The following is a 72,089-nucleotide window of genomic DNA, read 5'->3' as shown; positions in this document are numbered from 1 at the left end:
TAAAAGCATTTGTCAATCCAAATGACATAACTTGGAACTCGTAGTGGCCATACTGAGTCCTGAATGCTGTCTTTGAAACATCCTTTACCCTAACCTTCACCTAATGGTACCCAGACCGCAAATCAATCTTCAAGAAAATCTGTGTCCCTTGTAACTGATCAAACAAATCATCGATACAGGGAAGCGGGTACTTATTCTTGATAGTCACTTTATTTATTTCCCTGTAGTCGATGCACATTCTCATCGACCCATCATTCTTTCTTATAAATAATACTGGTGCTCCCTAGGGTGACACGCTGGCACGAATAAACCCCTTATCCAACAATTCCTGCAACTGTTCCTTCGACTCTTTTAGTTCTGCTGGTGTCATTCTATACGGCGCTTTAGAAATTGGTGCTGTCCCCGAAATTAGATCAACAAAAAATTCTACCTCACGTTCAGGAGGTAGTATCGACAAATCCTTAGAGAATACATTAGGAAAATCCCTCACTATCGGGATATCCTTTAATCTCAACTCCTATTCTGATACCTCCTTCATACAAGCCAAATATCCCTAGCGACCCTCTAACAACAACCTCCTTGCCTGAATGACGGATAACAATTGCGGTGGGGTGCGCACACATGACCTCACAAATCTGTACTCCTGGAGGTCTGAATACTACCCTTCTCTGATAATAATCAATACTGGCGTAGTTAGCAATTAGCTAGTCCATCCCCAAAATCACCTCGAATCCATGCATTTTAAAATCATCAAATTAGCTGGTAAAGACCTCCCCTGAATACTGACTGGATAGTTTTTGAGTACTTTTCAACACAACACTACAACCCCAGTCGGTGTAGAAACTAACAAACTAATGTCTCACTGCTGATTTTCTATCCCACAAAATTTAACAAATTCTTGAGCAATAGAAGAATGAGTCGCCCCAGAATCAAACAAGGCAATAGCTTTATATAATAGTATTGAAACAGTACCTGTCACGACATCTCCTGCCGCCTCAGCATCTCCTGGTGTCAGTGTATAGACTTGTGCTGCTGGGATGGTATTCCCCTACTGTTCATCTTGGGGTGCCTGGTGACCTCCTCAGTATGGTTTAGGAGTAGGCGTATTCACTGGCGATGCTCGGCAATCTCTCGCCATGTGGCCCGACTGATGGCATCGGTAACATACCATCTCTCTGACCCGACATTCTTTAGAGTGTTTCTTGTAGCATATGGAACAGAGAGGGGGTATCAGTCTGCCCTGTACCGCTCGGTCTCCTATCGAATGTCCCCGACCTCCTCTGCTATCCTACCTCCTCCAAAGCCCTCGGTTGGATCCTACTTGAAAATCTGGAGGCGTGGGCCTCTTCCTCTGACTTTATGCCGCAACGCTTCTCTATAGGCCACTCTCAATCATGGTAGCTCTATCAACTATCTCTAAAAAATTATGGGCCCAGAAGCCTACAACCTGCTCATATAATCTCTGACTCAAGCCCTCCTTAAACTTTCTCGCCTTCTTTTCCTCATCTGGCACTAAGTAAGGAGCAAAGTGATACAACTCAATAAATTTGGTGGCATACTACTGTACCGTCATATGCCCCTATGTCAAGTGCAAAAACTCTGCTACGTTCATGCTTCTAACAGTAGCAGGAAAGTACCGCTCGAAAAAATCTCCCTGAAGCGGCTTCACGTCATCGCTACAGGATCAGGTCTTTGCTCCTCTAATAATCTTGTTGATCTCCACTAGAATTTTGCCTCTCCAGTCAACTTGAATGTAGTAAAGGACACTTTCTGCTCCTTAGTACAAAGGAGCACTACCAACATGTCCTCAATATCCTGGACCCAATTCTCAACCACTAATGGGTTGGCCCCCCTAAAGAACGACGGGGGCTTCATGCATGTGAACTACTCAATCATGCAGCTCCGCTCCCCTGAGCTCCTAGCCATCTCTGTCATCACCTGCTGGGTGACGCTACATAACACTGTATCGGGGTCTCCATCACCCATACTGGAAGGCCCTGTCCCATCACCTCCAGCATTCGTGTTACTGTTCGCAGGGTCCATCCTGCAAAGGGAACAATCAGTCTTATAACTCAATTACTATCACGCAACCAACACACTCATTAGACTATAACTCATAAAATATTATTCTCTAACCATTCATCATAATAATTTCAATTCCCATTTAAGATTCAATCCTACCACTCAGAAATAAGAACTGATGATAGTTTACTATGATTTTCCTGAAGTCATCATCCCAGGAAAACTCACAGAAACAATCAGGGAACTCCTGCCTCCAAGCCGCAAGATAGAACTCTAAATTCTCCAATCTCATCCTCTAAAAATAACTTACTCATATCTCAATCTAACAATCTCTTATTCTCATCAAAATTCATTCCTATACTTTGGTATTGTATTCCATTGTTTACTAAAGTTTGCAGAACTTAACAACTTAGGCTTTGATACCAAATTGTGACGCCCCAATTTTTGTACCATTTTTTTTCCAATAAATAGAACATATTAGTTAAACATCGGCCACGTCAAATATTATGATACCACTTCAACACAACCCGACCCAAAGTGGGTATCGGGTAAAGAGTAAATCTCATATACACAAACCTAACAGTGGAAGTCAATACATACAAATCATCCAAAATACAAATAACCAGAGTTCTAACCATCTATATATATATATATATATATATATATATACATGTCTAAACACATTCCCAATATTCAACAAAATACTCTTGGGGAATCATACATCCCTAACTCATAACACTCACCATATCTATCAGGGTACCAGCTCCATTCTATCTCGGAGTTCTATCTACTCGTCTGTCACGGTTTCCTAAAATATTTAGATATTTGGGTGAGACACATCTTAGTAAGACGGAATAAATTATTTACAGTGTGTGGTAGTATGAGTTTCGTTATATCATAATATATTCATTTAAGTGATTATAACATTTGAGAAATACACCATTATGTACTCATAATTATATAGATATAAAACATAATATTTAATTGCTTTTAATTCCATTTCTCAAACTCATACACATGCAATCAATATTTATCAATGAAAGTTCCCGAGGATAGGGGAGATTACACGCCCATACATGTAGCGCCCCTTTGCTCTGATATCTTTTGTAACCTTGCCCGATTAACTTGGGTGTGACTACAACTGATACTTATCAGAGCACTTACCTTACTCAGTAAGCTCTCGAGCAGAGAGTTTTATTTCGCCCTAATTATTTATGTAATTAAACTCACACTCTTTCCTTTCTCATATTCATTTTTCAATAGCTTTCATAAGCTTTTCTTTCCCATTTTCATTCTCACAATCTAGTCCATGAGTGTCCACAGTAACCCATCCATGTGTCGTTTGTAACTCATGGCTGCCCTGAAGATATTCACCACACCATGCTTCCCCCCATGGTCAGGGTTGTGCGGCTCGAAGGCTAGATCTAAACTGCGATTGGCCTACCAAGTTAGATCGAAATAAGGAATCACTACCTATCTGTAGTACGATTGGCTTGCCCACGCCTCGTCCGGACGCCAAATGGAAAAACTACCCTTCTCACTAACTCAATCGACTGCCATGCCACACTCTCCATGAGACCGTATGGTTGCACTTATTATCCCACTAGCAATGGTACCGTGCTTTCAGAAATACTCCAGTCCATCAGGGTTCTCATTTTCACATTTTCATATTCACATTTCAACATTCACAATTCAATATTCATATTGCAATATTCACATTGCGGTATTCACATTTTAGGATGTTGGTACATGTCATCACATCAGCAATGTTCTCATCATTTTCTGTACACATTCCATTCTCATAATGGTATATATCTCATTTCACGTATTTCAACATTTCATGATTAAACATTTCTGTACCAACATATCTTTTTATCACATATATCATTCTTTCACTAAAAACACATCATTATCTCATATTTTTGTCATATCACTGTAAAAATATATCTGTAAGACATATGTCATCATTTCCCAGTAAAAATGTGTCTATGTTTCACATTTCATCAATTCTGTATAAAAAATTTTGATTTAATCATATCATAATCTCATTTCAATCATATTCCCAATATAAAGCAAACATTTCATATTTCCTCATGCAACACAATTTTTCACCATATATTCATAATATACTAATCATCGTGACATTTTCACATATTTATTCAACCAGTAATTTTCCAAAATAACTGTTATAATTTATATCCCTTACTTGACTTACTGAGAGGCCTGCTAAAATACCCAATCCTATGCCCGCAACATTCAAAACTCAAAACCCTGAAAATTACATTTCCCCCAAATCAATCAATTTAATTCCCAGAATAATAATTATTTTAATATTTCCTAGGCCCACACACTCCCAATACTAATTCAACTTTAAATATAATTAACAGATATAATTTCATTATCTTACCCTAGCCTTGAAGTGGTGTTTAGGAAACCCAAATTAAAAATCTACTCGGATTAAAATGACGAGGATCAGAGCTAGGACCCCATGGTGGTGTCCAATCATCGATTTGGTTAAAAATTTAAGGAGAAATTGAGGAGAGAGTGAGAGGTTACCTTCTCACAGGAATGGTGCTTGTAAGAACCCGAACTGTGATATAGGGAATTAATTAATTGAGAGAGGAGGTAAATTGGTAATTAAGCAACCTTCGTCGACGAAGCCAGAGTTTGTCGATGAAGCTATAATTCGTCGATGAAGCCAGAGTTCATCGACGGAGTCTTTGTAGTTCTCAACGACGAAGTGCAGAGTCTCCTCGACGAGGAGAAGCTGAGGGGTTTCGGAAAAACCAAAAATCTCAAGCTCGTTGATGAGGACGCCATTCATCAATGAGGAGTGGCCGAGTCAAATGCCTATAAATAGCTGTTTTTATTACTTTTCAGCTAAGAAATCATAAAATCTCTCTTTATCTCTCTAGAGACTCAACCTACTCTCTATCTCTCTAGATTTCTACGTCATACGTTGTGAGAATCACTGATCTAACGTTACCACGAGGATTAGGGAAGGATTCTCTAAAAATTCTATGGATCAGATCGTCATTTCGGGTATTCTCGGGTTTTGGTTTGAAATTGAGGTAAGGCTCGATTTTCAAATTTGATCTGATAGTTGTGTAGAGAATAAGTTTGTGAGCATATTCTGTATTGTGGTATGTAGGTTTTGGAACTCGGTTCGCTGTTTAGGGGCCTTGGAGTTTGGGATTTGTCATTTGGGGAAATCTAACGGGTAAAATTGTGGGTTTTTCATGTAACATTTTTTGGGAAAAGGGGGTATTGGGCTGAAATCCTTGGTTTTGTTGGAAAACCTTTGATATGCTGTGTTATGTATTGTGATAGGGATGGTCGTGCCTTGACTTTATTAAACTGTATACGTTTGGAAAATCATGATTTATAGATTACAAAATGGGTGTGGTTTGTTTGGTTATATAAGCATGCATGGTTGTGTTTTGATGAAATGTAATAGGAACTAGGTTCTAAGTTGTTCTAGGTACTAAAAGAGTGTCCGACTCTATATCCGAGGGCATATGTTTATTGCCTACCATGTTGGTAAGAGTGTCTGGCTCTATATCTGAGGGCGTGAGCCTTACCGGCTGATCACCGAAGGGTGTGGATCCACCAGTTTGTACTGGTATGATGCCATGGGAGCTTGGGGTTTGCCATTTGCCGGGGACGTCGTGTATCGCAGGCTGGTTATGGGCCGATGCCTGATATCGCGGGCTGGCTTCGTGCCAAAGGGTGTGACGACATCGGGTTACTTAATCATGTGTGCGTGTGTGTATGCACTATTGTGTGAAAGTACTGCAATTGCATTTAGATGTGTATGTTTTGTTCTCATGATAATACTCAAATGCCACACACAGATATAACCTATATCTGCCTTACTAAGAGGTGTCTCACCCCTGCTGTACGTACATATTTTCAGGTTCTTCGAGTAACCGAAACTAGCATCCTGGTGTTGGGAGCGTAGTGGTCGGTATACTGCGAGAGATACTTGGGTAAGTACTAGGACTGTATTGGGTGTCTTTTGGTGGATTTGGTTGACACCAGAGTTTGTATTGTATTTTATGGAATTTGACTCCTTTGTATAGACTCTGGTATGGTACAGATTGTGTATAGAAAGACTTATCTTCCGCTGCGTTCTTGTTGTGTATGTGGATATGTATAGGGTGCCTGGGAACCCACAGGGTCGGACCCTTATTCATTGTATTGTATCTTAATGCTTGTATGATACAGGGACAAGATAAGTTACTCTTTCACCCTCGGGTCCAATTATTGGGTTCGAGGCGTGACAGCTTGGTATCAGAGCTAACCAGGTTGTTAGGTCTTATAGACTTGGTTTGGCATAGCTGTGTGTACATGCCAAAGCATAGGAGGTTGGACATGGGTAGAGTTGGTTGAGGATTTTTTTGTTGCTAGACCAGGACTCATCGCCGGTGTTTTGTGTTTTTCCTGAAATGATAATTTCCGTAAAATCATGGCAAACCATTGATGACTTTCGTGCCGGTGTGATAGGACAGACCTAGACATGACAGGTGGTAGTTAACATGATTTGTGTAGATAATTGTGTTAACTGTACGTGTTGTATGAGTATTAATAAGATTCCTATTATGTTTCAGAATGGAGCCCAAGGATAATGACTTGGTAAGTAGCTCCGAGGAGACAACGAGTGATGAGTCTCCTTCTGTGCCTCGAGGGCTGACGAGGCAGGTCCTGTGGGAGATCGGGCGGAGTGTTAGGAGACGCGAACGCTCTCCTATGTCTGCAGGGTGCACCATTGAGAGGTTCACACGCATGCAACCTCCGACATTCTCAGGGGGACACGTCTCTATGCTAGCAGAGGTCTGGGTCGAGAAGATTGAGAGGATTTTAGAGGTTCTACATTGCATGGACAGGCAGAGAATCCTCTATGCTACCTTCTAGTTGTCAAGGGAGGCAGGACATTGGTGGACTGCAGTGAATCTGCTGGAGAAACAGAGGGCAAGTTCTGTGGAGATTACTTGGAGCCGTTTCAAAAAGGTGTTCTTTGATAGATACTTCTCGACTTCCGTACGTGACGCTAAGACGGATGAGTGTCCCGCTCTAACTCAAGGGAGTATGTCGGTACAGGGGTACGCTTTCAGATCCGTGAGTTCTCAATTTTGGTAGTTAAAGTCATTGTGATTGAGATTAGTATCCGATAAGACGAGGCGGATTAGGAGCCGAAGAAGAGGCCAGTACCTTATGGTTCTCAGTCTGGATCTCGTCAGGGATCGGGGAAGAAGAGGTATAGGGGCTTGGGTTATCGACAGAATATCGAGCATCAGGGTTCTTAGATGAACCAGGTGGGTGATCGTTGTACCAGGTGCCGCAGATGGCATAGCGGTGAGTGCCAGCTGTTTGGGGGTAACTGCTACAACTGTGGCCAATCAGGTCACATGGCTCAAGATTGTCATGCACCGAAGAGGGGTATGCCTTCATCGAGTCAGAATTTGGGAAATAATCGGGTATCCCGAGGAACCCACCAGATGAAAACAGCTCTAGCAAGGGTGTATTCGCTTACTCCAATGAATGCTGAGCGTGTGGGGAATGTGGTGACAGGTACTATGGTGTTGCTTTTAAATAAAGCTATGGTTTTATTTGATTTAGGTGCAACCCACTCCTTTATATCTATTAATTTTGTGATACTGTGTGGGGTGGAAGGATTGTCTGTAGCCACACCATCTGGGAGTATATCATTCTGTAGAAGGATGTTGGAGGACTGCCCAATGGTAATCCAGGGGAAGTTGCTACCAGAAAACCTTGTGGTATACGACATGTCAGGGTTTGATGTTATATTAGGAATAGATTGGTTATTCTCCAGTTATGCTGTGATTGACTGTCATAGGAAGGTGGTAGTGGTCAAACCTCCTGGGGGGTAGGAGTACAAGTTTGTGGGATCGTGTGTGCGTTTGGCCCCATAGATTCTATCGGCATTGCAAACGAGGAGGTTACTCTTAGATGGATGTCAGGGGTACCTAGCTTGTGTGAAGGAACTACAGCGGAATGAATTGAGACTCGTGGATATTTGGGTAGTCAGCGAGTTCCCAGATGTGTTTCCGGATGATTTACCCGATTTACCTCCGGACCGTGAGGTGGAGTTCATGATAGAATTGCTGCCTGAGAAGGCACTGATCTCTAAAGCTCCGTACTAGATGACTCCAGCAGAATTTTGGAAGTTGAAGGAGTAGTTATAGGAATTACTAAACAGGGGTTTCATTCAACCTAGTGTTTCACCCTGGGGAGCTCCAGTACTGTTTGTGAAGAAGAAGGACGGGTCGATGCGTATATGCATTGATTACCATGAGATTAACAAGATAACTGTGAAAAATTGTTATCCTTTGCCACATATAGAAGATCTCTTTGACCAGCTGCAGGGTACGCAGGTCTTTTCAAAGATTGACCTATGGTCAGGATATCATCAAGTGAGGGTTAGATCTGAGGATGTAGCAAAAACTGTTTTCTGTACCAGATACGGCCACTACGAGTTCTTGGTCATGCCTTTTGGGTTGACGAATGCTCCGGCAGTGTTCACGGATCTTATGAACAGGGTTTTCCATGAGTACCTGGACTGGTTTGTGGTGGTGTTTATTGATAATATTATGGTATACTCGAGGAGTGCGGAAGAGCATGAGAACCATTTGAAGTTAGTATTAAAGATTTTGCGGGAGAAGAAGTTGTATGCTAAACTGAAGAAGTGTGCATTCTTAGGCCATGTAGTGATTGGTGATGGTAAATCAGTTGATCCTAGTAAGATCGAAGTTGTGGTCAACTGGGTGAGGCCAAAGAGTGTGCAGGAGGTTTGGAGTTTTCTAGGACTGGAGGGTTATTATCGTCGATTCGTGGAAGGGTTTTCTAAGTTGTCTGGGCTTCTGACTTGATTTGCCAGGAAGGGGGTAAAGTTTGAGTGGACCAGTGATTGTGAGCAGTGTTTTCAGGAGTTGAAGCATCGACTAGTTACTGCTCTAGTGTTAACCATTCCTTCTAGGGATGGCGGTCTTGTGATATATAGAGACGTGTCTCTGAAAGGTTTGGGTTGCATGCTTATGTAGCAGGGTAAGGTAATAGCTTATGCTTCTTTGCAACTGAAGGATTATAAGAAGAATTACCCTACGCATGATCTGGAATTGGTTGCTGTTGTATATGCATTGAAAATCTGGCAACACTATTTATATGGTGTGCAATGCGAGATTTTCACTAATCACAAGAGCCTCAGGTACTTCTTCATGCAGAATGAGCTAAACATGAGGCAGAGATGGTGGCTAGAGTTGATTAAGGACTACGATTGCACTATCAGTTATTACCCGGAAATAGCTAATGTGGTAGCCGATGCGTTAAGTCGAAAGTCGAATCATGTGGCAATATCTGTAGTTGTGGCTCAACATCACATCAGACAGAATCTGGAGAGCTCAGATATAGAAGTGCGTGGTGATCATCAGGTTTTCCTTGCTAGTTTGATGGTTCAGCCGACTTTGTTTGAGCGTATAAAAGCCACGCAAGCTGGTGATGCGGAGTTGTTAAAGGTTGTGGGAAAGGTACAATAGGGATTGGCTTCAGAGCTTAACATCTCAGAGGGAGGTGTGTTGAGGTTTGGGACCAGGTTATGTGTTCCGAACGACGATGACATCAGAAGGACGATTTTGGAGGAAGCGCATTGCTCTTGGTATACAGTACATCTGGGTAGTATGAAGATGTATCGAGATATGCGCGAGACCTTCTGGTGGAGTGGAATAAAGAGGCAGATTGCTCAGTTTGTGGAACAGTGTTTGACGTGTCAGCAGGTGAATGTTGAACATCAGAGGCCGGCAGGGCCGTTACAGCCCTTAGCCATTTCAAAATGAAAATGGGAGCATATTTCCATGGATTTTGTGACCGGATTGCAGCCAACGCTACACTGGCAAAATGCTATTTGGGTAATTATGGATAGGTTGACAAAATTTGCTCACTTCTTACCGATGAAGGTTAGTTACCCTTTGAGTAGGTTAGCATATGTGTACGTGCATGACATAGTTAGAATGCACGGGGTACCGGTGTCCATTGTGTCAGATTCAGACCTAAGGTTTACTTCTCGATTCTGGATGAGCTTGTAGGAAGCATAGGGGGCGAGGCTTACTTTTAGTACAACGTTCCACCCCCAAACTGATGGATAGTTAGAGAGGACGATACAGATCTTGGAGGATATGTTGCGGGCTTGTGTGTTAGATTTCGGTGGTAGCTGGATACATTTTATGCCATTGGTAGAGTTCGCTTATAACAACAACTTCTAGGCTAGTATCGGGATGGCACCGTTTGAGGCTTTATATGGTTGAAGGTGTCGATCTCCTTTGTATTGGAGTGAGGTTGGTGAACATCAAGTGTTAGGACCTGAACTTGTGCGGCAGGCATCTGAGAAGGTAGGTTTGATACGAGAAAGGATTAAATCAGTTCAAAGTCAGCAGAAGAGCTACGCAGATGTTCGCCACCATGAGTTAGAGTTCGAGATGAGAGGTAAGGTATTTCTGAGGATCACTCCGATGAAAGGGGTGATGAGATTTGAAAAGAAAGGCAAGTTGAGCCCAAGGTATATCGGACCATTCGAGGTTCTTGAGTGAGTGGGTCTGGTAGCATACATGATTGCACTACCCTCAGCACTCTCGAGGATCCATGATGTGTTTCACGTATCCATGTTGAGGAGGTACGTACTGGATACTTTACATGTTATTAGCTACGAGGATTTGGAAATTGGGGATATTTTAGCGTATGAGGAGATACCTATTCAGATTCTAAACCATAAAGTTTAGAAGCTACGTACCAAGAACATACCATTAGTAAATGTATTGTGGCGGAATCACGAGGTGGAGGAAGCTTTTTGGGAACTGGAAGCGAAAATACACAAGAAGCATCCACAGTTGTTTTGAATTATGTACATTACCCTACTTGGTATTGGGATAGGTGGTTAGTCTTGGGGAGTGTGTGTATTTGTGAACTCCTGAGACGGTTTATGTATGTAACCACGACATTCCTCCTCTATAAGTGAGGGTATGTATATGTAGTGATGGAGCTACGTTGTAGTAGTCGCTGGTTTTCTTTCTAAAGTCGAGTGTGTATGAATGAATTCAGGAATGAGAGATTGCAAATTTCAAGGACAAAATTTTTGTAAGGTGGGGGGGTTGTAAGAACCCGAACTATGATATAGGAAATTAATTAATTGAGAGAGGGATAAATTGGTAATTGAGCAACCTTCGTCGACGAAGTCAGAGTTCGTCGATGAAGTCTTTGTAGTTCTCGGCGACGAAGTGTAGAGTCTTGTCGATGAGGAGAAGCCGAGGGGTTTTGGAAAAACCAAAAATCTCAGGCTCGTTGACGAGGACGCCATTCGTCGACGAGGAGTGGCTGAGTCAAAGGCCTATAAATAGTTGTTTTTATTACTTCTCAGTTAAAAAATCATAAAATCTCTCTCTATCTCTCTAAAAACTCAACCTACTCTCTATCTCTCTAGATTTCTGTGTCATACATTGTGAGAATCGCTGATCCGACGTTACCACGAGTATCAGGGAAGGATTCTCTACAAATTCTATGGATCAGATCATCGTTTCGGGTATTCTCAGGTTTTGGCTTGAAATTGAGGTAAGACTCGGTTTTCAATTCTAATCTGGTAGTTGTGTAGAGAATAGGTTTGTGAGCATATTCTGTATTGTGGTATGTAGGCTTTGGAATTCAGTTTGCTATTTAGGGGCCTTGGAGTTCTGGATTTGTCACTTGGGGAAAGGTAAGGGGATTTAGTTTATGTTGGTTATTTTTGAAATCGGACTCGATGGAACTATGATTCACGCTCCTGTGTGTGTTTAGGTTACTCATTTGGGGAAATCTAACCGGTAAAATTGTGGGTTTTTCATGTAACAATTTTTGGGAAAAGTGGGTACTGGGCTGAAATCCCTGGTTTTGTTGGAAAACCTTTGATATGTTGTGTTATGTATTGTGATAGGGATGGTCGTGCCTTGACTTTATTAAACTGTACATGTTTGGAAAATCATGATATATAAATTACCAAATGGGTGTGGTTTGTTTGGTTATATAAGCATGCATGGTTGTGTTTTGATGAAATGCAATAGGAACTGGGTTCCAAGTACTGAAAGAGTGTCTGGCTCTATATTTGAGGGCGTGTGTTTATCGCTTGCCACGTTGGCAAGAGTGTTCGGCTCTATATCTGAGGGCATGAGCCTTATCGGCTGATCATCGAACGGTGTGGATCAACCAATTTGTACCGCTACAATGCCATGGGAGCCTGGGGTTCGTCATATGCCGGGGACGCTGTGTATCGCAGGTCGGCTACGGGCCGACGCCGTATATTGCGGGCCAACTTCGGGCCAAAGGGTGTGATGACACCGGGTTACTTGACCATGTGTGTTTGTGTGTATGCACTGTTGTGTGAAAGTACTGGAATTACATTTAACTGTGTATGTTTTGCTGTCATGATAACACTCAAATGCCACACACCGATATAACATGTATCTACCTTACTGAGAGGCGTCTCACCCCTGCTGTACGTACATATTTCCAAGTCCTTCGCGTAATCGGAACTAGCGTCCTAGTGTTGGGAGCGTAGTGGTTGGTGTATTGCGATAGGTACTTGGGTAAGTACTAGGACTGTACTGGGTGGTCTTTTGGTGGATTTGGCTGACACTCAGGTTTGTATTGTATTTTGTGGAGTTTGAGTCCTTTGTATAGACTCTGGTATGGTACAGATTGTGTATAGAAAGACTTATCTTCCTCTGTGTTCTTGTTATGTATGTGGATATGTATAGGGTGTCTGGGAACGCCACGGGGTCGGACCCTCATTCATTATACTATATCTTGATTCTTGTATGATACAAGGACAGGTTAGGTTACTTTTTCACCCTCAGGTCCAATTATTGGGTTCGGGACGTGACAATGCCTACGTCACTCTTACGACAAATTCACTTCGGTTAAAATGTCTGTGGCGGAAAATGGAACCTAGGGGTATCTTTCGTTTTTCGATCTACGCTTGTTTGGCTGAGAAAATCAAGGAGAGAGAGAGAAATAGAGAGGACGAGGAGAGAGACGCTGTGTGTGTGTGTGAGAGAGAGAGAGAAATCTCTCTGTAAATTAGCTTCCTAAAGGATCGTGAGATCCTTTAGGATTGATATATATAAAATATATATTATTATAATATTATATTATTATATTATATTATATTATTAAATTAATAATAATATTTTATTTAATTAATTTAAATTTAAATTTTAATAATAATAATAATTTTTTTTTACACTCCCAAACATATCATTTTCTAGGGCGTTACACCTTGCCTCAAGCAATTCGCTGTGAGGATTTTCCTTACTCTCTTCGCTCAATAGGTGGAGTTCCCTCTCTCTGTTCAGTAGGTGGAGACCCTTCTCTTACAAGAACACTCCTCTTGTTAGGCAACAATTTTATCCTCGAATTGTCAAGTTACAAAACAAATAACAGTAGATTTTCATACAATCAAAGTTCTCTTTCAAAATAGCGAATTTGTACAATATCAAATCACTATAAACTCTCAACAATAAATTTGCTATGAAACACAACAAATAATCTAGGGTTTTCTGGTTTGGAAGATGTATAAATCAAAAGTAAAAAACCAGAAATCAGTTTAGAAAAGGGGATTTGCGCACAACAATTTTTCCAAGAAGAAATCAAGGTATATGCAAGCTATGTTCTCACCCTAATAAGTAACTTTATATAGTTAAGGTAGAAATCTTACCTTTTGCCCAAGTTTTGGAAACCATATTTTGTAAAAATAGGAAAGAAATTGAGCTATTCGCAACTTATATCGTGAACTTCAGTCGTTTGAACTAATAGTTTAGTCGCCTGAACCAATTAAAAACATATGCTTTTGAATAGGCAGTAGTTCTTCAGTCGCCTGAACTCTAAGTTTAGTCGCCTAATCTTGTTCGGGTGACTGAATGTGTTCAGGTGACTGAACTATCATTCAATCACCTGTACCAATACTGTTGACCTGATTGGTCACACCCACTTTTGATTATAACAAATACTCTTGGTACTAATGGTTGTACTTAGAATCGCATGCAGGTTCACCTTATGCGCGCTTCAGGACTAAAAGACTTACCATGATGGCGTGTGGTGTTCGTGCCGATGAATGAAGAATCTTGTCCTGCATTTGTATTTATTATTCAGTTTCTTCATTCTGGGATGTAATTTTATTATGGACTGTACACTCATATGGTTTGTAATAATTTGCATTATGCATGATAGGTAGGTATGCTCAAATCGACCTTAGTTGGACTTTAGGTACCTACACGGACCAAAGAAAGACCTTAGGGAACACCCTTCGGTCGATCGACATCGGATTTTTTCGATGTCTTCCAAATTGGACCCCAAGTGACCTTAGGACAAACACATTTTCACATACACTTGTTAGGCACTTGAATAGGGCTTGTATGCTTCAATACGAGATCAAAATGCACACTTGGTGCACTTTCGGTTGATCGAACCAGGCAGTTTATTCTGCCCTGGTCGACCGAACCAGGCCTGGGTCAACAGTTGACCAAGGCCCTGGTTGACCGAACCAGAATAGTTCAAAAAGCCCCGGTCGACCGAAACCCTCTCTGGTCAACACTTTGACCACCTAGTCGACCGAAACCTCCCTGGGTCAAAAGTTTGACCATCTGGTCGACCGACCCTTTTTGTACTCTAACTACTTGGTCGACCGGAAGGTCCTCGGGAGAAATCCCAGCGGTCTAGTCGACTAAACTAGCCAGTTCAAATTGGCCTGGTCGACCAAACCTCGAAAAATAAAGAAATCACCCTCTCCTGGTCGACCGAGCTTTTAGTTCAAAAGTCCCCTGGTCGACCGAACCATATGAGACTTGGTCGACCAAAACATTTCTGGTCGACTGGACCTCTCTGATTGCCCTGATTTTTACCGCGGTTAAACATATTTTAAACAGGGTTAATTATTTTAAAATGATTTAAACTTTCCTAATAATGCCCAATAGGTCCCCAACGGTCAAAAATACCTCCTTGCCTATATATACCCATTCATTTATCATTATTAGAGAGGATTAGCAAACTTGATTAGGGCAAAATTCTCTCAACTCTCAAAATCCTATATTAGCCAAATACTTCTTGTAAACACTCATATACTCTTCAATCTTGATTTCTCTAAGCATTGTGAGTATTTCTATAAGGCTATAGTGCGTAATCTCTCTAACTAATACTCTCTTTTGGTATAAAGTTTGATTGATTTTATTTGAGAGTATAGCCTAAAGTTCTTCCACGGATTTCATTTGATAAATCTTGTGTGGGAAGACTTTGAGGGTTGTGGTTCTTGTATTGTTTTTGCAAGATACCTAAGCCTAAATTTTGTGTGCAAAAATCCTTTTGCGAAAAGCTAGTCTTTCAAACAACTCCATTGTTCTTTAGACATTGAAATATTGTATTGAGTTTATTTGATCTATCTTGCTTAGCATATTTGAAACCCTAATCTGATTTTGTGATATTTGAATATTGTGTTTCAAATCTTGCTTAGATACACACTCTAGATCTTGATTGATTATCATACTTGATTGAGTGTTTAGCACACATTAGAGCACTGAGCATATCTACATATCATTCGTGCTTGCATTATTGATTGAGCCGTATTGGTGCACACATCTGCTTTTCCAGAAGCATATTTTCGTGTACAAATTTTATACACATTTGTTGTATTTCCAGGCACGGGCCTGAAGAAGGAGACTAGCCCTGGAATAGTCCCGGATTGGCTTAGACCCGGTTAGGAAAGCTAGGTGCGTCGTCTTGTTAAGGCGTGTAGGTTGAGGTCAGCCCCGCTAATTGACCTGGTTAAGGTTGAGGTCAGCCCTGTGTTAATTTGACGTGGTTGTAAACGGTGCCGCTCCACCCTTAAGTGAACTATTAGTGGAATCCTCTGGTTTGCGAGCTAGAGGCGGGGACGTGGGCACAGTTGGCCGAACCCCGATAACATATCGTGCGTGTTCTTTATATTTTCACAATTTATTTACTGCACGTGTATGTTATATTGTGAATGATTAGGTTTACATTTGTATAGGCAGACCCTAGGTTTAGTAATACTACTTATTTGGTTTAACCTAGGCGATAAATTTTAAATACCCAATTCACCCCCCCTTCTTGGGATTGCACCAAAGCTAACAAACACTATCTGGTCTTTTAACATTGACAGTAACCATTCAGTTGACTGAGCATAATCCTCAAGTGTATGAACAAATCAGTTGTTGTATCTTGGGGAAGACAAGTTTTGAGGAGTTTTGCTACACTGGTTCATGGGTTAAGCCAAAAATTGCAGAAAGCTTAAATCTCCTTAAAGATAGCAAGATATCCGTGCCTTAACCTGTTTGTGAATCATGTTTATATTTATATTTTTATTTGTGTTTAAGTTTAATATTTTTATTTTATTTTTATTTTATATTAATATTCCTAACACAAATTTATAAGTTAAAGAAGAAAAAATACGGAGGAGCTATGGATCCAAATAAACAACTTTTGGGAAATTTTGTTCATAAGAAATGCTAAGATGTTTTTCTTCTAAAAATGAAAATAGAATCTATTTCAAAGTTCCCGTCCAAATTACACTACTTGACCCATGATATGAAAAGAAAAAAAAAATCTATCATTTCAGGGAATAATGCTTAAGCATGGTTCCAAAAAACTCAGTTTTACTTTTCCCTACTACTTTCTTGTAGCAAAATGCAACTCAAAGCAATCAATAAACGCAGAATGCAAGAAAGTCACTGAACTACAAAGTAAATCACCCATTAGAATCATATATTGCCTATCCTTAACTATAGGACTAATGGCAGGGGATCTGCAGTGGGTTGCTTGATAGTATAAGCTCGGGTTCAATTCATGACCCGCTGAGCAAAAACCTAAATTTACCTTCTGCGTTGGTTGTGGGGCCAGACAGCGTGGGCGAGGGATTTGTCTGAGTACCTCGTGATGTCACCAGTGATTATATATCATGTAACTGGATGAGCTAAGGGCGCCAGGACACTCGATGTAACAAAAAAAAAGATACCCTCATTGCAATATTTTGCTGTACATGTACTCTATTTTTCTACTACATTTGTGAACAACTTCATGTCCAACACATGTGCCCTCTATTGCTCTTCATATGCTTTTCAATTTATTTCAATTTCTTTATTCATGCTACTAATGATACTGTAACTTTATTTTATTTTTTCTCCGTCCGTGTTGGCAAGTGTAAAAAGTCCCCGTGACATGTACATAGCCATGCTTGTTTGGGTTAGAGATTATATTGAGGTGTGCTCAAGCCTATAATCAAAGCCCAAGCTTAACTTGGAGGCATTTTTAAGCGGAGTCTTAGCAAACAATCTATGCTAATCCAACCTCACTATATTAGCATGAATTTGGGTCCTACTAATAAATACATATAATATAGTGAATTGCATATTTGATATTTTATTTCACAAGTTTCAGGTCAATCTTTATCCTAACCTGTCTTTCTTTTCAAAGTAATATTTCAATTAAATATTTTTTCTTTGTAGCAACCAAAAATCCCAAGAAATTTTTATTTATTTTTAATTAGTGTAGTTATTTCTTAGTGTTTTATAACATTTTCCTTTAGTAGCATGCCCCATTAAAAGAAACAACATAATATAATTTTTCTCTCAAGGTTGCTATCCAAAGGTGTTGACATTCTATCATATGCCTCCTAAAGGAAATAATACACTGAAGTTAGTTTAAGCATATCAACTCCTCATCTTATGAAAGTTAATCTAGTAACTTATAAAAGAGAACTCAAAGAACTACACAAGAACTCTAATTGGGATATTGCTACAGTGCATCTCTAAGCTAATTTGTAAGTGGGTATTTGCAAAAAAACATGACATTAGATTCGAATTGGCCCTTTTTTTTTTCCTTGTCATTGAAATTGTGTTAATATGCACAAAATTTGAAAAACACAATGTGCCATAAATTAAAACAATTGAAATGAAGCCGCATCTATTTCATTAAAAAGGCAATTATTTGCTTATGATTAGAACTATGGCCAAAACTGGATGTTCAATCAAAGTTGATAATTGATTTTTAGCTGGGAAACCATTAAATAAACAAAATAGAATAGAAAATATAGTTTAGCGTGTATGATAATTTTTTTTGTTTCAAATAAAGTTTGTGTTTGTCCCTTCTTTTGCAAAAACTACAAAATAAGGGGTTCTGAAAAACTCTACACTGTACTTATCTATACTATACATTAAAATTGAACCTTATCTATACTATATATGAAAATTGAACCTTGGTGGGACATGTGTTGCCACCAAGTTTTTTTCACCTGATTTTGCCTCCCCCCCCCCTCCCCACAAAATTCTTTTATTTTTTTTCCTTTTCCCCCCCTCTCTCTCTTGATTTCTAAACCCATAAATTAAACCCAATGCTGACACGTGACATTGAGTTTCTTTTTTTTGCTTCTATCTTTTACATTATACCAAAGTTGTACAATTAGAAACTCAATATGGTTATATTCTTTTCATCATATCGAAGGTTATGTTATTTTTTGCTCTTTTTTAGGCTTCTTCTCATTCTTCTTTGAAACCTACAGTAGAGATAGAGGTATTTGACCCTCAAAAGGGATTGAGATTTTAGATCCTCCAGAAATCTCTTTTCTTAATACCCTTATTCCCCCTTCATCCGAAGATGCTGTAACTTGGGCTCATCATGCTATACTTGCAGGGAAGAAAAAACGAACAGTTTACGCTTTAGTAGCTACCGTTTCATTGGCTCTATTATGCTGCTTTTCAAGGAATGAAATATTATCAAGCACCCTTCACTATTTCAAATCACTAGAGGGGAACCCACGCGGGCCTCACTTTTCTTAAAAAAATCATTTTTTTTTCTAGAGCCCCGCATGTGTCATTGGGGTTTTTTTTTTTTGCTTGTCTTTTACAACATAGGCCCCACTATTTTTAAATATATATATATTTTGGCAGATGTGGGGCCCATATAGGCCCCACAATTTTTTTAACCTTTCTTGTGTCTTTTCCCCTCCTTTATTTCTCAACAAGGTTTTTTTTTTTTAGTAATTTTAAATTTATTTTTTAAACTTTTTCTTTTTCCTTTGATCCCACACGGCCCACTAAATTTCTCTTTCTGATTCCATTAAACCTATAAAATTAAAATACAAACTTACAACTAAATTAAGAGATTCAAAAAGAGTACAAGCAAATGAATTTAATGTTACAGTAGGGTATTATTTCCAATGGGCATAGAGTAAAAACATGTAGTAAAGACACTTTTTCCAATTTTACATACAAATAATAAAGGTAGGTCACACTTTCCCAAATGATTTCAATTTTATAATTCCAATTGTAGTCTTTTAAATCAATTCCAACAAAAAAAAAAAAAAAAATTAACAAATAAAATTGGGGAGCAGAACAGAGATTTGGGCATAAAAGATATTGCAGGATATAAAAATGCAAATGACAGCAGGGAGCAGATTTAAAATATAATTAATTTTTAAGAAAAAAAAGAAAAGGAAAAACAAATAGCTAAAAAAATTAAACTATGTATCGTTACCTCTCTAGATTAATAGTGTTATGGTTTGTTTTTTTAATTTGACAAGATGACTTTTGGATGAATTTTGAGAAAATTTAGGGAAAAAAAAATTAGACCATTTGAGTTTCTGCTCTCTTTATATTATATTTATCAATATCATAATATTTTTCTATCAAAATTTTGGATAATAAAAATATTTTGTAATGCATTAACATCTCCCCAATTAGGCCATTCTCCATTTTAATTCTTCAATTTAAATGCTTTGCAATGAATTTGTTACTAATTTTTCAACTCATTTTTAAAGGTATACATTATTTAATTTTATTTTGAAGTAATCAAATTATTTATTTTTTAATGACATTTATAGATATACCTTGCAATTAATGTGAGGAAATTATGAAAGAAAAGAGTGTTCTAATTTGAATATACATTTAAAAAGAAGAGTCAATGTGTTTGTAAAGTACGAATTTTTAGTATTTGAATTTGTCTGGATTTCTAGATTTAGACAAAACACAGTACGGAACTAAATTAAATTTCTTTCTTATCCATATATAGTCAAATCAAAATTTCAAAATTCATGCTCTTGCAGGTAAAAGTATTTATTCTCTATTTCCAAGGTTTGATTATTGAAACATGCATATTATATAACCTAAAAGTTAAATTTTTTTTTAAAAATTTTAAATTTTTATTTTTTAGTTATGTTGGGTGTCCTGGGATCATTGGGTGACACCCCCGTCTTTCAGACTAGTCCCACGCCTGCACGCATGGTGCCCTTCGCACGTGTAGGGGTAAATCACAGATATGCACTTGAAATGACAGGATTCGAACCCCCGTTCCACCGTCAAGTGGCCCTCGATCATCCGTCTTTACCACCCGAGCATATGCGCGGGACAATTTTTTAACATTTTTACTGTGTGTAACTTGGATCGTTTTTTTTTTTTTTTTTGCTTTTATTAATTTTTTAAGTGTCATTTCCAGCAAAAAAGGATTGTTAGTTATTGGGTTGCCCTGCAGTCGCGGGCATTTCACTAGTTTATAAATTTTGCGCCGTGTGAAGCCCTAACCAGATCAGATTCAGGTCGATCGATTTGGCTAGTACTCCCCGTCTGCGTTCTCTGTCAAGCTCTCCCCATCTTCCCTCTCTTCGATACCTTCTGTCTTGCCGTTCTTCAATGGCTTCCTCTGTTAATCGATGGCTGAGGCCTGAGGTAGCTCTCTCCCCCCCTCTCTCTCTCTCTCTCTCTCTCTCTCTCTTGAAGGGGAAAAATCTCATCTTATGCTAGCTGTTGTCTACATCTGTATGGATCTAATGGGTATACAATACACTTGTAGGCTTACCCTCTCTTTGCGGCCGTCGGTGTTGCTGTTGGCATCTGCGGAATGCAACTGGTCCGCAATATTTGCATCAACCCTGAAGTCAGGTCTCTCTCTCTCTCTGATACGCGGACACGCACACATCCGCCGTTCGCTCCTATGCGGACGTTTATGCTTTCTTTGATTCCTTCTTCCCTTTTTACTGCCCCCCCCCCCCCCCCCCTTTTTTTATATGCTTTCATTTTAGAAATCTGGATGCACTTGGGTTGTACCAATTATTTGGTTTCAAACTATCTGCTAAACCCTTGTTACTTTATAAGATCCATGATCTCCCAGTTTGTTAACTGTTGTGAAGTAGGCTCCATTTGCTTGCATGAGTTTGATGTGATTTGGAATTCAAAGTCTCTTCGTTTCTTCTTTTTTATTTAATTGTGGAATTTCTTTGAGTTAAACTAAATATACCTGGATAGACTCTATAATTTGTGTGCTTTACAACCAAACAGATTTGAGGTTTATTAAATTTGAATTCAATTTATAGAATGTGAGCAACAAACAGTGTGTATTGTTTTAGGAATTGACCTCAGATTTGTTTCATTTAATACCAAGGTACGTTGGAAATAACTTTAATCCATAAATCTAATAAACCAAGATCATCATGTTATTCAATTAAGAAAAATTAAACGTGGAATAAATACCCAGATCCATACTAAATGCAGAATAAATACTTGGATCCATAGATGTGTCTGATTTGATTGTCCAACAACCTTTTGTGGAGAGTTTTGATCTTTCATAGTCAAATCCCCTAAATGCCTCATTTGTGTTATTCTCTTTAGATGGGGAAAAGAAAGAACGTGAAACTGTTTCTAATCTGACTTTGGGACCATAACCCTATTAGGTTTTCCTTATATATTAGGTTATTTTAGAAGCCCATTAGTCCTAAATTAACTTAGTATTGAGTTTCTACACATTGCAAAGTCCATACCCAATAGATGTTAAAATAGTCTAGTAACATAATTGCTTTTAAATATGCGAGCCCACAATAGGAAATTAAAATTTCATAGCAATGTCCCACTTGGGCGACACATAAACATCGGAAACAATTATATTACCCAAACTTTAAGTGAACACAATATGACTATTATCATTATAATATCTCCTTAATTCAATATTGTTCATCTTATATACTAGTATGAGATCAAAGTAGCATTCGTTATACTCATATTCGTAACTAAACTCATCAATGGTCACCACACTAATACACGCAATGGCATAGATCGAATATGGGTGTGTAGCATGGTAATATGCATGATCCTTAACCTTAACATGCATATCCCAACTGGTCCTACCTTATTCCTTATGAGATCAACCTTAGTTCCTTAGTCCTTAGCTCTTCCAAAAGGAAGATAACATTCAGAGTCATAAATGCATAAAAGTACATTCCTTTGTTACTTTATTTCTGCAGAAAATAAAACCAAATGCAAACTCCGTCTAAACCGCAACATTGTCAAACAAGACGACTCCTATACAAGCGGTGTGCTCATGAAACACCTTGGGCGGTAAACCCTTGGTGAGTGGATCTGCAACCATGGAGTTTGTCCCAATATGTTATATTGACACTTGACAACTCTAAACCCTTTCCTTAACCACCAGAAACTTGATGTCAATATGCTTTGACTTGATGGAGTTTCTGTTGTTGTTTGAATACAACACTGCATAATTATTGTCACAATAGATCTTGAGCGGTTTTTCAACCCTGTCCAAGATATGCAGCCCTGTGACAAAATGTCGCAACCAAATTCCTTGATTAAATGCCTCGTAGCATGCTATAAATTATGTTGCTATGGTTGAAGGAGCTATGAGAGTCTACTTAACACTCTTCTAGGAAATAGCACCTTTAGCTAGTAGATATATATAGCTCGAAGTGGATCTCTTGCTATCTTGCATCCAGCGAAATCATAATCAGAATACTTAATGATCTCAAGTTGATATGATTTCCTGTGGGTAAGCATGTAGTCTTTTGTTCTCTGAAGATACCTCATAACCCTTTTGGCTACCTTCCAATGATCCAATTCTGGGTTACTCAAATATCTGCCTAAAATTCCAACTATGTACGCCAAATCCGGACGCGTACATACCTGAGCATACATAAGACTCCCTACAGCTGATGCATAAGGAATCTTCTGCATTTCCTTCTTTTCAACCTTAGTCTTGGGGCATTGACTAAGACTGAACCTTTCTCCCTTAGCCGTGGGTGTATCTCCTGGGTGACAGTCTTTCATGCCAAATTTAGCAAGTACCCTTTCGATATAGCTCTTTTGTGATAGTCCAAGTATACCTCGAGAATGATCTCGATGTATCTGAATTCCTAATACAGAAGAGGCATCCCCAAGATCTTTTATCTTAGAATTTTTAGTCAGAAATCTCTTGCTTTCGTACAATAAGCCTATATCACTACTCGCCATCAATATGTCATCGACATACAAAACCAGGAATATAACCATACTCCCACTGACCTTATGGTGTACACAATCATCAACCGAATTTACCTTAAAATTATTCGAGATGATTACTTGATGAAACTTATGATACCATTGACAGGAAGCCTGCTTGAGCCCATAGATAGATTTCTTTAATTTGCAGACTATATTTTTTAGATTTCTAGAAATAAAATTTTCAGGCTGCACCATATAAATCGTTTCATCAATGTCACCATTGAGAAACACCGTCTTTACATTCATCTGATGAAGCTCTAAGTCCAAATGAGCCATCAATGCCATTATAATTCTAAAAGAGTCTTTCAATGAAACCAGAGAGAAAGTCTCTTTATAGTCAATGCCTTCCTTTTGAGTGAATCCCTTAGCAATTAGACGTGTCTTATATCTCTCAATATTACCCCTTGAATCCCTCTTGGTCTTAAATAACCATTTGCAACCAATGGGCTTCACACCTTCGAATGTTATTTGCTTTCATGGAATTCATCTCATCATTCATGGCATCAATCCACTTCTAAGAATTAGAACTTTTTTTGACTTAATGGAAGTTGATTGGATCATCTTCCATCACACTTATGTCAAACTCATGTTCTTGGAAAAGGATAATATAATCATCTGAAATCGTACTTCTCCTTTCTCTAGTGGATCTCCTTAATGGCATCACTTCTTGAGGTTGTTAAGTTTGCTCTTCTAGAACAATATCCTCATTTTTTGGTAGGGAGTACAATGATATTGTCTTGTATTGTTTCTTGAACAGATCCAATAGCAATACTAGGAAGAGAAATAAATTCCTCCTCAAAGACAATATCCCTAACCTTATCTCCCCCCGCAAACTCAACTTCCTTAAAAAACCTGGCGTTTCTCGTCTCAAAGAAGGTTCTTGTAGAGGAATCATAAAATTTATAACCCCTTGACCTTTCAACGTACCCAACAAAGTAGCAGCTAATTGTCCTTAGGTTCAATTTCTTTTTGTTAGGCCTATAAGGTTCGGCCTCAGCCGGACAACCCCAAATGTGTAAATTCCTAATACTTGGCTTTTTTCCAGTCTAAAGTTCATAAGGAGTTTTAGCTATTGCCTTGCTTGACACCCTATTTAGTATATATGCTGCAATCTTTAGTGCTTCTCCCTAGAGAGATTCCGATAAAGAAGAATGACTAATCATACTTCTTACCATTTCCTTAAGCGTCCTTTTTTGTCTCTCAGCAACACCATTCATGCTAGGTTTCCCTGGCATGGTGTATCGTGGGACGATACCACATTCCTCTAGGAATTTAGTGAATGGTCCTAGATGTTGTTCTCCTGATCCATCATATCTACCATAGTATTCACCACCACAGTTAGATTTGACAGCCTTAATTTTTTGGCCTAGCTGGTTCTTAACTTCGGCTTTGAAAGCCTTGAACATGTCTAGAGATTGTGACTTCTCATGTATCAAATAGAGGTACCCATAATGCGAGTACTCGTCTATGAACGTGATAAAATACTGTTGTCCATTCCAAGAAGCCGTATATATCAGTATGTGTTAGTTTTAAGACACCCAAGCCTCTATTAGCACCTAAATTTTTTGTTTGTCAGTTTCCCCTTATTACATTTCACACCAAATTATAAAGTCCGTTAAGTTAAGGGGTCCTAGGATTCTTTTTGACACAAGCATTTCCATTCTCTGTTTAGAGATATGTCCTAACCACTTGTGCTATAAGGTGACGGAATCTTCCTCAATTACTTTGTGTTTAGTACCTCGTGAACTAATATGCAATGACTCATTATTAGAGGCAATGGTATCTAACATATATAAATTGTCAACAAAAGATCATGTTACAATCATATTTGAATATTGGAAAAAATAAAATTTATTATTTCCAAAAGAACAAGAATAACCAAATTTGTCCAATACAGAAATTGAAACCAAATTCTGTCTAAAGGACGGTACCACATATGTCTCTTCCAAATCCAAAATACAATCGGATTTAAATAACAATCTAAATGTCCTAATTGCCTCAATCTCAACTTTATTGTCGTCGCCCCGTAGATGAATCTTTCAGCATCAATCGTCATTCGGCTTCTTAGGCAGTCTTGCATTGACACACTTATGTGAGTAGTAGCACCCGAATCTACCCACCAAGTATGTTAAGGTACTATAGTCAAATTAACTTCAAAACAAACTAATGTTAGAAGCATACCTTTCTTTTCCCGCCAAGCGGCGTAATCGGGACAATCCCTCTTGAGGTGTCCTCCCTTCCTGCAGAACTAGCAGCCAAATTCTTGGTCTGATTTTTTTTGTAGTTTTCTTTGGTATGTCCCAACTGCAGCATCCTTATCCTTCTACCTTTTGTTATCCTTAGAGGAAGTTGCTAAGTGAGCACTTTCTGTCGTCTCTCGTTTAATCCTTTCCTCTTCTTGCACACAATGAGCAATGAGCTCATTCAAAAGTCCACTTATCCTTTTGAGTGTTATAACTCACAGTGAACTGATTGTATTGTGTAGAGGAAGGAAAATCAACACTAAGTGCACAAGCAAGTTATCAGACAGCTCTAACTTTAGTGCCTTTAGCTTTGAAACGATGTTAGATATTTCCATAATGTATTCTTTGATATTACCTTTTCCTTTATACCTCATTGAAACAAGACTAGCCAAAAGGTTGCTTGTTTTAGCCTTTTCGTTTTTAGCTAAACGTTTCTCCTCAAGGAATACTTTAGCATCATCCTTATCGGACATTGTGCCCCCGAATGCTTCTGGAACAAAGTGTTTCATGATCATTAGGCTCATGCGATTGAAACGCTCTCACCTCTCCAAATCCCTTTTCATATCAGAGGTACTTGTATCCGTAAAGGCGGGAGGTCGTTCTGTCCGTAACGCAAGATCCAGATCCATACAGCCTAGAACAATCATGACGTTCTCTTTCCAATTCTTAAAGTTGGAGCCATTATGCACCGAAATGGAATTTATGTTGGCAGAAATCGTAGTAGCAGATGCAGTAACTGAATATAGAACAAAACCAAACAACATGCTCAGTCATAATATACAAGTCATATTATATTCCTAAATCAGTTCCATTTATACATAACAGGTATATTAACAAATAAAAGTGGACCCCATCTAAAGATACCTAGTAAAACATTAATATTCTATTGTTGGACATAAATATTAACATGTTAGTGGTATTGTTCATGCAGTGATCAAATACTTACAATAAGTCATGTCAAACAACAAGCCTTTCTTTGGACCGACTTATTATTCACATGGATAACCTAACAATTGTAACGTTATTTATCACCCCAAGTATCCAAGTTGTTTGGTCTAGCAATGACCTTCCTTTGGGCTGATCATTACTCGCACAAACAACACACATACGTCCCTAATGTTTCAATATAAATGCATTTACATAATAGAGATTACTTTGGCAACTTATTACTTCAATATACTAATACTAAAACACTAGACATACACAAATTACCTTAGAAAGAAAAACCTAATAACCCTGGCACTAATTTAATTTGCATATTTCATCATACTTAAGAAGCAAACTACTGAAAGCAATAAATGTCTAACAATGCATTAGATTCAACCTAGGAAAACAGAAGGCCAGCTGCCTGTCACTTACACGTGTTTGTCCTAAAACTTACACGTACATCCCTCAAACATGAAGTAAAATCAGAGAAACTTCTATTCACAGGTCCTGGGGCACCAAGCGTCACCTACCCCCACCAATAAAAGAATTCCGCATATCTTTTTAATTCAGTAGCTGTGTTCACACAAAATTTATCTTAAATTTTTTTTTAAGTAGCTTGAATTCTCAAATAAGCTTCATTCCCCACCTGATATAACAAAAGACAAAAGAGAAAGCTACATGACACCCCCACCCCCCCCCCCCAAAAAAAAAAAAACAGTCGAGTTGAAGATCCGAATCACCATTTTTCACTCGCAGTCTTCTCCCTCTCTCCCTCGTTTTGCCATTTGCTGTCTACCTCGACGAGAGGGAGAGACATCTTTCCGAGCATTAGGGTCGCAACAAGTTGGGGAAAGGAAACTTTTTATTTATTTATTGGAATTACTTCAAATTGTTCCCAAACTTAAATTAGGGCTAGAAAACTTGATTTTAAGCATGGCGAATAAAATTCCTTTAACCCTAAAACATGTTGATTCATAAAATCATGCAACAACACATTAAATCTGGGTTTTCTTTAAACTTTATCATGCTAAACCTAGATCTAGGATTTTAATACAATCAATAGCATTTGTAGATTAGATCATGCACAATTTCTTAATCAACAACATGATTAGACTCCGATACCACTTGTTGGAAATAACTTTAATCCATAAATCTAATAACTCAAGATCATCATGTTATTCAATTAAGAAAAACTAAACGTGAAATAAATACCTGGATTCATACTAAACGTGGAATAAATACTTGGATCCATAGATGTGTCTGATTTGATTGTCCAACAACCTTTAGCGGAGAGTTTTGATATTCCACAGTCAAATCCCCTAAGTGCCTCACTTGTGTTCTTCTCTTTGGATGGGGAAAAAAAAGAACGTGAAACTGTTTCTGATCTGACTTGGGGACCATAGCCCTATTAGGTTATTTTAGAAGTCCATCAAAATCCTAAATTAACTTAGTATTGGGTTTCTACACATTGCAAAGCCCATACCCAATAGATGTTAAAATAGCTTAGTAACATAATTGCTTTTAAATATGTGAGCCCACAATAGGAAATTAAAATTTCCTAACAAGGTCTTGTTTCCTTAAAATTACAGAGCATTAACTTGTTTGATTTGTCAGGTTGTTTTTGGATGTGCTGTTGAAATTGAGTAACCTATTGCATTATACATTGCATTCCTTGCCGTAAAGCCATCACATTGAATGGAGTCATCTGGAAAAATAATTTACATTCACCTTATAGATGATATTATAAAGTTTGAACCATTGTCATTTCAAGAAAGATTTTTAAAATCCCTTCATATCGTATCTGCTTTAAGGGATCCCATTTCAAATGCAACTGAACTCTTAACATTTAAGCATTCCAAACCACAATAATCAAATCATGAATCAGAAAACCCATTTTTTGAATCATGAATCAAATCAGATTGTCAATCACTAGATTCAGTATCAACATCAAGAATATCTTTAAAAAGATAAATAATTTACTAAATATGACTTTTCAAATTCTAGAATGAAGAAAATTGCATAATAAAATTTGTACAATGATATGGTCAAGATTCAATAAACTAACATTGAGTTTCTTCCAAATCACAATCCAAATTCAAGGTTTGAAATCTATGCTCCCAAACACTTCCTTAAGGCACTTGTTAGCATAGCTATTTTAAGAAATATTCTTCATCTATTGTTGGCAAAATTACCACATTCAAGGTGAACAATTGTCTTAACTAGTAGTGTATCCTAAAATGCTTCCTGAGAAAATGTATTTTGGATTCTTGTTTTGGCAAAATCCTTTGAAGTGAGCCAAAACAAAGAAAGCTGTGTCATGAAAATAGTCATATAATAACTAGCTTGGTTACTGAAGTGGAAAAATTCTGCCTAAATGGTTTAGGTAGGAAATGTGCATTTTGCGCCTCACATAATTGTCAAAGTTGTACCATTCTTGATTTGAATTGCACAATATCATTTCATTCATTGGCATAATAATTTGAATATGCTATTTCTCTCCAAAAAAATTGAATATGGTAGAAAAATGAATGTTAACCTTGAATCAATTGTTCTCGATTCAAATCTGTTGGTTCATGATTCAAATTTATGATTTATGATTCAGTGCAGAGTTGTTCAACAAGAACCAAGTAGTCTGAGTAGTTGACATCAAACTTTTTAAAATATATATAGTTTTGATTGGTAAAATTTGAATCCTTGGGGTTTCATTCCTGTCAAAGCTAACTATTTTTAAAACCTCATGAGTTCTCAATTTTATTGCAAAAAGGCTTTTAAACCTTTTCCTTGGGCTTCTAGATTTGAAAGAAAATTCAGCAGTTAGATTGAAAAATCCCATTCTATTTGTTTGATTCTATTCAAGAATAGTTTATTTGAAGCTAGAAATATTTGCACTTGCATATGAAGGTTCTTTTTCAAAGTTTTGACATTTCAAAGGCTTTTCATTTCATTCATTGGTATAAAAATTTGAATATGGTTGATGAATCAAAATAATCAATGTTGGCCGTGAATCATATGATTCTTGATTCAAATCTTTTGGTTCGTTATTTAAATTCATGATTTTTGATTCAGTGAGGAGTCATTCAACTAAATTCTCAAATCTGCCATCAAATTTTTTTTATTTAAATAATAGTTTGATTGGTAAAATTTGAAGCTTGGATCCCCCATATCCCACCCCAACTCTGTACTATCAGAGCCAATCTTTGGGGGTTCCTTCTGGCCATATCTGACCATTTAAAACCTAAAAAATTCTCCCTTTTATTGCAAAAAGGCCTTCAACATTTTCCTAGGGCTTCTAGAATTGAAAGGAAAAACAGTGTGTAGATTGAAAATCCCAGTCTCATTTGTTTGATTCTCTTCAAGAATAGTTTATTTGAAAGCTAGAAATGTTTGAGATGCATATGAAGGTTTTTCAAAGTTCTGATATTTCAAAGACTTTTCATTTTCACTTTTTAAACTTTAACGACAAATAATGTAATTTCATATATACACAGATGTCTTAGGCACATGGTTATTCATTGTTCATCAATATACTACATTTTTATGTATTTTGTTTTTGTATTCATGTAGCTCTTGATTCGATTGTTGATTCTCAGTTCACAAATTTCAGATTCCACTTCGCAGTTTGAATTCAATTTGATTACTATGATCTAAATGAAGCAAATGAATGGCTGTACACTGCACATTATCTATTGTGGCTTTTTCCCTAGGAATTTATGGTGGTTATGCTTGAGGTTTTCTAGTATTCTCATGCACAAATCTATTTATTACCATGAAACAGAATATGGAATGAATGGAGGAGTTGCAGAATGGTTGCCTAAAATTAACCTAGACACACAATGATATTAACTTGCTAGTGGAAAATTAAAACAAATAATTGCAGTGGCTATGTGTTTCTTTGTTTTTACTTCTCATTTTAATGTGAAATTGATACATGATATGGTTGTTGATCTTCTCTATATTGATGAAGAAATTGTAATGATGAACTTTAGACTGGAGATTATGGTCCCTGTCCCTCCAATGTGAGGGAATAGGTCTGCAACAATTTGTTTTCTAGCACTAATTTGATTTGAACTGTTGGGGTTCCCCTGGCACTAATTTGTTTTCTTCTCCTTTGCCCCTTGAGCCAGGGTGAGCAAGGAAGCCAGGGCTGCGGGAGTGCTGGACAATTTTGCAGAGGGAGAGAAGTATGCTGAGCATTTCTTGAGGAAATATGTCCGCAACAAGAGCCCAGAGATCATGCCATCCATCAACAGCTTCTTTGCAGACCCAGAACAAAGCTAAATACTTTTGCATGGGCATTTTTTTAAGCAGTCATCTTAATGGTTGAGATACTTTTGCCCACCATTCTTGTTTTGGTTGCCATTGTGGTTGAAGATTACATTGATTTGCTTTCTTTCTCATGAGGTTGAGCTGGGGAAAAAAGTAAAAATAAAAACTTTTCATGGATAATAATATAAATTTGAAATGGATTTGTTTCGACTTTGAGAGGATTGACTGAGCAATCATGTGACAAGAAAATTGCAATTATTTGATGGATATTTTTTAGGTTACAAGTGATGCATGAGAAAGAAAATACAATAAGTACAACAGTGTTTGTGGATTTTATTTAAATAAAAATTTTACAATAGGCTTTAACATGTGTACCTTGTTTGAGAATAGAAACCTTAAATTTGATCTGTCATATGGGATTAATTTTGTTGTATTAACAATTAATTCTGTACATAATTTTTTAAATTATTATCATTAAAATAAGATGAATAGGTGAAATTTAAAGTACATTTTAAATGAAATATTTTCACAATTTTTTTAAAAAATGGAACAAGTAATAGAAGTCATTGTAGAAAGTAGTTTTTTTTTTATAAGTTTTTAATTTTTATGTACAATAAAATTGTTATTTAGAAATTATGCATAAGTTGATTTTCATCTCTTAAAATATGGTAATGTCGATTGAACATACCTTTATTGGCATCTCTTTAGCCCTCTTATGATGAAGAATGGTCCTAGCATCCAAAGAGATTTTTTTTTCTACCATTAGAAGCTATAGTTTCTTCCTAAATTCCCTTGTTTAAATCCCTTTGTTATAAAAGTCAGTTGCATGATACATGCTTGAACTAACCTATAAGTATTTGTTATACTTAATATACCTCGTTCCATCTATATCAAATTGTTAGAAATTTAATGAAGAAATCTTTACTTAAAAAATAACCTTATGCTAATATAGACGGATAAAGTTCTTTATGGTTGAGATCATTTAAAAGCAAAAAACAAAAAAAAGTAGGTATCGAAAAAGATTGATGCTTGACGGAGTTGATGATCTCACTTTATGTTGTTCTTCTTAATGGATATGCAACAGAAGTATACAACCATACATGAATGAATCAATAAATACTAATACAATCACTCGATGATAAAATATACTCGAGAAGCAAACATTCAGTAATGCGAAGAATGAAAACACAACCAAAAGACACAAGATTTACGTCGTTTGACAATTTGCCTATGTCCACGGGAGCAGCAACTTCATTTTCACTATGAACAATGTCGAAGCTTAGGGTTACAAATCATTGATTATATGCAAACCCTAAACGTACAAGAACCTTAGATCCTATCTAAACAATCCATGTAGCAATCCCTAGAGGAAATCCCTTCGATTAGCCCAATCTACCGGCCCCCAATTTGAAAATATGTAACTTGCACTAGCTGAAACCATCGACGGTTTGGAGCAGAAAGAAACACCCCTGCATTCTGCTTGAAACTATTGACGGTTAGAGCCCAAACCACCGACGGTTATCCCTCTGCTTGCAGAGTCTTCTCATGCTCTTGCTCCTCGCTTCACATAGCTTTCCTCGGTGCATGCGCTTCCGCTCAAAATATGAGCCACATCCCCAACAATCTCCACGTTAGCGAATATTCACCACTTAGGAAATCCGAAAGCATAACCGCTGCTCTACTTGGGACAGTAGATTTGGGTTTGTCTCCCATCTAGCACTTGGAGAAATTGGTCCAAGCAATGTTTGAACTTGTCCGTTGTGACCGACTTCATCAGCATATCAATCACATTGTTAGACGTATGGACCTTCTCAAGAAGAAGTTCCCCTAAAGCAATCAGTTCCCTAACCCTGTGATACCGCACATCAATGTGTTTCGTCCTCGCATGGTACACCTGATTCTTCGCCAAGTAGATGACACTCTGACTATTGCACTGTAGCCGAACTCCACGTTACTAGACACCCAGTTCACTAACCAACCTCGTAAGCCACAATGCTTCCTTGGCAGCCTCAACCATTGCCATGTACTTCGACTCAGTAGTAGACAACGCCACAAGTGACTGCACCATAGACCTCAAACAAATAGGTCCTCCCACAAGAGTAAATACGTACCATATGGTAGACCTCCTGTCATCCAGGTCTCTTGTGTAATCAACTTCCATATACTCTACTACCAACGAATCAATCTGTTGTGCACTGAACACTATGTCATATCCGGTTGTGCCCCTCAAGTACCTGAGAATCTACTTCATAACATCCAAATGTTGTCGACCCAAATTCGAAAAGAACTTGCTCACCACGCTAACAGCATGTGCGTAGTACGCCCTCATACACACCATAACATACATTAGACACCCCCATTGCATTAGCATAAGGAACCCTCGGCATATTGCGAATCATCCGTCCTTGGGCATTGGGCGGTAGACAACCTGAAATGACTCGCCAAAGGTGTGCACACCGGCTTTACATTTGCCATGCTTAACCTCTCAAGAACCTTGTCCACCTAGCCGCTCTGAGATAACCGTAGTCTCCCTGTAGCTTTGTCCCTGCGAATCTCCATGCCAATTATCCTCTTGGTTGCACCCAAGTCTTTAATGTCAAACTCTTTTCCTAACAGAGTCTTCAACCGATTCACCTCGGTCATGTCTTTAGCAGCAATCAGCATGTCGTCAACATATAGCAGCATAAATATGAGAGACTCATCCACAAGTTTCCTCACATAGATGTGGCAATTGTACTCAAACCTCTTGCAGCCAGTATGGGTCATATAGGTGTCAAACCTTTTATACCACTGCCTCGGAGATTGCTTTAGCTCGTACAGTGACTTCTTCAGTTTGAAGACTAAGTGCTACTATTCAGGTTGGCTAAACCCTTTTGGCTGTGTCATGTAAATCAGTTCCTTCAAGTCACCATGGAGGAATGTTGTCTTTACGTCCATCTGCTTGAGATGCATATCATGTTGCGCCACCAATCCCAATATTACCCTAATGGAAATGTGTCTGACTATCAGGGAGAAGATTTCATCATAATCTACTCCTTTCCTTTGCGAGTACCCCTTCACTACCAAGCGAGTCTTGTACTTCTCTCTTTCCTTTTCTAAAACTGCTTCCTTCTTCCTGTATACCCACTTGCATCCAATTGTCCGCTTTCCAACTAGAAGTTCCACCAAGTCCCACGTCTAGTTCTTATGCAACAACTCCATCTCCTCCACCATAGCGCCTATCCAGTTACCCTTCTCCTAGCTGTGCACGGCCTCCTGAAGGTAGTAGGATCCTCGCTACTGGTGACAAGGGCATAAGACACCAGATCGTCAAAACTGTACCTGGGGTGGACTGATGACACGTCTGGATCTATCTACAGCTATGCTCCGACGCGACTGCTGGTCATCCGAGTTAGAACTTCTTGTGTCGTCTCCACCCTGAGTTTCTGACTCCACCTGCATTGTTGGCTGATCTCTTAGGCTAGGACTCCCTGCATGTCTACCTCGAGTCTTTTTTGACATTTGTTTCTCTATTTCATCCTGAGTACGCCGAAACATGACTTTATCATCAAAAATCACATCCCTACTGATCACCACCTTGTTTGCCACTAGATCCCACTTCTTGAACCCTTTCATGCCTTTCTAATATCCCATAAAGATGCACCGTTTAGACTTCGCCTCAATCTTATATCTCTCCTCATCGGAAATGTGCGCATAGGCTGGACACACAAATACTCTAAATCTAGAGTAGTTTACCTTGTCTCTTGTCCATATCTCCTCGACAACTTTCCCATTCCATGATGCCCTTGGTGATCTGTTGGCCCATAAATTCATGGCAAGCCTAACATGCAACCCAAGGCACCTAGTCCTTTCAACTAGGGTTTGGTTCATCCTCTCCGCCACACCATTTTGTTGCGGTGTCCAATGTACGGTAAAATGCCTCCTTATGTTATGCTTCTCGCAAAACTCTCTGAATCTCGAGTTTGTGTACTAAGTTCCATTTTTTGTCCTGAAGAACTTTATTTTTCTCTCGGTTTGGTTTTCCACTTCAACTTCCCATAATTTAAACTTGGCACACGTCTCTAACTTGTGTTGCATGAAGTAAACCCAGACCTTTCGTAAGTAGTCATCAATAAAACTCATGAGATACACATGTTCCCCTCGTGATGCCACTCTCATAGGTCCCCAAACATTCAAGTGAATGTAGTCTAGTACTCCCTTCGTCTTGTGCGTGGCTGTCATGAACTAAACCCGATTATGCTTCCCAAGCACATGATTTTACCCACTTCAGAAGATTCTTCTTGTGAAGTTCCTTCATCCCACGTTCATTTGTATGCCCCTAACGCACATGCAAAAAAATAGTATTGTCTGACTCAGACTCTACAGCTGTAGCTCCACCTATAACCGTGGTACCTAGCAATGTGTATATATTACCCTACACTCTCTTCCCCTTTATCACGGTCAAGACTCCCTTGCTCACCTTCATTACCCCACCTTTGGACTTGTAACTGAACTCGTTACAATCTAAGGTACCTAACGAAACTAGATTCTTCCTTAACTCTGGTATGTGCCTTACGTCACACAACATCTTCACCACAACGTCGTACATCCTAATTCTAATATTCCCCATCCTAATCACTTTGCATGCTGCATCGTTCCCTATTAGAATGGAACTAGAACTAACCAATCATTACAAACACACCAAGTCCAAAATCCAAGAATCCGCGAACTCATGCGACCTCGATGAAACCAAGAACATATCATCGTTAGTGATCTCAAAGTCTCCTTCTTCTACTACATTTGCCATAGTTGACAAACCTTATTTGCTTTCAGCAACTCCCTTCTCTTCGAACACATGGATTTTATGTGCCCTTTTTCTCACACTTAAAACATCGCACGTTCTTCTTCTTCTAGGACTTGGACCAAGCCCTATGGCTTCTCAATCCACCTCAGAAACCACTTCTCCCACGATCCTGATTCAACTTTGCCATTAGCACTTCAACATGTGAACCCTCATTGCTGGCCTTCTTCCTTTGGTGGAACCCCAACAACGCACTCATGATGTCCTCCAACTCCAGGATTTCTTTCCCCCAAGTTAGCGTCGTAACCAGGTTTTCGTATGTAGGAGACGTTGGTAGGGAATTTAGTAGCATTAATGTTTTATCCTTTTCCCTGAACTTCACATCAGCGCACTTCAGATCACTAATGATCTGATTGAAAGTGTTAATGTGTTGAGTCAGGTCCGAACCCTCTGTCATCTTAAGTCAATAAAGTTTTTGCTTAAGATACAGTTTGTTCATAAGCGACTTGGACATGTATCAGCTTTCAAGCTTCAACCAAATTATAGTCAGTAATTCCTTATTCATGACGTTGTACATCACGTCATCGGCTAGACAATGCCGGATAGTGGACACCGCCTTTGCTTCACGCTCCTTCCAACTTGCATCGTTCATGTCGTCCGACTTCTTTCCGTATAAAGCCTTCACCAGCCCTTGTTGTACTAGTAAATCTTTCACTCTCCATTGACATAGCTCGAAATTACCAGCTCCATCGAACTTGTTCACATCGAACTTCATCGAAGAGATCCCAGCCATTGAGAACCAACAACTCTGATACCACTTGTTGTTCTTCGTAACGGATACGCAGCGAAAGCACACAATCACACATGAACGAATCAACAAACACTAATACAATCACTCAATGATGAAATATACTCAAGAAGCAAACACTCAGTAATGAGAAGAATGAAAACACAACCAAAAGATACAAGATTTATGTGGTTCGGCAATTTGCATACTTCCATGGGAGCGACAACTTCATTTTCACTATGAACAATGTCAAAGCTTACAATAGGGTTACAAATCATTGATTATATGCAAACCCTAAACGTATAAGAACCTTATATCCTATATAAACAATCCCTGTAGCAATCTCCGAAAGAAATCCCTCCGAATAGCCCAATCTATAGGCCCCCTGATTTGAAAATATGTAACTTGCGCCAACTAAAATCGTCGATAGTTCAGAGCAAACAGAAACACTTCTGCATTCTATATGAAACTGTCGACGGTTAGAGCCCAAACCATTGACAGCTATCCCCTTGCTTGCAAACTCATCTCATGTTCTTACTCCTCGCTTCACGTAGCTTTCCCACAGTGCATGCGCATCCGCTCAAAATATGAGCCACATCCCTAACACTTTATATTACTATATTGTATTATATGAACATTGCAGTAATAAATTATTGTAATTATATATGATTATATAATATTATATTAAAACATACTAAGATATATTATATGTCATAATAAAATAATGCATTATTATTAAATTATTGTAATAATATCATTCGAGATATTAGTACCTGTTCTCTAATATTGTTATTTTAAACTTACCATAATTGTAACTAAAAGGACTTTACTAACATTACTTACTGAGTTAGCTTAGAAGCATAGAAATACTTGTGTTCTAATTAAAAATATTCATTTTAGTATTTGTCTGAATTAATACTTATTCCTAAGTAGTACCAATCAAAGCCAAAAAACTTGTCTCATGACTAATGAACTGCGTGTTAGGACCGAAGGAGCCTATGGGTGGGCTTGATACACATGGGTGAACACCAACTTGACCCAAAAGCTTAAGCCTTTGGGTCAAGTTGGTGTTCACTCATATGTATCAAGCTCACCCATGAGCTCCTCTGATCCCAACAAGTGGTATCAGAGCCGACTGTTTGTAATTCTGGGTGAGCGACATCATAAAAGTAGAGACATGAAGTTAATTCTCCTGATGTGCTAACAGTTGGAGGACCAAGTATGTGACTGAGGCCAGTAAGGATCATCTAACTTGGGGATGGATCCGAATAGGGTAAAGACGTGAGAGGTAAGATTGATTTGGAGGCACGTGGAATGCAATCCGAGGCACGTAAGGCGCTAGTGGTAAGACCCACTTGAGTAACTATTGGGGAATTGGGTTTACTCCCAAAAGGGAGACGGTTTCCGTTCAAGAGGGAGCAGCTGGAACTCATAATTGAGAGAGAGATTGTTGAAAATTCAACTTGTGAGCTTGTCCCACATTAAAAAATTAGAGTGGATGATGAGTACTTATACATATGGTTGGGCCCAAGACTCAATAAACTTAAACTTAAACTTTTGGATTAAGTTTTGGTTCACCCATGTGTATCAAGTCTACCCATAGACTCCTTTGATTCCACACTGTGATTTCAGGTATGAATTTTGAGTTTTTTCCTGAATTATCTTTTTTTTTTAAATATGTTAAATAATACCTCTTTCTGGGAAATATTTCCCAGAATGACTCTGACGTAATCTCGCTACTTCAAGTAGCGAGATTTTGCCACGTGTATTAATGCTGGGAATTGTAAATTAAGCAAATCTCGCTACTTGGAGTAGCGAGATTTTGCTGCCACGCGTCTCCACAAGAATAGGACCTCGCCTTTAAATATCGCTTCTTGGAGTAGCGAGATTTGCTTAATTTACAATTTTGTGATTTAGTTAAAATGTAATATATAACAATCATACACTATAAATATACATTAATTATATTTAATTAAATAGGAAAATCTTTATATATTTTATTATTGAGTAGGAAATATTTAAATGTTATGTTCCATTTATTACCGCTATCTGTAGTACAAAGAGAGTCGATGATCCATCAATTTATCATACTATTTTTTTGATCGAAAAGTAAATATATTGATCAAAATGAGTATTTACATGGAACATTGGGCAGATATAGGGGGGGGAAATGAGCCCCATCAAAATTACAAGCAATAAAGTTAACACTCAGGATCTTAAGAGAGCCTGAGCAAATCTAGGGACCTTTTGGCCTAGTACTGTGTATATATGTTTCTGAATGGTCACAATCAACTCCATTGGAGATATGAATTTTCCTTCAAACCTTTTCCTATTTCTGGCATTCCATATGAGATAAACAGTAGAGGCCAGACCAACTCTCTTACCAACCAAAAGGAACAATACAGGTTTCCTTCAAACCCAATAAGCCTATCACAAGTAGGAAGTTTCCTTATAATTCCCATTGAAAGAGTGAAAGCATGTATAGGGGTACTTCCACTCTTCCAAACCACCATGGACCAAGGAACCGTAGTTCCTTTAGTTATCCAAAAGTTATAGCAAATGAAAGAGTTAGAATGATCGAGGTCCCATTCCTCAAAAAGCTGAAGCAATGCATCCAGGTGGTTCACACATCTTCACATAATCTGATTCTTAATTCCAATGAGCTTTTTGTATAGTGAGAATTCATTATTTGTTATCCTGGCCTCCCACAGACTTGAACCTTTCAGGTAGATTTGATTGACGCATTTGGACCAGACAAAGTCTTTTTTAGAGTGGATATTCCAGAGTGTTTTTGTGAGCAAGGAAAGATTTCAGGCTTTCAGATCCAGTACACCCAGACCACCTATCATTTCACATTCCCTCTCCTTTCCCATCTATCATTTCACAATCCCTCTCCTTTCATTCAGTAGTAGTTGCAGGTCACCATCTGAAGGATTGTCGTGCAGTTTTTCTTGGGAGAAATGGGATACATTAAGAGCCTTTATAGGTTTTTTCAGGCCCTGAAGTCTCCTCACCAATTTGAATTGCTCAAAGCCCTGAACCTGCGCATCCCAACCTTGTCTGATAATGTCGAGAAAGTTATGGTTTAGAGTCCACATGTTGAAAATTTTTAAAGATCGTCTTCCCAGACACCCCTCTTCAAACAGGGAAATTAGGCACAACGAGTGATTAGAGAGAATCCTAGGGAAAAGGAATTCAACCTTAGCCCTCAGATCCCCCAGAATCCATCTCTGATTAGCAATCACCCTGGCCAATTTGCTCCAAACAGTACCATTTGTCCAAATAAGGAGACACCGTGATGATCTCATATCAGATAGACTAGTCATTACTCCTCCAATGACTACTACAATTATACTTATCGAGTCTTCTGCTCATTTCAAAACTTATTGTTCTTGATGTTGGGAATGAACATGAAATTCCCCAAGTGCCAACGAGAAAGAAAGTATCAAAGGTTGCAGCACAGAAAAGTCGTTAACTGTTACAGAGATATTTGATGGGGAAGATGAAAACGATGATTTCAGCGATGAAGATTTTAAGGTGGATGTGGTAGCTGCTAGCCTAGAATTTGGAAAGAATGGGGGTAGAAGAAAACAAGCAGCAACAAATGCCAAATCGGCAGCAACAGATGCATGAAAGAAAAGAGGACAAGATAATAAGTAGTAGCCTCAGCTAGTAGGCCAGAAGCTGCTGACGGACATTTTGAAGCCTGCAAAGAATCCATGGATTTCACCAGAGAAGAAGAGTAATTCAATGTTCGGTAGGGTAGGTGGTAATGAAGAGAAGGCAGCAAGTAGTTGAGAGAAGCAGAATTCTAATTCTGTTTCTCCTTCAGACGACAATCCCCCTTTGGATTGTCTTTACATTTCCGAATGTTAAAATCGTTTCACCCTTCATGAATCCTACAAAATTTAGAGATTTGTAAATTATTTCCTTCTTCTATGTTATTAACATGTTCTAGCATATAGAGTTGGGACAACAATGTCCTGCATTTAATGTTTTTTAACTTTGACTTCTTCATCATATATGTATCCATTATCGATAGGAGTTAATAGAACTTCCTCCTTTACAGATCATAGGTTATTATTTCTGTCTGATTCATGTTTAACTTTCAACATTTTGGATTGTCATTACATTTCTGATTTAATGATTGGTTCTATTCTGCCTTTGCTTGCCATTTGGTTTGTGCATTCAATGATTCCAAAGTATTCCAATGTTTTCCCTCGTTTAGTTCGAATTCCATTATCGAGAATAAAGATTTTTCATTGAAACTGTTCATTCATATCTAAATTCACAACTTTGTATTAATTAACAAAAAATCTTAATTTATATTTAAAAAAATAAGACATACCCTCCTTTCCATATCAATCTTATTATGAACAAAAGATTAATGCTCCATGCCAAAGAATCTATTAGCAATATGTTTGTGGTCAAAACATTAAAATTCTTATGTTCATGAAAATTTTGTATCTTGAGTAACACAATTCTGAAGCATCCGAAAGTGGAAGGATACAATGATGCCACGAACCAAATGTTGTAGAAATACAAATGGCTCGATATACACTTTTTAGGATTTTTTTTTTTGGTAGTTCTAAAGATAAATCATCATATCATATAGCTCTTTTACTGAGTATACATTTCAACCCTATTCAAGTTGAATTGCACCTAATTGAATTCTTTCCTTTTTCCTTGGGGGCCCGTTTGTTGTTACTTTCAATATTGTCAAATTAAAAGTAGAAATAAAACCTAAGAAACATACATAGAGAGACTAAATTATATTTCACAACGTTACATTCACGGGAATCGTATACATTGAACCTATCAAAATACTATACTAATTTCGGCAGAGTCCTGTTTACAAATTGAGCATATCCATCCTCGCACCTGTGCAAAGAAAACAGTCTTCAAATACAGTTGATACCAGTATGTTCACAACGTTACATTCATGAGAATCGTATACATTGAACCTATCAAAATACTATACTAATTTTGGCAGAGTCCTGTTTACAATTGAGCATATCCATCCACGCATCTGTGCAAATAAAACATTCTTCAAATACAGTTGACACCAGTATGTTCACAACGTTACATTCATCACATTCGTATACATTCAACATATCAATTAGTACACTAAATGATACCTGCCTTGTCACTTTACGTATTGTTGCTCTATAGATTCAGAATTAAGAAATTACATTATGTATAAATGATTACTCCAGACAATTACATTATGTACAAATGATACTCCAAACAAGTAGAAATAAAGGACAAATGATATATTCTATACAAATAGATGCTGTACAAATGAAGTCATTAATAAATACATTATGCCCAAATGAATAATGAATAAATACCATTATGTACAAATGAAGCTGTAAACATATATCTGATGTACAAATGAAAGTATGAACTAATTAACAATACATATATCGGCTACTCGGTACCACATGGAGGTCGTCTCCGGTGTCGGGGTGGCTGCCGTCTGCGTTTGCCCTCACCTGGGGACTCCTCCGCGTCTTGGCGTCCGGTCACGTCTAGGGGCTACATGTCTGTCATCTTCGCTCATACGTACTGGATAATCCCTCTCTAGGTGAAGCGTACGGGGAGCTATGTCGTATGTAGTCTCTGGATGAGTCCGAGCTGGCAAGCCGGGTGCGTCCACCTCCTCTGCATCGAGAGGGTCGTCTAGTAAGTACGACACCGCCGGCGTTGCGACAGAGTTAGATCGAATAATTCGCCGGTCTACTGGAGGGTCCCGCAAAATCTGCAGCTGTCGATGGGGCATACGGTGCGGACGGCCTGAACACATACTCCTCATGTACAATGGGCGATGAGAAGGCCGGACTCGATGGACGGCTGGATGTAGCTACTCGACCCCTCGTACTGGAGCTGCTCGACCACCCTCGTGGGGCCGGGATCCGGCGTGGGGTACGGATCCGTCGCCCGTCCTCGTAGACAATGTCCAAACCAACTCTCGCTAAATCTCTCACAGCGGGGTCTGATGATAGCGAGTCGACCTGGTGTAATATGTCAGCCTGCAATATATGCGAATATAGTGGTTAAAACATTGAACTACTAATCATCGCGGTAACAAATTAGGTATACGTTTGAGTAAGCGTACGAGGCTCATGTAGACCGCCGCAGTCCTATCTATGAAGCGACCTGTGATCGACCTGTACCACGCGTAATACGGATCCTCCGGACACATCGGGCCATTTGCCTGCACTCCCTCGACAATGTAGTCACGCCTATGTACCCACATACTCACGTACATGGCGTGCTCCGCAGCCCAATCTGTGTTCCCCCGACCGCGACCATCAATCTCGTGCAAGTCCTCCCCACGTACATCAACCCCCGAAGTACAGAACAGACCAGGAGTGCCTTGTCGAAAGCCAAACTGGCACATCACTCGGTCTAGGAGATGCCACTCAACAATATGAAAACATATGAGTGGCACTCGGGCAACCCAGAGGTCCGACCCAACTGCAAAACCAGGTGGTAGGTCGGCAACAATGTCATCAGTGTAGGGCGCCCATACGAACTTCCCATTGACATATAGTAAATGTCAGAGGTGGGATGGGAATATATGCAAATCTTGAAAAATACTATCAATACACATCACCGAGACTACCCTCGTGGTCCCGGTGCATGTCCAGCTCAAATCTGTACCAGGGCAGCGTGTGTTGCGCAACATTAGGCGCCAACAACTAATCCCTCCACCTGTACACAATAAAACGTAAGTTAGCAAGGTGTAACCACTACTACGTACTACAACTGAAGCAAATGATTTTCAGTTGAGTTACTAACCTCCACGCAAGTGGAGCTGGGTCAATCGGTCGTCCGTCCTCATCCCTCTGAATAAGACGTCGGACACCGCGGCGCGTAGGAGCTAACGACGTGAATCTCTCCCATGCCCAAACCTGCAATAAGCGGAGTACTCCTCTAATCTGTGAGTGCGACACGTCAGCGACGCGGCACATCTCTCGGTATAGCCAGGCTAACGTCGCAGCACCCCAACTATAATGGCGTATCACTGCTCGCTCTGCGAGCAGTGGAAGGAATATCAAGTGTGCGTAACTCCCCGATAGGTCACAGAACAGCATCCCACATATCAATCGCAGCATGTGGGCACATGCGTGACACGCTATAGTCTGATCATCAGCATCAGCCGGAAGCTGGCGAAACATCTCCCCCTCTAGAAACCGCATGCGAATGCGGGCACCAACAAGCTCACCATCTGGAGGCACCACTCCTAACAATATCTCGCACAGGCGGCGAAGTCCTCCCCCTTGACTGACGCCTCCATCCTGTATTGGCCCAGCTGTACGACCAGTGACGGGCAACCCATCAATCGGTAGCCAGAACAACACCACGACATCCTGTAATGTGATAGTCGCCTCCCCGTGCAGCAAGTGGAAAGTGTGTGTCTTTGGCCTCCATCGCTCCACCAACCCAGTTACAAGATGCCAATCCAACTGGATATGGCCAATCTGATATATTTCATAAAAACCCACGTCACGTATCCAATCAATAATGCGAGGGTCTGCGCCTATCCTATCCTGTACGCTCTGACTGCCCCCTCGGCAATATAGCACGTTAGCATGCGAATCGGTCCACGCCCGACTAGACCGGTGCCGATCGCCCATACTCAGTACAGTAGTATCGGACGGCCCTGGATCGATCCTGCAAACAAGCCAGAATATTAAAAGCATTAAAATAGAAATCATAAGAATTGAGTATCTATCCCCGGTGCTTTGTATGGTGGAACCGATCAAAAATCTCAGGGTTTATCCTAGATGTGTACAAATGAAAATGTCTCACCAAGTTTTCATCTAAACATACACTATTCTCGATTGATGGACATAGTGACTCAATTGCTCAGAGACAAATTGAGCATAGAGCATTCGCGTGTTCACCGAAAAATGAAAGCGGTCTGAGGATTTAACATTTGGGGAAAAAATTTTCAGAAGGAATGAGTAGAATGGCAGCTGAAAACTTGTCGTGACGCGAGGAGTAAGAGTATGCAAATCCCGGATAACCTATAAGTTATAGGTCAGTGCGAAGGTCCAGCTGTATCCCCAGGTTGGGTCCTTCTCGGACATCTTGTGCGGTTATGTCCTTCTTGACGGCATATGCTACACGTGATATGTTTCCGACCTTCCCGAGCATCCATCTCGTTATGTATACGTAAGCTCCTAGGCTGACCTTTATATCTAGCGTATGCAGGATTTGCCTGCAAGTTTGGCGAAGAGCAAGTTGGCCAATATGCCTCATGCATGATTGGATAAAATTCTGCAGCATATGTTGCATAGTGCTCGGCAGTGCTCCAATATGGCTCAACAAACTGGCTCGCATTTAGCCGTGTCTCTGCACAGGCTGCAAGAAGGTGCGAGCAGGGATAGTGTAAAGATTGCCACTTCCCACAGGAGCATTCGCGCCTCTGGATGCTCAAAGTTTGGACATTATTTCCTTTATGGGGTCCCCGCTGTGCGGTCGTGATGCTAAAAGTACCACTAGACTGGTTGAACGTCATGACTCATTGTCCGGTCGCCTTCAGCTTCCTTCTTTCCATCGATAGCAATATATGCGGAGTTAACATATTTCCTCCAGATATTGCGTTATGAGCAGACTCCCGTCGGCTATTGAAGTAATGTGCAACACGATAAAATGTTAGTTGCACGAGAGCCATTATGGGAAGGCTACGTGTGCCTTTTAGGACGGCGTTGAAACATTCGACCAGGTTGGTGGTCATGTTTCCATACCTCTTTCCGCCGTCGTGGCACTGAGTCCACATATGAGGAGGGATCTGATCGAAGAACAACTTGGCTGGCTCTCCACCCTCGTCGAATATCCTCTCCATCCAGGTGTCAAATTTTCTCACCTGATGCTCCCTTCAGGCTCGCTCAGCCATTCGCTTCATATTGACACTCCGCACTTTCGTATTAAAGTTGCCGACGACATGTCGAAGGCAAAATCGGTGGTGCGCACGTGGTGGTTGCCAATCAGGATTGTACTGCACCGCAACGGTAATCCCTAGATGTCGATCTGATATGAGGCAAATGTCGTCCCTGTTGGTAATCAAACGCAGAGAACACAGAAACCAATTCCATGTGTCGAGGCTTTCCTCTTGCACAATAGCGAAAGCAAGGGGAAATATTTGCCTATTTGCATCAGGGCACGTCGCAATAAGGAGTTTGCCCTTGTACTTACCGTACAAGTGTGTCCCGTCCACACATATAACGGGAGGCCAGTGACAAAAACTCTGAATAGATGCTGCAAATGACCAAAATACAGATACGAAGGTTGCGCTGTTAGTGCTACCTGGAATCGGAGTTGACCTCCACCTGACTGTAGTCCCAGGATTGTACGCGCGCATCGCTTTCATCCACTTCGGTAATGTTTCATACAATTTCTCGCAATCACCGAAGACTTGGGCTATTGCTTTCTGTTTGCCCAACCAAACCTTCTTATAAGATATTGAATACCCGAATCGACGATCAATGAACTCCTTCAATGTAGCGATCGACGTCGACGCATCTCCCCTGATCATATTCACTATCTCCCCAGCAATGAGGGACGACGTGATTTGGTTATAGTCCTGCGATATAAGTTCATTCAGACACGTATGCGGACCACTATATTGGGTGATTATGAAAAAACGGTGTATCATCCGATACATGGCACGCAATCTTCACGCGTAATCGTTGCCCTTACACCTAGCAACCCATAACTCAGGAGTAGATCGCACCACATGGAAGTCATGGTGGGTGCGAGCGTGATATATTCGCACTACCACGATCAACTGATCCTTCGAACCAAAGAGCATCCCCTTACTCAACTCAGAGGATTCTTCCCAACGAGTAACACGTATGGGAAGCTCATCGACCACAGTTAAATCTGCAGCAGCTAGGTCAATATGACCGTACATCGGAAGCTCGCCGATGAATTGCGCGTCAAACGTTGCATCGTCTGTGTCATGGTGAGGTAAGGTCACATCATCGGGGACATCATTTAACCCTTCACCCATTTCCTGCTCGTGCATGTGTTCGTCTTCAATATGAACATCATTCGTAATGTTCATGCCCTCGTCCAATGCGTCGTTCGCAATGGCAAACAACGATGCTGGTACCGCACTCGGGACATCTTCGCAACCTCCCTGCGGAAACGTCTGAGGTACAGGTGCTTCGTACTCCGACGGCTGGAATGACGATCCCGGATATTCGTTAAAATCGACCGTGGACATAGCACGAACCTCCCCACCAACATCGACCTGATGTGTTTGTTCGGTGTCTTCACCGACTTCACCCAATTGCTCCGCGGGCTCATCTGGTTGCCTAACTGCAATTACACCCACTTGAGGAATAGTCTCGACATACAATTGCATCGTCAAATATGTCTCACCGACACAGTGTGCGTCCAATACAATGCGCAACCCATAATCATCTGATATCGGAACAGCCTCGTAGAACGCTGTATTATTTAACTCTCGCGCAGGGTATCTTGCGGTCACCCGCAATGCATATTGATCTGGATCAATATGCAAATATTTATATATCTTCGTATATAATTTACTTAATTTACACCTACGGCCAATTCGAATAAGTCGAACTGGCCGACTACTATACCTAACACCATCTAATGCGGTTATAATGTTCCCCCTTTTATATAAAAATACCGTGACTGGATCACTGCTTGAGCTTCCTGCCATTTAGATCGGCGATCGGGAAATAAAACAAACCTACGCAAGACAAAATTGTATGTATAAGTGATGTGTAAATGAGACGAAATAACTAATAACTATAAACCAAATAGATGTATACAAATTCTAATGAATGAATGAACTTAGAGTTTGGACCTAACTTTCCCACCAAGAAAATAAATAGATGAATTCAGCGTCTATGAATAAACAACATGAATATGTATTGATTTTCCCCATATGACATATACTTCAGATTTTCCCAAAATTGTAATTCAACTTAGAATCCAAATAACTATGAAATGGTGCTCTTAAGAGTAATTTTTCCAAAATGGTACTTCGTACTCTGCCTCATTATGGGTTGGGTTGCCACTTAATTTGAAGTTCAATTTTGTTAAGTAGCCTTTGAGGGTTCATTGCTAATCCAAACAGCCATACTCAAAGGAGTTGAAGGGATCTTTTGGAAAAATGTTACTTAGGACACATAACATCCCGATTCATGAAATGGGAATGGGATTGTCTTATGGCAAGTGCTTTAAAATGTGAACACTACATTTATATCGATATATTAGTGAAAAATACATAAATTCGGGGAGGAAAAAATTCATTACTACTCTCTTCTAATAATGTGACGTTTTAGCTATCATCTCTACAGTGTTCCCAGTCAGCGTCATCGACGGTGACTAGTCGAGGCCGGCTTCGCCCTCATACCGTTGGATCTTTAATGGTGCTCTGTGGATTGTGGCCTTCTCAGGCACCCCCCACCCTAGGATCTTATACATATGGGGCTCTTTCCATGGAATTTTTTATTTTAATTTGATCCCTAAGGAACCGCATTTTTTAGAACTACTGCACCTACCAAATAACTCGAGTAATCCAACTAATTGTCTTCTGCTACTTCAGGATTCTAATGATGGTCAGCTGTTCAAGCGCCTTTCTTTTTTGGCAGTTTATGTGCAGTGTAGCAGTTGCCTCTATTTATATATTCGTTAAAGCCATTCTTCTATTACATAGGATGGACTAATGACAGAGGATGGGTGAGATAACCTTTCATAGCTAGAGCTGTGATTCTGTGAACATTGCCTCTGTGTATGTGATTTTGGGTGAGTTAGAATTGAATAGATTGTTGGAAACCAAGTAGTAGGCTTGTGAGTATTGGTGAACAAAATACAAAAGAAATTTAGGCTATGAGCTTGGAGAACTAAGAAAACTCTTCACTCAAAGAGAACTTGTCAAACCTTGCCCACATGATCATCTGAGTCTAGGAGAGGGAGAACTCATTGATGTCCAGACAACAATTCACATTATAGCTGGATTCTTGAGTAGGCAGACAAAGAGGTAATAAATTTTATTTTATTTTCATAGCCTACACACACACATTCCCAAAGCAACATTTTTTTCATAGCCTACACACACACATACATATATATATATATATATATATATATATATATATATATAAGTATGGAAAAAATATCAAAAACATGTTTTAACATTCTTCTCGAGATGGGTTAAAATTGGAGTCTCATGTATGAGAGAGAGATTATTGGATTTATTGTGAAAGGTACTAATGATCAATTATTAAGTATTTGGAAAGATTTATCCTATGAGTTAGCTTTTGAAATTGTGAAGGCGTAGCATCCAACAATATATATATATATATGAATCATTGTGCTGTGCTGGCCTTAATTTTTTTTTTTATTAGTTTTTTGAAGAACCAATTCATAAATCTAAGAATAAAATAAAACTATTTAGTTAAAGATTAGAAAAGTGAACAAGAAAACATATTATATAAATATGTTTCTTTATGTGGTCATTTTTCAGTTTTTATTTTCAATTTTTAACTGTTTATGAAAAAAATTGAAATAGAATTCAAATTAAGATATATATATATATATATATATATATATATATATAAATAATTATAAAGCAATAATATAATATTTTTCACAATTTTTCAATTGTCATGTAAAAAAAAGATTTTATTATAAAATAAATTTTGATAGTACAACAATTAATTAAAATAATTATAATAAATTGTATTTTTATTTTTATAATATTTTTATTATATATTATTTGTAATTTTATTTTTTAATTATATATTTAAAATATCAATTGATTTAAAAATAATACATAAATATTATTTTATTAAAAAAATTAAGTTATATTAATTTTCATAAATATTAACCAAACATATTGTCAAATTTTAATTTTTCAACTAGCCCTAAATTAACTGGAGAAAAGAAAAGAATAAAGGGAAGAGAAAAGCCTAAGGATGTGTTCAATGTTTAGAAAATAATTCTCAATTTTCAGATTCTTCTTTTGTAGATTATAAAAATATCACATTTTTTTTTTTTTATAGTTCTTTAGCATTAATATAAGAGTTAGAATTTTTTTTTTTAAATTTTCAACATAATTATTAATAACCCGAAAAATAAGGTATAAGATCCTAGGATCTTATACATATGACAATACAATTTATAATTACAATGTGCACTCACATTAACTCAAAGCATCAATTAAAACCATACAATTTACATGTTATTGAAAAACTTTAGTGGATGTGTTCAATTATATTAAAAACAGTACAACAAAATTCAAGAATTGAATAACAAAATTTCCCATTTTGAAAGTAAACCATATGATCTAATTATAATTGCACAATCATATTCAAAAGAGTAGAACGAAATTCAACAAATTTAGTGAGTGGAGGAAACTTCAACAATTTTTAGGGCAGGAAAGATAATGCATTTTACAATGAAACAACAATCCAAAAAAAAAAAATAAATATTAAACAACAATTTGAATAGAAAAAATTAAATATTATCAGCAAAAAATTAAATTCAAATACCCAAACAATGAAATACAAATAAAATATTATCAGCAAAAAAAATTAAATTTAAATACCAAAACAATGAAATACAAACCTTAAGAGTAATGTTTGTCCACGAATCTTTTAACACAAATCACAAACTCTTTCTCAGATTATCAAAACTTTCGATGAAATCAAAATAATGTAAAAATGTAAGCACTGAACATGGAAAACAAAACTTACCCCATCTCCTTATATAATTTTCGATTTGATGAAACCCACAACGGTCACCTGCTCTGGAGTCTCCCTTCAACGGTCACCTGCTCGGCTCTGCAACAGGTACTCTGTTCGTGCAAGAAAGGAGGAAGAACGGGCGAAGTTATTCTGAAGCAAATCTCGCTACTTGGAGTAGCAAGATTTGCCACGCGTCGAAAGCCAGGTGGAGGTAATTCAAAAGGCAGTTGGCAGAGCATTAATTATCCCAAGAAAATCTCGCTACTTGGAGTAGCGAGATTTACCACGTGTCAAATGGTGGTTGGCAGAGATTTACCATGCGTCGAAAGCCGGCTGGCAGCCCAATTAAATCTCGCTACTTGGAGTAGCGAGATTTGCCACGCGTTAGCACGAGCCCTTCAGGTAAAAGTAAATCTTGCTACTGCAAGTAGCGAGTTGGTTAAATATCGCTATTTGGAGTAGCGAGATTACGTCAGAGTCATTCTGGGAAATTCTTCCCAGAATGAGGTATTATTTAATATATTTTTTTAAAAAAATGTTAAAACGGGAAAAAACTCCTCTTTTGTAATGCAATAATTACAATGACAATCATATCCTTTCCTATGGCCATTCTCTTTTGTAATGTCAGATTGCGACTAGTGTTGCCATGGCGGCATCAAAGGGTCCCACGACCACTAACAACTATGACATCTCCTTTCTTTTTCTTTTTCTTTTTCTTTTTTTCATTTTTTATTGTTGCAATGGTTGTGGCTCTAGCAAGTTGCAACACCCTTCCAAAATTACCTCCCCAACGTTTAAAATTTCAAAGACATTAGCTTGGTTAATAGCTATCTCCACAAATCATTCTAGAGCACTAAAAAACACTACAGGATGCATGAGCAATATGAACTCGATGCACCTTGTGGGGCTCGAGTGTATAGTTCTAGACAAAATATTTCAACTAATCTTTAATTAATTTTTCTTAATTCTTTTTAATTAATTTTGTCATTTCGATTAATATCACTTCAAAGTTCACAGATTGTAGAAGCCTTTTGACAACTATTGTTAACGGTGTAATCCTTTTGAATGATTGAAGGTAGTTATATGGTGATTCTTTTAGTTCATGGGAGTGTTGTGCAACTAACGCGATTTAAGAATTATGTCCCAAAATTTACTGTCATTCTTTGATTGGACGCCTAGAATAGATTGAAGGTATTGGGAAAAAAAACTATGATAATTTATGGGAGGGCTATTGAATGCAGAGACCATGTTTGATTACACACATTAGAGATAAGTTTATAAGGTTCCTGCTCTCGCTAACATTTAAGTGAATTGAGAAGAAAGCAGTTCAAAAGATTATTTTCACAAACTCATTCTTGCTGTCATTTGCTACCATATAAGGATGATTAGGAACAAGGTTATCTTTGACACATCTTCAAGTAGTGTTACTAGTATTGTTGATTCCATTAAAAAGGGACAGAGGTTGTTACTTAACCTCAAATTAGTAGATTTGCTAAATTTTATTTATCGGGTTGTTGTTATGCCTTTTTAAATCTGTTTTCCCTTTTGATCGTAATAATTACTTATTACCCAAAAAAAAAAAAAAGATTGTTCTTAAAATAATATTATATAATAATTATATATTTACAATATCATTATTTCATATTATAATAATTGAGTAATTTTTTTTATAGCATAACGTCATAATCGATAAATTAAACTCATTTTTGATTTCTATGACTATATATGTCAAACACAATAATACAATTTCGATTTTGATTCTAAGTCGAATCAAACATAAAAGAGAGATCTGATATTGCATCTCCAGTCCAGTGAATTTTAGTTCTGACTCCGATTCCAATTATGAACAAAATGCTACCTTTATCTCTATTATTAATTTAGAGAATCCTATGTAATTTCCATTCTCTTTTTAATCATTTTTTTAAAAATGTAATTGTAGTATATATATATATATATATATATATATATATATATATATATATATTTACAAATCATGTATATATAAGTAATTAAATTATTTTTTATTTTAAATTTTAAACAAATCAATATCATTTGTTATTATCATGTGAAAAAATTTCGATGATATTTATCTTTTTTGGGGTTGGGGGAGTCAATGGAATAGACCTAGATTGCACAAACTCATTTAAGTAATTCACCTTAAAAGACAATATTAAGTTAATTTTTTATTGATTAATTTATTTATTTCTCTAATGCTATTGGCTCATTTAATAACGTATTATATTTTTAAGTAAAAAAATTAGTAATTTACTTCTCAGCTAATCAAATTACGACCTTTATGCTTTCAAAAGCCTTCAAAATCGTTACCGCTTCTCCTAGAGCTTCCGATATTGGACTTTACATTGAAATCTTCATCATAGAGATCTAAAGTCTCATCAGAAAATAAAATGCAAAAAAAAAATAAAAATACTTAAAGTTAGTATTTATCTTCTCTAAAACAGGGGAATCAATCCTTTATAGTAGCTTTGCTTTTTTCAAAAGCATTGAAAGTTATAGGTTTCATGTGACAAATCCTCAAAATGGGTTTTAACAAAATAGGAATATTATTATTAATAAATTTTACCAAATGAGCATAGCAAAAATGGCACCCATGAAGGAGGGAAAAAGATAATAAATTACTTTTGAGCTCAAATGACCAAAAAAACCAAGGAAAAACAAATATCATATTAAAAATAAGTGATTTAAACTTCATTAAAGGAAAAAATTATTTATTTATAAAATAAATAAAACTCTCTCAGGTACTCTTTTATCCTCTCATTGGTTCTCTTCTCCTCTTTTATCCCCTTTCTCTTCTCTTTTGAATGATCACTACTCTCAAAGTTTTTTCTCGATTTATCTATTTTTTAAAAAATATATATATTAAATAATACCTTATTTAAAAAAATAATTCTTAAAATGATTCTAATGTCTCGCTGACCTAGTAACAAGATTTGTTTGGGACACTGGACAAATCTTGTTAGACCATTAAGCGAGATTTGGATAGAATTGAATTCTGCCATTGTTGGGGAATAAAATCTGGAGCAACAATCACACACGGAGAAAATAAACAAGCACATCCACAATGGAACACCGGATTTACATGGTTCGGTTCAAACTGACCTACATCCACAAGAGCACACACCACTGCACTATAAACTGGGAGAAATATAACAAGGAGGAGGAGCTACACTGCTCAACTCTACTCTCTCTGTCTCACACTCTCTAACTCTCTGCACTGCACAATATATCACTCTACACAGCATACAAAGCTCTCCACACTCTCTGATCTCTACACACAACACATATTTCTCTCTCACTGCACTTACAGCTACACTGCTGCATAACTGCACTACACTAGCACACACAGCACCTCTCACGTACACACACACACACACACACACACACACACATATATATATATATATATATACACACACACACAAGGGGGAGCTAAATTCAAAGGTGGTGGCTACAGATTTCAACAAAATCTACAGAGTAGGTGGAGGGCTACTGGCTGCTGGTCTTCATTTCAACATAGGCTGCATGGGGAGGTGCTGCTGCCGACGGTTCCACACCAGAAATCCCAACAATCTCCCACTTGGAGACGGAGGCAGCATCTCAACCAGTGTATAGACAAATGATGTGTTCATGTCTGTCTTCAAGCATAAAGACCAACTGAAGTTGGGCACAACTTCAGTTTCTCTCTAGTCACTACCTTCCTATCTGCTAGATTTCTGCAGACTAATCTGATGGCTGTCATTTTCACAACTGATGTAAAAATGCCGGTGTAGTCAATCCCTTTCTTCTGCTCAAAGCTTTTGACTACCAACTGAGGCTTGTACCTTCTGGAGCTGTCATGCTCCTCTTCAATTCTGTACACCCACTTGTTGTGAAGGCTTTTGGGCAACTTCCACGTTCTGTTGGAGGTAAGGGACTTCATCTCGTCCTTCATTGCAAGCTCCCACTTGCTCGCATCTCTTGCCTGACATGCTTCATCACAGCATTCGGGCTCTCCTCCATTTATAGGAAGTAAGCAATCTATATACCTTCCGTCTGGTATATGAGGCCGAGTAGATCTCCTAAGCTCCGGTGCTGGAGTAGGAGATGGTGGTGCGACGATCTGCTCCACTAGTTCCTCCGCCTGAGGATTCTCGGCATTCTGCTGTTGTGTCCCGACACACTTCTTTGGGGCACGGGTGTTTATCTGGAAACTGACCCTCTTTCGTTTCCTGACTATACAATCCTCACACATGTCAATCTGCACTGACTGTAGACCACTCAATTTTCCCTTTGAGTGCATCACCCTGAGTTCCTTCTCGCTCATGTGACCAAGTCATTGGTGCCAGATGTTGCTGTCGTCATTTCCTGCAGCCACTGAAATAGACATGGAGGCATTGGAGGTTAAAAAAAGTGTCCCTCTTTTTTTACCTCGCGCAGTCATTAGTACACCCTTTGAGACTTTCCATTCATCACCAATGAATTTCATCGTGTATCCCTCATCTGCCAGCTGACTAACTGAGATCAAATTCTTTCTCAGGTCTGGAATATATGTGACATTCTTCAGCTTCCATATTGACCCATTCATTTTGATCTTCACAACTCCCTTGCCGATTACGTCGTAAGGTTGATCGTTGCCAAGGTACACCTTATCGAAATCACCTGGTGTGTACTCTTCTAGGCAATCTTTGCAGCATGTAGCATGATATGAGGCTCCGGAGTCTAAGACCCAAGACTCTTGTGTGCTCTCCAAAAAGCAGATCAACATCTCATCATTCTCGAAAGCAATATTTGCTTCTGTCTTTGCCTCAGATTCCTTTCTCGAACCTTTACACTGGTTTCTGAAATGTCCGGTCTTTCCATAGTTCCAGCACTCAATATTCTTTGTACCCTGGGAACCTCTGGGATCTTTGGATTTAGACCGCTTGGTCCTGGATCTGCCACGATTATTAGATCGTCCATGCCCGCTTCCCTTTCCTCGGCTTTCCACATTCAAAGCTGAACTTGAAGTGGAGTCATTGTTTAACTGCTTTCTGATCTCCTATGTCAAAATCATACTGATAGCCTCGTCGTATTTCAGCTTTGATTTTCCTGCAGAGCTACTGATCGCAGCGACAATACCTTTCCAACTCTCAGGCAGCTGACTGAGAATTAATAGGGCACGGATCTCACTGTAAAAAGGTAATCCCAACCGAGGCGAGTTGATCCGACAGCTCATTGAAATTATTCAAATGCCTGCTGAAACTCTCACCTGCAGACATGCTCATTGTAAACAGTCTTTTCATGAGATGTACCTTGTTCACGGCTGATGGCTACTCATATATGTTAGATAGCGCATCCATAAGGGACTTGGTGGTTGTCAAGTGCTTGATGTTGAAGGCAACAGACTTTGCCAACGTCATCCTCACGGCTCCAAGGGCTTTTCAGTCAAGCAACTCCCACTCGCTCTCCTTCATGGATTCTGGCTTCTCCATCAGTGGTAAGTGCAACTCCTTACCAAATAAGAAGTCCTCGATCTGCATTTTCCAGAAACCGAAGTTTGTGCCGTCAAACATCTCGATGTGAGAGCTCTTTTGGTTTGACATCTCGATTCACTGATCTAGAGATGGAATTAGCTCAATCAGACAGCACGGTTGGATCCGGAATGGCTGAAAACCCTAGAAATGGCTTAAGTCGTTCGAGAAACAGACTCGAAATGGCTTCGAAAAGCCTGGTCAAACTTTTGGTCAAAGCTGGTCAACTCTAGTCAACATTAACGGAATATTCCACTAAATGACGGAATATTCTTTGACGCCGTTAATGACGCCATTACTGTGCCGTCTGCTGACGTGGCACGTGGGCCCATTGCTGACGTGGCACTGTGGGACCCACTCGGTTACGTGGCGCTGACGTGGTGTGGGCCCCAGCTGATATGGCGTCTAACTCGGCCGCTGACGTGCGCGATGACATGTCACCAGTCCCCTGCTGACGTGGCGCTGGCACAGCGCTGACTCGCCCGCTTACTTGGCGCCACGTGGCGCTGACACAGCTCGCTGACAGGGCGGGTCTCTGCTGCGGTTCAGATCCAGTTCTTGCGGACCGGGTTACAAGTCAACCCGTTATGACTATGTATCCGGATCGGGTCGGGGTCCAAACGGGTCGGGTTTAGTCAATCCGGGCGAGGAAGACCCGTGGGCGTGCGTGTGGCGCATGACGGGCAGGCACTGGGGCGTTTTCGGCGCTTGTGGAGGTGTCTTGCTCTGGTTCGGCACGTGGTGGCACGTGCGGGGTCTTCCGAGCTCTGTTCGAGCTCCAGTTACAGTTGTAGGCTTCATCTCATCGAGAGGAGTTTGATGGTAGCCTCAAAATCAAATTTCGGGCTACTGGACAGAGGGTCAAAATTTGGAATTTTTCTCGATCTGGCGATTTTACTCCAACTAAGCTCTGATACCAATTGTTGGGGAATAAAATTTGGAGCAACAATCACACACGGAGAAAATAAACAAGCACATCCACAATGGAACACCGGATTTACGTGGTTCGGTCCAAACTGACCTACATCCACGGGAGCACACACCACTGCACTATAAATTGGGAGCAATATAACAAGGAGGAGAAGCTACACTGCTCAACTCTACTCTCTCTGTCTCACACTCTCTAACTCTCTGCACTGCACAATATATCACTCTACACAGCATACAAAGCTCTCCACACTCTCTGATCTCTACACACAACACATATTTCTCTCTCACTGCACTCACAACTACACTGCTGCACAACTGCACTACACTAGCACACACAGCACCTCTCACGTACACACACATATATATATACACAAGGGGGAGCTAAATTCAAAGGTGGTGGCTGTAGATTTCAACAAAATCTGCAGAGTAAGTGGAGGGTTGCTGGCTGTTGGTCTTCATTTCAACATAGGCTGCATGGGGAGGTGCTGCTGCCGACGGTTCCACACCAGAAATCCCAACAGCCATCAACCGGCATTTACATGTTTTTTCCTTTGCCAGCAATGGAGGGGCACTGACATTGAAATGATATGGGGTTGCATTAATCAGTTCCTGATGGGGTCTGAAAAGGAAGAGAGAGAGGTGGTGTGTGATAAGATAGGCAGCAGCTGCAGGAGAAGTACAACTGCTACTGGGCAAGGATAGGTTCATATGCTGGCTGGACAAAGTTTTTTATTTTATTTTTTTATTCACATGATAAAATATATTCCACCATGATAAAATAATATATATATATATATATATATTATTATTATTTAATAGACGTGCGGACGTGCAATGATTGGACTGGAGAATGGGGAATGGGATAAAGCACAGTTGGGTATTGTTTGATCCTTGGACTCCCATCTAGCTGCATTCTGCCCATGCATGCAGCATCCACAAATTCAAAAGAGAAAACTATGAGCACCAAGGCAGCTTATTGAACGAGACAAGCTACAATCTTCTTCTTCTTTTTCTTCATCTATTCTTTTTCTAGAATTCCTCACTCCTCTTAAGTTGCACTCTTATTTCATTCTTCCTTAATATATATTTCCTTTTCTGTCAAAAAATTATTCAAATTATCCTTTTTTTCTTTGCCTTTTTTTTTTTATTTCATTTTTTTTCTGAATTTCCTCGCTTCTTTAAGGTTGCAATCTCATTTTCTTCTTACTTAATATACATTTCTTTTTCTGTCAAAAAATTATTAAAATTAATAACTCAAGTATTTTCAAAATGAAATTAAAACAAGTTGACATAAATTGGTTGGAAAAAATGTGTTTGGATTTTTGTTCCAACAATTTCGATTGGATAATTTTTAGGTTATTTTAGTGTAGAAGTGTTGAATGTAGCCCGATGATTTCATTTTCTGCTGGTGAAAAGCATGGTGGAAGAGGCAAAGAGCGCATCAGCCCTCACACCCCTGCGACAGATCTGCTAGGAGTCAATTTGCTGATCACTTTTCAGAGACCAGTTCCTAGACTCTACTTGTGTAGTAACAACTTGTTGTCTTTGTGGCTGCATGGCCCCTTGTTTCCATCCATATCTTTATTACCAACCATTCAACTCTACTACCTCCTCCCTGTAACCAGTACTTCAACTCCCTACTTTTATGCCCCCAAATTGGCATAGAAGATTTATTTTTGGAGGGAAGCTTAACTTCAATTTCCAAGCTTCACTATTAAAAGGAAAAGAATAGAAAAGGAGAAAGCTTCACTATTACAAGGAAAAAAAGAATAGATGAAGAAGAAGAAGAAGAAGAAGAAGAAGATTATAACTTGTCTCGTTCAATAAGCTGCCTTGGTGCTCATAGTTTTCTCTTTTGAATTTTTGGATGCTGCATGCATGGGCAGAATGCAGCCAGAGGGGAGTTCAAGAATCAAACAATACCCAGCTGTGCTTTATCCCATTCCCCAGTCTCCAGTCCAATCATTGCACGTCCGCACGTTTATTGAATAAATATATATATAATTTTATCACGGTGTAATATATTTTTTATTTTATCATGTGAATAAAAAAATAAAATAAAAAACTGTCTATCCAGAAGATGAACCTATCCTCGCCCATCACAGTAGCAGCTGTACTTCTCTTGCAGCTGCTGCCTATCTTATTACACACCACCTCTCTCTCTTCCTTTTCAGACCCCATTAGGAACTAATTAATGCAGCCTCATATCATTTCAATGTCAGCGCCCCTCCTTTGCTTCCACTGGGAAAGGAAAAAACAACACGCAAATGTCGGTTGATGGCCGAACTTAATTTCCATGCAAATTTTGCATGGTCGAGATTTCCCCCATGTCCCAAGAAAATCTTGTTGGACTAAGTAGTGAAATTATAATAAAATATTATTTAATATATTTTTTAAGAAAATAAATAAATCAGGAAAAAATTATTACTCTCATGCACTGAGTTTTTTTCAATTTTATTATTAAATATAAATAAAATATAAAATAACACTCTGATTGGAAAATTTTTTTCCAAAATAATGCTCACGTAATTTCGCAGCTTCATGCTGTGAGATTTAAACTTATGGGCCGCTCAGCGTTCGACGCGTGGCAACGAGAGAAACAGCGGATAGGTGATGCGTGGCGATGCTGGACCAAATCTTGCAGCTCAGAGCTGCGAGATTTAATGAGGGCATCCAACTGGAACGTGACGTGTGGCGCAAATCTCGCAGGACCAAGCTGCGAGATTTGTGTCTAAAATCCATCCGCATTGTGACACGTGGTAAACACATTCCCTTTTAATAAATTTAATCATAACTTTCCCTTATAAATATAATTTAAAGTTAAATTTAAATTTAAACTTAAATTTAAATTTTTAAATTTTAAATATATAATTTTAAAAAAAATATTTACATAAAAGAAATTATTGATTATAAATAAGTATTTTGTCATAAAATTTTAGATAAAATCCAAAAAAAAATTTCAAAATATGATTCTAACCCCTGAATTTAAAAAAAAATACTAAAAAATTCCTTATAATTTAATTTTATTGACGGAATGAATATTTTGTTAGTTAACTATTAAATGCATGTGGAATAACAAAATTTGTCCTTAATAAAATGATATTTTAAAATGACATTAATTTAGTAAATATATATATATGATTAATATAATGATTAAAGTCAAATAAGTGGATTAGAGATCGAACAAAAATTTCAAATTGACTGCTTTGATGCTTTGGGCCAACTAATTATATAAGTATGACAAAATAATTTGTATTATTTCTAAATTTTTTAAAAATATAATTGGAAAAAATCAATTTCTCAAATAAGTTATAAAAATGCCTAGTAATTATAATGCTGCAAAATGTTTATTAGATGTAATATTTAAAATTAACAATTAAACATTTTGCAAGACAAATTTTAATTTATTATTTAAATTTGTAAAAAAGGAAAGTTATAATTAAATTTAAATTATAACTTTAAAAAATTTAAATTTAATTAAATTTTAAATTTATAAGGGAAAGTTATATTTTAACAATTAAACAATTGTTATATTTTAATTTTAAGTTTATAAAATTTATAAACTTAAATTTTATATTTTAAATTATAATTAAACTTAATAATAAATAAATTTAAATAAAACAAATTGCTAATTTTAAATATTACATATAATAAATATTTTGCAGCATTATAATTACTAGGCATTTTTATAACTTATTGAGAAATTTACTTTTTCCAATTATATTTTTAAAAAATTAACAATGTGTTTAATTGTTATGAGACCCAACAAAACAAAGTACTAATCTATTGGAATTTAACTGAGAAATGATTAAAATTATATGAAAATTATCTTAGGATACTATCATATGGGTAGGTAGAATATTCTTATTTAATTTATTATTTTGAGATAAGGTATAAAATTGTTTTATTAAAAAGTTATTTATTAAAATTCGATTATAGTTAAATACAATGAATAGTCTTAAACGCCTATGACACTAGTTTCCACACACACTTAAATGTCTAATTTGTTTTCATAGTCTTGGAAAATTATACGAAAATTATCTTAAAAAAAATTCAAGCTATTCTTTTTTAATACACAAGTAATCTTACTTTGACTGTCTACGACACTAAATACACCGCGAAAAATAAAATCCATTAACCAAATACCATACAAATTTTAGCGATACGAATTTTGAGAGGGTTAAGATAATTCAATTTAAGGAATTAACTTAACTAGACATGCAAATTTTAGCGATACGAATTATGTCTCATTTTTTATATTTGGCAGTATTGAATTCTTTAGAGATACGAATTATTAAATGATATATAAAAAAGAATAAAAAAAATAATCAATTATATACAAATGAAATCAAAACAATCAATGATATACATACAAATAAAATGCAATTAAAATAATGCTAAACTACTCCGTGCCACAGCGAGGTCGTCTCCAGGGTCGTGGTGGCTGCCGTCTGCGTCTACCCTCTCCCTGCTGGTCAGCATCATCAGGTGTCCTATCCCGTCGTGCTGGATGTGGATCCTCTTCCCCAAGAGGTGCTGCATAATCATTATCATCCATGCGGAGCGCACGCGATGAGAAATGATGCAATGTCTCGGGATGAGAACGAGGCGGCATAGGGGGTGCATCGACCTCCAACCCATCGAAAAGATCGTCCAATAAAAACGACATCGATGGGGTAGCAGCAGAGTCGGGTAGGGCATTAGTCGGTCTGCTCGACGATCCAGCAATATCAGCTGCAGTGGAAGGCGCATAAGGCACTGACGGGCCGAACAAGTACTCGATCTGTACGACTGGTGGGCAGGACATGGGAGTCCCTGGAAGACTAGAGGAGGCATGTCGTCCTCCTCATACTGGAGCTGCTCGACCTCCTCATTCTGGGATCCGTCAACCGTCCTCGTGGACGAGGTCCAGTGCAGCAGCACTTATCAATTGGTGGATCGCAGGATCCGACGAGATCTGATCTGCCTCAATGACTATGTCAGCCTGTAGGATATGAACATATATTATTAACGCATTCAAATCGGAACGTATATATCATAAAATGAGTTATGGAATTAGTCTTCTTACGAGGCTCAAATATACAGCAGCGGTCCTGTCGACAAAGCGGCGTGTGATAGACCTATACCAAGTGAAGTATGGGTCATCTAGACGCATCGAGCTATGCTCTGCCACTCCTCGTACGATGAAGTCTCACCGATGCTCCCACGCAGTGACGAATATCGCGTGCGTACTCAACCAGTCTGTGACCCCTCGACCGCGCCCATCCATGCCGTGGAGATCGTCCCCAACAATATCTACCCCCGAAGTCATAAATGTGGCGGGAATGACCTGTCGAAACCCGAATTGTCGCATGACTTGATTAGGGAGATACCACTCAATAATATGAAAGCATATGAGTGGCACTCGAGCTAACCACAGGTCCCTCCCGTCTGCATAGTCAGGCGGCATGTCGACTAAAATCTCTTCCATGTAGGGCATCCATAAAAACCGCACTTAGACAAAACAAAAAGATAACCGGATTATATACAATTGAAAGAAAGAAAGAATATCATGTGCTATACTTTAACTGATTTATGCCTCATGCTCCCGGTACATGTCCAACTCAAACCTGTACCAGGGCAATGTGTGAAGCGTAACCATCGATGCCCTCAAGTCGTCCCTCCATCTGTATAAGATGAAACGTAAGTTTCTAAATGCAAATCTACTACGTATTACGAATTAGTATTTGTAATAGTTATAGAGTGAATGAGGAGGGATAGATAAAATTTGTACTAATTGGTATACGAGTGGGAGAGGATCAATCGGACGACCGTCCTGACCCCTCTCAATCTGCAAGAAACCTCTCCGCGTAGGCGTGAATGAAGGAAATCTCTCCCAAGCCCAAACCTGGAGTAAGCAAAGGGGGCCCGCAATCTGCGTTTTCGAGTGGTGCGCGGCTCGACACATCTCCCTGTTCAACCACGCCAAAGTGGCGGACCCCCAACTGTACGAGTGACACTCTCCGAAGTCCTCAAGGAGTGGAAGGAACATCAGGTGCGCATAACTACCTGAAACATCAGAGAAGATCACCCCACAAATCAAACGCAACAAGTGGGCTCGTGCGTGGCATGCTATCATCTGAAAATCTGCATGTGCCGAGAGCTCACGAAATACATCCCCCTCGAGGAACCGCATACGGATGCGTGCACCAACCAACTCGCTGTCAGGCGGAACGACGCCTAACAAACGCTCGCACATAGTACGCAGGGCGAGTCGACCCTGACGGTCTGTAGGCCCCTCCACTGGTCCGACAGTGCGACCAGTGACGGCTCGCCCATCAATCGGCAACTCGAACAAAACAGCTACGTCCTGTAATGTGATGGTGGCCTCGCCATGAGGTAGGTGGAACGTGTGCGTCTCGGGTCTCCATTGCTCCACCAATGCTGTGACAAGATGCCAATCAAGCTGGATATGAGCAATCTGATAAATGCTATAAAATCCCGAATCACGTATCAGTTGGACGATGCGGGGGTCTGCCTCTAACCAACGCTCCGCAAACTGCGTGCCCCCTAGGCAGAACAGGGGCTCCGCATGCCCATCAGCCCACGGTCGACTGGCCCTGTGATGATCGCCCATCGTCAAGACGCTCGGATCAAACGGCCCTGGATCAATCCTGTAAAATGCATCGTCGCATCAGAGTAGTTATATACAAAAAAAGAAGGGTGTGAAAGAGTCTCAAACTGCATATGCCATCAACGCGATGGTCCAGCTGCATCGCCCGAGTGGGTCCTTCTCGGACACCTTGTGCAATTATGTCCTTCTTGATGACATATACTGCACGTGCTCCTCTTCCTACATTCCCTAGTGTCCATCTCATTGTGTATACGGGAGCTCCTAGGATGACCTTTATGTCGAGCATACGCTGGATTTGCCTGTATAGTCGGCAACGAGGATGCTGACCAGTACACCTCGTGCATAATCAGTTGAAAATTCGCATAATGTTCAGCGGTGCTCCAACAAGGCTCAACGTATTGCATGGCATTTAGTCGTGTCTCCGCACATGCAGCGAGAAGGTGGGAGCATGGAAAGTGCAAGGCTTGCCACTTCCCACACGAGTATATATGCAAATCCTGAATGCGTAGGGTTTGCACGTTGTTTCCTTTATGAGGTCCCAACTGCGCAGTCGTGATGCTAAAAGTACCTCTAGACCGGTTGAACGTCGTCACGCGATGTCCGGTTGCCTTCAACTTCCTTCTTTCCATCGCAAGCAATATATGAGGAGTTAATGCATTTCCTCCTAATATTGCATTACGAGCAGCCTCCTGTCGGCTGTTGAAATAATATGCAACGCGATAAAATGTCAGTTGCACAAGGGCAGTGATTGGGAGGCTGCAAGCGTCCTTAAGGACGGCGTTGAAACATTCGACGAGGTTTGTCGTCATGTTCCCATACCTTCTGCCACCGTCGTGGCACTGTTTCCACATATGAGGAGTGATCTAATCAAAGAACGTCTTCGCGGGTTCCCCACCCTTATCGAAGATCTTCTCCATCCAGATGTTAAACTTTCTGACCTGATGCTCCCTTCCCGCTCGCTTAGCCATTCGCTTAAAATTGACACTGTGCACTTTTGTGCTGAAGTTGCTTACAACGTGTCGAAGGAAGAATAGGTGGTGCGCACGCGGTGGCAGCCAATCGGGATTGTGAGACACTGCAACGATGATCCCTGGATGCCTATCTGATATAAGGCAAATGTCATCCCTGTTGGTAATGGAACGAAGACAACACAGAAACCAAGTCCATGTGTCCAAACTTTCCTCTTGCACAATAGTGAATGCAAGGGGAAATATTTGCCTGTTTGCATCCGAGCACGTCGCAATAAGGAGTTTTCCCTTGTACTTACCGTACAAGTGTGTCCCATCTATACATATCACAGGAGGACAGTGGGGAAAACTCTGAATAGATGCTGCGAACGCCCAAAAGACTGATACAAATGTTACGGTCTGATCGTTGCCTGGTATAGGGTTCCACCTCCACTTGATGACAGTACTAGGATTATAAGTGCACATTGCTTCCATCCACCTAGGCAAAGTCTGATAAGACTTCTCCCAATCACAGAATACGTGGGCAATTGTCTTCTGTTTTCCTAACCAAATCTTCTTATATGAGATGGAATAGCCGAAACGACGATCTATGAATTCTTTCAATGTAGCTATTAAGGTCGACGCATCACCCCTTATCATATTCCCAATCTCCCTAACAATGAGGGACGACGTGATTTGGCTATGTTCTTGCGAGAGGAGTTCATTTAAGCATGTGTGCGGACCACCATATTGAGTGATTTTAAAAAATCGATGTTTCTGACGATACATCGCATGCAGTCTCCAACTGCATTCAGAGTTATTACACCTAACAACCCATAATAGTGGGGTCGACTGCAGGACGTGGAAGTCATGGTGCGTTCGAGCATGGTATATTCGCACAACAGCTATCAATTGATCTTTCGACCCGAATAGCATCCCTTTACTCAGTTCTAATGATTCATCCCAACGAGTTACCCGTATAGGAAGCTCATCACCATGGGAAAAATCTGTAGCATCTACGTCAATTACACCATACATAGGAGGTTCGTCCATGAAATCTGCCGTATACGTCGCATCGTTCGATTCACGAGGGGGTGGGTCGACATCATTGGGGAACTCGTTCATCCCTTCACCAATTTCCTCCTTGTACGTGTCATCTTGTAAATGAACATCGTTCGTGATGTTCATCCCCTTGTCTAGCGCGTTGTTCACTATTGCGAACAACGATCCTGGTTGTTCTGCTAAAACTTCTTCGCGAACACCATGATAATTCGTATGAATAGTAGTTCCTTCGTACGTCTGCAGCTCGAATGATGATCGTGGACATTCGTTCATATCGACAATAGGCATCCCACCAACATCTGGATCTTCTTCCTCCGCTTTAATCACGTGCTCAATAGACGTTCCTGGCTGCCCATCTGCGGTGACACCCATCTAAGGAAAGTTTTTGACATGTAATTGCACAGTCAAATATGTCGTCCCTACGCAGTGTGCATCCAACACCATGTGCAAACCGTAATCACTAGTTACGGGAACAACCTCATAGAAGATTGTATCATGATGCCCCTTAATCGGGTATCTTGCGGTTACCCGCAATGCATATTGATTTGGATCAATGTGCAAGTACTTGTATATCTTCGTATACAATTTAGTTAATTTACACCTATGACCAATACTAATAGGTTGAACTGGCGGAATACTATAACTAACACCGGTTTGTCTGGTTATAATGTTACCCCCCATGTACAACAATACCAAAACCGGAATACTGCTTGAACTTCCTGCCATCTAGATTGACGCCTGGGAAATATAAAAGACCTACGCAAAACAACAATTTTATGTATAAGTGATATGCTAAGTGAATATAGTAAACAAAAATTATTTTCACTACATTCATGTGCATGCAATATTCTCTAAATGTTTCACTTGTCACTTTGAAAATATTCTTGCATGCAATTTTGACTTTTTTACGAAAAGTCGTATCGAAATTTCGGCAGCATGCCGAGTGTAATTTGAACATTTACCCATTTTTACAACCTTAAGCGTTTGCAGACAATATAATAATATAGTTTAAGCATGCGAGAACCTATGATATCTACCAGCATGCAATTCACATCACTACATCAACCATGCAGGAGGCATTTAAATTCGCGCTTAGAAAAAAAAAAAGACTTCTTAGATATAACATATAATATCTTTGAAACTTTTTTGTAAGCAAGCCTTCAATTAATGCGTGTCACAAATATTTCTTTAATATTTTATAAAAATTAATTAACATTTTATATTTATATTATATAATTAAATTATATATATATATATATATGTATGTATATATACATATCTCAAATATAGATTGCAAAGCTCCAAAACATCATGTGCCATTGAGTGTATACTAAATAATTAACTTATAATTTCTTCAACTTATATGCATGCCACTATCATATTCACATTGCTGCCAAACATGAATAAAAAATTATTTTTAATATATCATTTATCTCCAATGAACTCATTTTGTCACTAATTTAGAAAGTTACTTTTGATACATTAGAAAGAAAATGAGATTCATTTTTCTATTTTTTCTTAAAAAAAATTTGGGAGGAGTGAGAATCCACACATCAGTTATGATTAAAGTTTAGGCTATGTTGAATTTTATCTAAATTTAAACAAATTTAAATATAAAGTTTCAAATTTGTGTCCTCAAATACAATACAATTTAAAAATTTTGATAAGTCAATATAGAGAAGTGATGCGAAAAGCTTGATGAAGATGACACTACAATGATAGATCTAAATAATTATCTCACAAAGAGAACTAGTTAACCACATAGCTTTTGTCATTTATATAGTTTGTAGTATCAAATTCCTCCTATCTTATTACTCACAATCTCTCTCTACTGTATTTTATTTTGTTTAGCTTCCTTCAAAAAGAGAAAATATCAAATCTTCTTTTGTTTTCTTTTAATTTCATTTGAGAGTTTTATATTCACAACAGTTATTTCATTTAAGAAATTGTCTCTCTAACTCTTTCTCGTGTGGAATGTTCATTTTTAGTGTTCAAAGTTTATGATGGTGCCTCTATTAGAATCTTCTCTTTGTAAAAAGTAAGGGATTATAGTTTTATTGGTGCTCGTGAACCTCGAGTTTGTTAAAATTTTAAAAAAGTAGGCACATATCTTACATTATTGTAATTATTTAAAAAATTAAAAATAAAAATAAAACTATTTCTAAAGGTAAATAAATTTTCACTATTTTTATTTTTTTCGCATACATATGTTGTAAAATAAAAAAATAGTTTACTTTTTTATAATTTTTTTTTTAAAAAAAAAAACTTGAATAGAAAAATGAAAACTATTTTCCAACAAATAGACAAGTCCTTACTTTTCAATTTCAAGATTCATGCTCTAAATAGGATGGACATAGTTTTTACCACTCTCGATTCTTAAACTCACTACTTACTCTATTAGATAAATTACATGAATAAGGGCGTGTAATGTTTTTATTCATTTAAAAAATTTTTAATATAAATGAAAATAATTTCTTGATGACAATGACTTAGGGATGTTTATGGACTAGTTTATATATATATATATATATATATATATATATATATATATATATTGTATTTTTTATGATGTCTAATATCGTAAGCTTATCGACAAATTTCAGTTCTATTTTGGACACATCGAAAATAAGAATTTAATTACTACTATAACTTCAACAAGTACTTGCAATTAAAGTAAGGTAAGTTTCGATTGTTTCAAATATGGATTTGTATTTATCATGTTTATTTATGTACTAGCTAATTAAGATATTAAGGACAAACATTTTAAAAGTAATTAATTACTCGAGATAAATAAGGGATGTTATGTACACATCCCGTGTTTTGAAGATTAAATTATTAAAAATTTACATGATATTATACATAATATGCATTATATATATATTTATAGTATATCGGTTTGGTTTGGTAAATTGTGATTATTGAATGGGCCAAATAAAAACCAAACTGATAAATGAAAAAAATTAAAATTTTGTGACCAAAATTGAACCAAAGAAATGGTTAACCAATTTTTCGATTTGGTTTGATTTGATGTTGCGGTTCGATTTTTTATTATGAAACATAGAATCTTAAGTAATATCAATTAAGCAAATAATAAATAAATTTTATAAATTGAAATAATCAAAACTACTCAAGTGACACAATTGAAATTAAACATTGAATTTCTAAAGATAGTAATAATAAACCTGGAAATGGAAAAAAAAATTATTTTCAAGAACTAAACAGGCCCTAAGTGTACAGCAATACCAAATTCTACAGATCATTATGCACACAGAGTATATACACATACTAATAGAGACACAAACATACATGGCATGGGTAACTGATTTGTGAAGAAAACTCAGGTTTATAAATATAAATATATTCATGGATCTTATGATACTTCATTGCCTTCACTAAAATTGCACGTTAATGAAATTGTTAATTAAAAAAACTAACCTTCCTCTAGATGCAGCAACGAACCCAAATAGTCGGAACGAAAATATGAAATCAAATCAACTCAAAATAGAAAATAAATCTTAGTAAGTAAAATAATATATTCACATTTTTTCTAAATACAAAAAAAACCTACCCCATCTTTGGCCCTTAAATAGCCTCACATTCGCCCGAACGGTCACCTGCCACCTCGAACGGTAACCTGCCACCTCGAACGGTCCTCTCTGCAAGCTCAACTCCAACGGTCCTCTGCAACCTTTCCTCCTCTGTGATATCCTCTTTTGAGAGAGCTCGGGAAGGATTTGAGCAGACGAATCAAATCTCGCAGGACTATCCTGCGAGATTTACCACGTGTCACCACGCGGATGGATTTCAGGCGTAAATCTCGCAGCTTGGTCCTGCGAGATTTACCACGTGTCACCACGCGGATGGATTGCAGGCATAAATCTCGCAGCTTGGTCCTGCGAGATTTACCACGTGTCGCAATGCAGATGGATTTCAGGCGCAAATCTCGCAGCTTCGAGCTGTGAGATTTAGTCCAGCGTCGCCACGCGTTACCAGCCCGCTGTTTCTCTCGTTGCCATGCGTCAAACGCTGAGCAGCCCATGAGTTTAAATCTTGCAACCTCATGCTGCGAGATTACGTGAGCATTATTTTGGGAAAATTTTTCACAATCAGAGTGTTATTTAATATTTTATTTATATTTAATAATAAAACGGGAAAAAACTCCTCATGCACTTGTTAACAATATAAAGCTTGCAGGTCTTCAGGCCCTGTCACTCACTCCTCACTTCCTGTATTTTTTGTTATACAAGAATACGCCTTATTTTTGTGTTTAAATATCTACTTTGTACTAGTTTTATAGTAACAATCAAGAAATAGAACACAGCAGTTTCCATTCTCTTTGCACTGCTCAGATTTTGACATGGTATCAGAGCTATGGTAAGACCCACATCTTCCATGGCCGACAGCTCGCAACCTTCTCTATCTTAATCCCCATCATCTCAACTGTTTATTTTTCATCTATTTACAGTAAAACTCAACCATGATAATTACCTTTTGTGGAAGGCTCAGATCGTGCCTTATCTTAGGGGGCAAAATTTATTTGGTTTTGTTGATGGCACCACAGATGCTCTCCACCTTTTTATTAAAAGTTCTACAAAACCCAACCCTGGTTTCCTTATCTGGCAACAACAAAATCAGGCAATTATGAGTGTTCTAATCTCACCTATCTCTGAAAATCTAATAGCTCATGTTTTGGATGCAACTACATCCCATCAAATTTGAGCCATTCTTGAAGATCTATTTTCTGCCCCATCTCACGCCCATGTGATGTATGTGCAATATCAGTTGGCGACTCTATGAAAGGGGTTTGATTTTGTTGCTAATTATTACCAAAAGGCTGAGCTACTCTGCGATACATTATCTGCTACTAGTAAATCCATATCAGCCTCTGATTTCGTCACATATTTCTTGGCTGGAATGGGCTCCGATTTTGATTCTCTGGTCACCTCTATTACCACTCAAGTCGATGCTCTTAGTCCTTCTCAGGTCTATAGTCATTTATTTACACATGAAGCCCGCTTGTCTCATCAACATGCTGGTTTATCTACTACCATCGAGTTCTCTACCAACTCAACCTTCAAGCTTCAGTTTGATCCTATTTACCATGGTCGTGGCTTCTCTCGCGGCAGAGGTAACTATCGAGTAGACTTGGTAAAATGGATAAAAATATGTTAACCCGAACCGCATCTGACCCATTTTAACCAATTTATAATTATCCGTTTGCTAAACGAGTCGAATATGATTTTTCATTTTCATATCCGCCCCCTTAGCGGGTTGGGTCGGGTTTATCCGGCTGATATCCGCCAACCCGCTTACAATATTAACCTAGGAAAGCCCAACAGGCTAGAACCCAAACCCTTTAACCTAGCCAGCCCAGTGAGCCCACTGCCCAAGTGCTCACATAGCCCACACGCCCCACTCAGCACCTCACTGCCTTAGCCTCTCCCATTCCCAAGTCCCAGCCCAGCCTGACAGCCCTTATTCAATTCAAACTCTAGACTCACAAGCCCCTGATCGACCAGTAGCTAGAGTTTATTGCCAGAGAGCGCCACTGCCCTATTCGATTCTTCAACGTGACGACTGACGAGCCGCGAGCATCTCTGTTCAAACTTCAGAGAGCCAGCATGAGAGGAGAGAGTGAGAGACGGAGACCCTTCGGCCTTCAGTTTTGGCCTTCGTGAGTTCGTCATGAACCCTTCAGGCTTCAAACCAGTAGGGCTGCAGGAGCTTTTTCTATAGAATACCCTTCGTAAGTATTCTTCTTCTTCTTCTTTAGTTCTTCTACAGATCTAATAAATCTATCATTCGGTTTTGGCATGACATCGGTATGTTCATGCTTCTCTTTTGCTTCAATAAAAAATTTAACATCCTTCTAACAAATGATCCACAACCAAATCTTGTATTATTGTTGGTAGCAACTCAGTGCACTGAAAGAGTAAAAAACATATTGTGGTGGCCTGATCAAGTGTTGAGTCAGAGTATCGCATGTGAACTTGTTTGGTTAAAGAACATGTTGGAAGAAATTAGTTTTCCACATTCTAGACCCATGGAGATGATGTGTAATAATCAAGCTGCCATTCATATTCCTTGCAACCCAATTTTCCATGAGCACAAAAAGCATATTGAAATTGATCATCACTTTGTTCAAGAAAAAATTGCCCAAAAGCTCATTACAACCACCCATATGAAGTTTGATTAGCAACTTGCAGATTTATTCATAAAAGCTTTGGGGTTTCTCATGTTAAATTCATTAGTTAGAAGTTAGGAACTTATGATATCGACACTCCAGCTTAAGGGGGAGTCTTGCTTGTTAGTTTTGGTCATTTAGCATGTGTTACTACTGCGTTAGTAGGATATTGTGGTCATTGTTATGTACTTGATATATATCATAAATAAAGGGTAAGACCTATCATTATGATTAGATCATCTGAGGAAAGGAAGGGAGGAAAGTGAAAAACGAATTCAGATTATAGAATTTTTTTTTTGTAAATTATTTGCTACCTAGGAAAGCAAAATCATCCACTCTAGGCTATTGTAGGCCTAGTTCTCTTTGGGTGTATTTGTTTGGCAAGATTGAACTGGTGTATAGATTGGATATAGTTTATAACAATTATTTGTTAGGTGTTTGACTTGCTATATATAAGTTGCAGGATAATGGAGCGTGGATTTTCTACCCACCAAACATGGGTAAGAGAGCTCAGCCAAGCATGTCCTGCCTTTATTTTAAGAGAAGCTATGGTTTATTTTTATTTTTATGATGAACTAGATGATTGTAAATTTTTTTCTCTCTTAAAATATATTTCAGGATTCTTAGAGTTGAAAATCTGAAAGAAAAACGTTGATAATGTGAAGATTAAAATGAAAATATTTAATCTCATTTCTTAATTTTTTGCAGTGCATTACAAGG

At 38.6% G+C, this 72,089-nt stretch overlaps 1 protein-coding gene across 1 annotated transcript; it reads left to right on the top strand.

Moving 5' to 3' along the window:
* Positions 1 to 20,562: 20,562 nt before the first annotated feature.
* LOC131145610 (uncharacterized) lies at positions 20,563 to 31,030 on the top strand. Its single transcript, XM_058094784.1, has 3 exons — positions 20,563 to 20,786; positions 20,911 to 20,999; positions 30,679 to 31,030. Exons 1-3 carry the CDS (start codon positions 20,751 to 20,753, stop codon positions 30,830 to 30,832), a joined length of 279 nt encoding a protein of 92 aa, XP_057950767.1. The 5' UTR covers positions 20,563 to 20,750; the 3' UTR covers positions 30,833 to 31,030.
* Positions 31,031 to 72,089: the final 41,059 nt, after the last annotated feature.

Source organism: Malania oleifera, chromosome 13 (assembly GCF_029873635.1).
Source record: "Malania oleifera isolate guangnan ecotype guangnan chromosome 13, ASM2987363v1, whole genome shotgun sequence".
In the NCBI taxonomy this organism is placed as follows: Eukaryota; Viridiplantae; Streptophyta; class Magnoliopsida; order Santalales; family Ximeniaceae; genus Malania; species Malania oleifera.
This window is presented reverse-complemented; position numbering and strand designations above follow the sequence as displayed.

What these genes read in the sequence shown, in the direction of transcription:
- LOC131145610 (XM_058094784.1), top strand. Translation starts at nt 20,751, where the DNA reads ATGGCTTCCTCTGTTAATCGATGGCTGAGGCCTGAG. An exon ending in ATCGATGGCTGAGGCCTGAG is followed by an intron (nt 20,787 to 20,910) that starts GTAGCTCTCTCC and finishes ATACACTTGTAG; the next exon opens with GCTTACCCTCTCTTTGCGGC. An exon ending in TGCATCAACCCTGAAGTCAG is followed by an intron (nt 21,000 to 30,678) that starts GTCTCTCTCTCT and finishes CCCTTGAGCCAG; the next exon opens with GGTGAGCAAGGAAGCCAGGG.